General features: G+C 39.8%; 1 protein-coding gene across 1 annotated transcript; it reads left to right on the top strand.

Annotated features, from left to right (window-relative positions):
* The first annotated feature begins 42,231 nt into the window (after window positions 1–42,231).
* Window positions 42,232–54,524, top strand: LOC128734371 (alkaline phosphatase 4). Its single transcript, XM_053828543.1, has 3 exons — window positions 42,232–42,832; window positions 52,801–53,934; window positions 53,997–54,524. The coding sequence occupies exons 1-3, from the start codon at window positions 42,712–42,714 to the stop codon at window positions 54,440–54,442; spliced, it is 1,701 nt and encodes a 566-aa protein (XP_053684518.1). The 5' UTR covers window positions 42,232–42,711; the 3' UTR covers window positions 54,443–54,524.
* Window positions 54,525–72,089: the final 17,565 nt, after the last annotated feature.

Consider the following 72,089-nt stretch of genomic DNA (forward strand, 5'->3'; position numbering starts at 1 on the left):
CAGGTGAGGAAGAGAGCTTCGACGTGTTTCACTGATTTTTCGTTGGATTTTTTTTGCATTGGTATGGATGCTTATCGCATAATAAATTTGTTCAAACAACCCGGGTTGCCATGAGATGAATTTTATCTATCAAATAAAAGCAAATCAACATTAAAAATTCATCCAATTTTAACTCGAACAGAATAAACAATATTTTCATCCTCACCTTATAGGCTCTCATTGAACAAAAAACAACTATCAATACGTCAAATATGAAATGGTTCGCATTCTGAACTGATTTTAACCACTCGAGGAGAAATAACCATCAAACTGTCAAATTTTAACTAAAAAGTTAAAAATTTCGCGAAATGGTTCACAGCCATAATTTCCGTTAGAGAATCGCCCAAAAAATCCTGCATTTTTGAAACGGGAATGAAAAAGTGTTAGTTTTGACGGTATTTTGGTGATAAAACAACACAACAAACGGGGAAAACGCATTTTTTCGTTGTTCTGTCACCAGTGAGTGGTTTTCGCTTTTCGGACAACGTCAGGTAGACTGCAAACCTGAATAAAGAAGAGGTTGTGAAAGGTAATTTTTTGGTTAATGTTCTAGGTATAGGGTATAATATTGGATGCTATTTTCCGATTATGATTTGGGTGCTTTTTCCCCCATTTTTTTTTTTTTTTTTTGAGATTTTAGAGCATTTTGTCTCTTTTTGAATGAAGTGAGCTTGAAGTATTTTATTCAAAAATATCCATGCATTGAGCTGGTCGGGTGATAAAAAAAATTTAAAAAATTTGGTACGTTCATTGTGTAATAAAACATATGGTTCGGTACGACCATAGATGAACTAAACGGTTCGGTACGACCATTGATGTGTAGAAAGAGGCAGTACAATCATTGTTGAATGAAGTATACGGTTCGGTACGACCATAGACTATCAAAACGGTTCGACCATTTGAAAGTGAATTGATTTGGTGCGATCATTGTTGAATGAAGTGTATTGTTTGGCACGACCATAGTTAAATGAAAAGATATAGATCGATAAGACCATAGACGAATGAAATAACTTGATTCGACCGTTGATAAATAAAATGGTTTTGTACGATCATTGTTGAAAAATAGCTTTATTTAGTGTGAATCAAGCTCCAAATTATCTACTAAAGTAATTGTACAGGTTTAAGCTTTTGGTAAATTTGGATTTTTGGCAGATAAAATGATACATCCATTTTAAACTGATTTTGAAAGCTGTAGGCAGGGCCCTACAACGTCACCTTCAATTGCATAGTGTCACTCAACAATGAAGCATTGAAGCTTCGGTTTCTACAGAAGCAGCACCGCTTCAGTTTCAAACTAGCTTCAGTCAGCGTCAATGAAACGGGTCTCACTTCGTCATGAATAGCGGTTTCAACTTTTCATTTGTACTTTTCTATCAAATATTCAGAAGAAGGCCAGCAACCATGAATGCAAATGAATTGAATTTGAGTAACAATTGCTACAATGCAACGCATATTAAAGTTAACCTTGTCAATGTCGACAAATCGTGTCTGACTTTCTGCCGTCGTCAATTGAAACAGCCACCAACTTCAACTGAAGCTTGTTTGAAACGTTCAGTCAACAAATGATGCAAGTCACTTCATGTATGAAGCGAAAGTAAGAGAAAGTCCGTTTCATTTCTTTGTTTCGACGATGCCGGGCGCTGGCTGTAAGTTAACCTATAGTGAACCCTTTACCTATAATAAACCTTGGGTACAAGTGTGGCGTTTACTAGCTTGTACTGCTTATTGGGAGCTTTGCCCAAAGTTAAACGCGGTCTAAAGGAAACACCGCGCTAGAACTGCTGCCAGAATGTTGTAAACAAACGTGTTGTTTACATAATTGTGTTGCCACAAGCAACTAAAACTTTATGGTTTCTGTGTAATTTCTTCCAATAACATCACAATCGAAAGATGGAACTTTCGCCATTTATTTTTATATGAGCCGTTCCGAATTATAGCGGTCTATAAACCATTTCTAACGAAAATGAGTTTTTGGCATAAATCGTATCCTTTTACATAGAGGGTATGAAATGGGGAAGGCAAATGAGGAAGCGTCCAACATAGCTCCAGCCATCCCAAGCCCCTACCTAGCGGCTCCACGTGGCCTTACCCGGGTAATGCTCTATTGAGTAGCCAAGCTAGGAGGTGCGATGATGGGCGGTTCCCGGCTGGCTGATCTCAAAACTGCGGGTTTGGATGACGGCTGAGCCACACGCCCTTGTTAGTAGGTAAGCTTAACATAAGTTATTTTAATTATTTGTTTCGTGTTAGCTCATGGAGCAAGCACCTCCTACTGTACAGTGAAAACTCGAGCCGAAGAACGTTTAAATAATGCTCATGGATACCAGAAGAAAAATTAAATTAATAATGGAAGCACACATGTAAACTCAAATGATGCAACTCTATTCCATTCGAAGGACTGCTGGTGAGATTGTTCTATTTTTGTCCATATATCTTCATATAATGTATATTCATATAACACATATAACCGATCAGGAGGACCTAACAAAATTATAACAGATCTTGTTATCTTGTTATCAAATTTTCTAACAACAGTTGTTATTAATTTGATATATTTGATCATATTATAACAACCGTTGATATAAATTAGCCTACGTAAGTGGTTAAAATATCAAAAATTATAACTAAACTGCATCTAATTAATACCTGATTCATAACAAACCATGTAATGACTTTATCTTAATTGTAACACATTGTGTTAAAAGTTAATTATCAACATTTCAAGATATTCCAAAAATAACACAGCTAATAAAGATATATTAGCAAGTATTAGTAAGGCTTATACAAATTTGAAAAAAAGTTTATGTCATCCCCCCCTTTGAAAATTTTCGAAATGTGAAGGGGCAAAAAATAAAGTGTCATATTAGTCTGTTGCATTTTTCAGTGACAAGCGGATTTTTTCACAGTTCAATGAGTTTACATCTCTAAATTATCCAATATGTGCAAAGTTATAGTTATCTCGTTAGTCTCGATCAACTTTCTTTCACCAACTAAGCTTTCTGATTCTGCTGCAAGTCACAGGCAACTATTGTGCTTAATCTTTAAGTGCCCGACGTCGAAAATTGGGGTGCTTGCAATCAGACTTTCGGCTTGATTCCATTTTAATTTACCTTGTTTTAAAAGAATTAGATGGAGGCAACAATCAATTAAACAATATATTAATGAAATTTGGTACCGCTTTTGACGGAGATATTCCGATTTTTGAATTGCAGTGTGATTATTTTTTTCCCTCAAAAGTGTTAGATAAGATAAAAATAGAAACACAATTTTTCGGGTTTTCGGGGTTCAAAATTGGTCGTTTTACTCCGTAATGTCCAAGTAACTACCCTAATTTTGGAGGTTGGGGACGTAAAACTCAACGATACAGTTTTTACCATTCATTGGATGCGTGCAGCATGCAGGATGTCACTGAACTGTTCGAAACTTGAAATTTTCGAAACGGTGTGCATCCTTAATATACAAAGGAGAGATCTGATATTCATGACTAAAAGGTTGACCAAGAAACGTGAATAGCTTCACAGATTTGTTTTCTTAAAACATGTCGATAGCACAGCATAAGTGTTCCAAGTAATAAAGTGGCAGGGACCTAAACTGCCATTTTCACACTATGGTTACATTACGATACTATGTCGTGGTTACCGAGTTCTGAACTAGTAAGTAACACGGATTAATAAAAATTATTATTATTAAAAAAGCAAGGTAACTAACGGAGGTTCAAAACAAAATTCAAATGAAGGTCAAGTTATACGTTTGTGGCTCTCTAAGGTGATCCTGTGGCACTCCACTATTATCAAACTGCTTCATCTCTACCATGATGCTTACTTTATGTGCTTGGGTCGAAAAATTTTGAAGTTTGAAAGGCTTGAACTAAAATTTAAGTACTGTACAAAATATTTGTAATAAAATTTTAATAATATGGAAAAATAAACGCTGGTTTCTTCTCTTTTGTTTGGTTATTGAAGGTTTAATGTTATTATTTTTGTCTTGCCCCGCCCTCTTTAACAATATTTTGAGACCAGGACATAAACTTTTTTTCAAATTTGTATAAGCCTAACTGTGAAGTGACGTATTTAATATACTTTTAAAATGATGATGGTAATTAAAATAAGTTTTGCAAGTAACATATTTTGTTATAAAAGTAATTTGCAAGTAACATAATTTGTTATTAAAGCGAAATGTGTCATTCTTAGTGGTGGAATCTATATAGCTCATTCATAACTCAATGTGCTATTTGTATCTGAATCTGTTACAAACTTGAATTTGCTTCCTAATTAGTTTATTTTCGATTTGTAACATAATATGTTAAAAATATCAAAAAGTGTTATAAAACAGATATAATCTTGTTATGGCCTCCTGATCGGGTTACTATAAGCGGCATCCTGCGGCATCAGTACGAGATGTGGCAAAAAAACAAGGTACCTCACCGACTATGGTGATACGGGCCAAGGAGAGAATGGGCCTGCAGACCCGTCGGAAGCAGAAGCAGCCGAAACGAAGCACCAAACAGGCGGAATTTGTGACACCGAGGGCTCGGAAGCCGTACAACAAACTTTTGACCAAGAAATTGGAGTGTGTTATCATGGATGATGAAACCTATATAAAAATCTGCCGGGACCACAGTTTTATACCTCACCGAAGACGAAGGGTGTTCTTGAATCAGTTAAGGCCGTTTACATCGAAAAATTCGGTAAGAAGGTTATGGTGTGGCAAGCCATATGCGAATGCGGAAAAATGTCTCGTCCATTCATTACAACAGACACTATGAATGGCAAAATCTAAGTGAAAGAATGTCTGCAAAAAAGGTTGCTACCGATCATCAAACAGCATGACAATCCTGCAATCTTTTGGCCTGATCTTACTTCCTGCCACTACCTAAAGATGCGTTAAAGTAGTATGAAGCCAACAATATCACACGTGTGCCAAAAGACATGAATCCACCAAACTGTCCAAATTAGTCCAATTGAGACTTTTTAAACTTTGACAAGAGCAAAGCTGAGGAAAGACATGAAACCAGCCGACAGAGGTGAAAAATTCAAAAAAGATTAGCCTAAAGTGGTCACAATGGTTGGAGAAAGCACTGCGCAAAAGCTTAAGAGTAGTGTTAAGAGAAAAGTTAGAGAACTCGCTTACCCTACAAAAACTAATACAGCTTGAATTAAAAATTGAAAGAAAACACTATTGTGAAGCAGGTTTGGGAATAAAATAACTTAAAAATATATATATGATTAATTTTATTAAAGAAAGAAAGTGTATTTATACTTATCGGAACAGTCTATACATTACCATATACCATCATTATAGTAAAGGGGAAGGAGCATCAGGGTATCAAATGAATCGAAGACTGGATGAGGGATGTGGTAACCAGCCCAAGTCATATAAGGTCAGAGAAGATTTTGACGCGCCCTTCTAGTACACAAATCATCACGTAAGATAAGTTTGCAGAGCGAAGTTATGTATCTAGAAACCGGAGGTCTAAAAGGAGTATCTTATATTCCCGTGGAACCATGTAAGCGACATTGCTTATAGATCCAGCCAACCCCTTTTGGTCCTTTCCGAACAGCATTGACATGAAAGTTGCTAGGTAGATAAATTCGATTCTGCAGTAATTCTACTTGCACACATACATACATAAAGCGTATCCTTTTACATAGATGTACTCTGCAAACAATAAAAATTTCAAAAAAGTAGGCTTCCAAGCTTTCCCTTTCCTCTTCCCTTCCAACCTTCTGCTTTCCCTTTCATCTGATATCCATATTGTAGGATTTGGCATAATTTTCGATTGTATGCGATCATTTTCAGAAAACCGAAAATATTTGATTCCAAAATGGCGTCAGAATACTATATTCCATACCCAGACGTCATATTCTTTCACCAATATCCATTTTATAGGGGTTTTGTATCACATTTACAAATCTCATGGATATAGACCACTATGTTGCGGAACGTTTTGGGGATTGCAGAGAAATTATATATGAAATCATAATAGTCTATGTACATGTTGGTGTGAATAAATCGCAAATTTTATCAAACGTTGAGATTTTTATGTATTCTTTTGTTGAATCACAATCTATACCCTGCACATTAGAACACTTGGTTTGGAGAAAATAATTGAATGGAATTTTTATAGAGTTTTTAGACAAATGCGTCTCCTGTAAAATTTGCTGAATGATCAATATACATACGGCTCATATCAGCAATGCAGTGTCTTCGGAACTTCTGTTCGTAATACATTTTATGCCTATGGGTTCGTATGTGTTAGTGGGGACAAGGAGCATCGATGCAAGTTTGTAATACTTGATCTAAACTTCAAGGTGGAAACTAATTTGCCCCATTCTACCTTACACTAAACATCTCTTAGAGATTTGCGGCCTTCCACAAAAACAACAAAATGTTCTTGTAAAAAGCAAATAACAAAAGTTAAGTTTAAAAACAAATTTTAAAGGAACTTTCAAAGATAATGCTCTATAAGTCTAATAATTTCGGCTGGATGAGCGGTGTTGCTTGAGCCAGTAGGATCGTTACACTAGCCCCGTAATTGTCCTGTAATCTAATAACCGGTTTTGCTTTTTTGCTCTATAAGTCTGCATCCAATGGAGATAAAAATTTCATTTCTTCAGCAAAATTACGTGTTTCTACATTTTCTACAATTTCTTGGTAATGTCTCTAATTTCAAACACAAAAAAGATTTTTTATTTTTCATTATAGTAAACCATAACTAGCCTTTGAAACTTTTAGATTATGGGGGATATTCACAAACGAAAGTGCCGAAGACACAATATTGCTACACTGAGAGCAAATGACTCAAGGAAAACAGTTCTAATTTTCGCCATTTTCGACCACCGCGCCGTGCAGGGGATCCACGGGTTGAAATAGGTTATGATGGGAGCCAATTATAACCGAATTCGAATTGCACCATTTGAAGATACAATGACGATGTTACGCTTATTAAAGTTTAAATCATCACATTTGCGAGTTTTTTTTTTTTTCTTATAGTATTAGTCATTCACTTTCCTTTCTTACTCAAAACACTTCATTTTGCATTTTAAATAGGATACCGCCCGTGTGCTGCTACTCCGTTATTGACCAGGACCGATGAAAATTGCAAAATGATGGCTAGAAAAAGCATATTTGAGACAGCACGCTATTTCTGATTGTGCAACCTTATCAGGTCCCTGCATGCTGATCAATACCGACGCCGGCCATGTCCGAATGCGGGTCCTGGTGGGATGGGAAGGTATGTTAGTCCAATACTTGTTGCTACTAAAGACCAGGGAATCCTCTGCATCTTCATAAGTATTTCGGGAAAGGAATTGTTGTTAGTAGATGAGGGGATGGATATGATATGGATATGATATGATGGGATGGTAGATGGATAATGTAAGTCTGTAAGCACCAGTTATATGAGACTAACCTGGATATTCGAAAATTTTCTTGTAAAGCCAGTAATTACGAAAAGATATAAAAAATACCTCTTTTTAACAAATTTAATATAATGCCATTGGTGCTCATATACAACCCTAATTTAATTTATATCGAAAAATACTATGCACATGCGAGATTTACGGCTCGAAAACTATGTGACAACTTAAACTTATTATACCTGAACACAAAAATCAGGAATAATGAAACGAGCCAATATAGTCCCTAAGTTGACAAGCATTTCCTCTTAACAACGCTAAGCAAGTTGCAGCAAAGCAAGTTGAGATAAAGTTGGAAAACTGGTGTCCATAATTCGATCATGAATTTGACGTTAAAAAATCGGGTCTTTGGTTTAAATTTCCCTTTAAAATTTGCACTTTTCGACCAAATGGGAATCGGCTAATCAGCAAAGTTTCAACACATTTTACAACTAACTTATAAACTTCATCACATTTACCGAACGGCATTCCGTCTGTCACATATTTGCTTCATAGCTACCTTCGGCGGTATTCTCGGCATAATGAAAATGTTGATCTCATTTCGCTTCGTGCACTTTGCATGCCGAACCACAAGATCGAGTTGGCAAGGAACCGTTCTTCCGAAAAGAGCATCCAACCGAAACGGTCCGATACCGAAACCGGCGAACTCCATTCGTTTGTGACAAAATGCAGCAATCTAGTTGTACATACAACTGTGACCGAAACAGATAAAATAACACTGTGGAAGTTACTTGCACTTGACCACTTTGCCACTTTGTTGGCTGCTGCGGGGGTGTGAGTGTGCATGGCATGCACCCTGTTATTGATTGAACCGGACCAGCTGCACAGCACATCCCTTAGCAGCCAGTGCAGGTGAGGACTCGGTCGTTTGTACAAGCATTTTATATCCTAACTGCTGACCTCCTGTTACACCCCTGACGTTACGAGCGAAGCGACTATCCGACGAGCAAATGGTTAACATAACCAAACGATGCCGGGAAAATGGCAATACCAAGAAAACCAAGGAATCTTGCTCTCTATTTTCAACCAAAACCTCAGCCCCAATTCCCACGGCAAATGGCAAGGACTGCGATACCTCTGTTTGTTTCACCACGCCACCCCTGCTCCTACATATGGCCGGCAACTGTGTGAAAAATGCCACAACGTTTCATTTATTTAATCTATATAATTAACTTTTCCATTACGTGATTTTCAATTTCGTTTACGATTTATCTTGCTCACCGGATCGGAAGCAGCAGCAAAGTTCCAGACACATCCGACTGCGGTCACCGGCGATAATTAGTTTTGGGTTTTAAAGTTTTTCCTCTAAACGGATCAAATTAGGATGTTTGTGTCGGAAAAATTTTAACTCAGCCAAAATCTACTTCCGGAAGGGTATCTAATAGAAAATTCATTTGATTTCGAAAGTTCGGTCCACGTAACCCTTATCTATTATATATGTACCTACCTAGCTACATTTCCAATGCACTGATCAGCTATATATCATTCAACTTTTTACAGTTCTGAGTGCAAGAAAACTTCTGATGTGCTCAGTTCATAGAAAGGAGGAAATTGAAAACTGTCTCCTTTAATGCTGGTAGTAATGCTGTCTTGCAGCATCAAACTTGTCCGAAAGTGTAGAAAAAACTTACCGTTTCTACTTTATCCATTCCGGACCGGATCCATTGTTTATTGCAAAAAAGTACTTTTATTCTGGACTCTTCTCCTGCACCAAGGAGAACTTTTCACGCTGAATCGGATACCGGATAACGCAGCACTGGAACGGCGAGGTGGAAAAGCTAAAAAAAGGAGCAACTGAAAATATGTGGGTTCATTCTCAATTTCGAACAAAAGCTCTCTGCCTTCATTATGATCGGAAACAATAGACTCTGCCGTGCATGTTTATTGGTATTCTGCTTTGTTCAGGCAGTATTGAATATCGTCATAATTGGAAGCCGCACACACCACACACGCATAAACAGGCACACACACACACACATTCGCTTATCCGACATAAAAAAGCAGCTTATGTTGCATTGTTGGCTGGCAGCCACTGAAATGCATTTGTTACACTTTCCATTGTGAAGCGAACTAGCGCAGTGCAGTGCAGCGCAGCACACCGAGCGGTGGCACTTATTTAGTCTGCTGAGTACCGTATTGCGATGGTTATTAATTTGAAAACAAAATAAATGAGTGAAATGTATGTATGGTTGCATGAATCCTAACAAAACGGGAGCTTTGGATCGCGATAGCACAATAAGTGAAGTGCCATGCTATGTAGGTAGTTGCGATGGAAATTATTGTTTGGTTTCGTGCATTGGAAAAATAACGTGTGGCCGGATGATGGCATGATTTGCTTTCACGGTAAATTAAAATGAGTTTGTTTGTGGTTGAATCAAATCATTGCTTTTCCGCTCAAAGGATCTATATATGTTCGCAGCAATCTAATTTAAGCTTTCTTTATAAATTTTCCGACATCATTAATGTAATTGGTATCATTGATAGCGTACGCGTAACGCCTGTTCAAAATAAATAAATCGCCCTAAGGGGCCATCCATATACCACGTGGACAGCTTAGAGGGGGGTGGGGGGTATGAAAATGTCCACGCTTGTCCACGGAAGGGGGGAGGGGGTATGGAAAATGTCCACGTGGACAAGTTTTTTTTCTTACAAAAAATAGAAATTAGAAACAGCAATGTTGAATTGATTCTACATATGTATTAGCATTAACCATTGATCAGTGATTGTTTTTGAGCTCAAATAAAGATTTATCTTCTGAGGCATATGTTGACCTAAACACATGAACCGATCATTACAAAGACACACATCTGGTATAAATCTTATCGAAAAGATTAAGCCTGCGTTAGTACACATAGCTGTTGAACCTGCCGAACCTGACATTTGATGTAATGCAGTAATAAAGATGTTATTATTGTTTTACAATCCTTGCCGTCTTTTGAAAATGATAAAGGTAACAGAAGAATCCACGAATATTCACCAGTCACGTGACTCATTTATCATTAAGGTCGCGCTTGCACCAAATGTGGATTGTAGTTTGCCTCAAAATCAAATGCAAGGGCATCCATGGGCAACGTATTTCCAAAAGGATTCGCCTGCAGAAAATTTTATGATTCACATCGCATCGGAAAGGTCTTGTGTTGTATTGAAGTAGACGGCCAAACTAAGGTGCTTTGGTTAGACAAAGATACTCTGGACAGAGATGAATCGTCAAGCGAAAGTCAAGTTGAAACGGACTTTATTGTAGTCGATAATAATTTGCAGTAGACAAGATCACAAGAATTAAGGTTCTAACACCTTACATACGGATTATAGTACGCTGCGGAAAATTGATGGAAAATCAATGGAAAAACTCAGATTTCCTCAACGACTGAAAATCCGTATGCCTTGTGTCGGAGACTGGAGCTTCCATTCACGTAAGCTTTTTCAATAAATACTGCATAAATCAAGTTGAAAATAAAATTTAGCAGAATGCATTTCAGTTTTGTTAAATTTGACATAAGCAAAAAAAATGTCCACGTGGACACACAGGGGAGGGGGGTGGGGGTTGAGCCAATGTCCACGCTTGTCCACGGAGGGGGACGGGGGGGTTGAAAATTGGTATTTTTCTGTCCACGTGGTATCTGGATGGCCCCTAATTGAACTTTTCTGGAAAGTCTATCAAAGTAACCAATCAGAGGTCTATCGTTGTCGTCATCGTCATCGTCAGCGCAAAGCCTTGGTGGTCCGTGCTGTTTCAAGCAATTGTTTCCATTGAACTCGATCTTAGGCCACTCATCGCCAATTTCCCAGGCTTCTCACTTACGATCTTGTACGTTGGGCCCCCTGTTCCTGATGTTGGTGGGGCAGTTGCAGATAATCGTTTTCGTTACGACATATCTGGTCCACCGTAGCTTACCGACTTTCGTCAGACGTTACAATATCAATCTCACCAAGCAGTGCCTCAAACTCGTGATTCATACACCTCCGCCACTCTCCGCTTTCAGTTTGTACTCTTACACGGCAAGCGCGCGTATGTCCTCCGTGAGCAACAGCACAGCTTCAAATCCGTGAAGAACCTTCGTTAGGGTTTTGTATTGTTAGCTTCTTAGGCTTCTTGATCGTAGCGTGTTACGAGGGGCAATGTAAGCTCTATTTCCCGCTTGAATGCGCCAATGGTTTACGTGCGTGTAAGCACGCGTTTGTCTCCTTTGAGCCTCTTTCTTTCATATATTTGGTCCTTGACACCTATATTGTTATCCCAATATTCTTAGACTTCGCTTTCAGTCTGGCGAAAAACGTCTCTGCCGTCGCAAAGTTCCTAGCTATGATACTAAAATCATTTCCAAAGCCTAGGAATAGGCAACGTTTACTGAAAATTGTGCTTCCCGTTGCGATGATCACTCGTAGGATCACCCCTTCATGAGCGATTTTGATTATCCTACAGAATAAGCTGTCACCTTATCTCAATCCAGGCCGCGTCTCGAAGGAACTCGAGAATGTCCCCGAGATCCAATGTAGTATCAGTTACGTCAGTATGTCCGGAAACCCTGTTCGTGCATTATTTGTCTTAGCTGGTAACGATCGACACTATCGGCTGCTGATTTGAAATCAATTAAAGTGTGATGCGTGGCACGGTGTACTTCCAATATTTCTGCGAGATCTGCGGTACGGTGAAAATCTGGTCCGTCCCCATGCAGTCCCCTTGATAATTTCCTACGAAACATTGTGACGTCGGTGACTGCCAACGTAACGGTATCGGGGAGAATTTGAATTTGAAATTTACCGATTACCCTAGCTCTGTTACCATTTTCCATATTTGACTGTAGAGCAACGGGAAATCAATAAAAGTTTTACTCGATAAATAATCTCTTTAGATTAGATAAACTTTCATCTACAGGGTGTTCAATAAGTTCGAATACAACTTTTCATCGTTGTGTAAGTGCGCATCATGTGCAATCTGTGTATTGGTATTGGTGTCAGCTTTAGCCTTATATACAGTGATGCCTGATCTACGGATTTAGGAATTTTCTACGGACCTACGGATCAACTGCTCAAATCTACGGATTTGAGTTTTCACTTTGACGGCAGATAGAAATTTTCCTCATTTCCTCATTCAATTTTCTAGGTCAATGGTATGACATTCTTCACTTCTCTGCTTTCGCTTCCTGATCGTAGTGATATTTGCATTTATAGTAATAATATTTTTGTGGTTGGAGTACGGCAAAATGGCAAAATATTTTCATTTCTATTGTTCCCCACATTTTGGGATTTCCTTAGTATGATTTCTGTACTGCGACAGAACTTCAAAACCAAGCGAATAAGGTTGTTCTTTATAATCAAGCAGATAGAAGAAATTTATGTTCTATATGTATATTATGCTCTTTTTACGCTATAAATGAAAACTCTTGGATATTTAAACCTTCAGAAAGCGATGAAAAAATGAAAAGACAGCAAAGAGAAGGCGAAAGACAGCGGAATGTTGACGAAAATGTGATTCAAAGTCAATGAACAGTGATAAAAAGATGACCAAAATACGATAAAAAGACGACGAAAAGACTGCCAAAACTGCGATAAAAACACGACAAGAAATGGGAAAGAGAAATTAAAAAAGTGTCAGCCAGGCGATAAATCATTCTAAAAAGACTACGAAAAGATGGCGAATAAACGTCGTCAAAAAGACGACGAAAGAACAACGAAAAGACAACATTTTTGTTGTCTTGGCAACAAACATGACGAAAGATGATGAAAAGATGACAATAAAAAATGAATAAAAGGTAGCAAAATGCAGAAAAAAACACAAATACGATGGAAAGATGGCAAAAGGACCGTCAAAGAACAATAAATATACAACAGAGAAATGACAATGAGGTGACGAATATGTAGAACAGGCAGCAAAGAGATGACAAAAAGACGGTTCCGCGATCGATAAGGTGACGATCGAACCGAGGTTTTGGGAAGACAATTAAAACTTAGCAAAACAGTGATAAACTTTGCCGAAAAAAACACTAATGACGACGGCATCAAACAAAAAACGCCACCAAAAGCAATAAAAATGACAAAAAATCGCTGAAAAGCGACAAAAAGACGATGACAGAATACTAGATGGTTTTTTTTATTACTCTATATTTGAGAGGTTTTCAGCCTGCGGCTGGTTCGCCTTTTTATACTAAATGTTAAAAATAACGAAAAACGACCAAAAAATGTTAAAAAGACATAAAAAACAAGAGGTTAACACGATATAGTGGTATTCATACCTCTCACGCCGAAGACTCGGGTTCAAATTTTAGTTCCGCAGAAATCACGAATAATCCAAGCTGTTAAAGTGACCATAATCAAATTAAAACAAAAAACGGCAAGAAGATGACAGGAAAACGCGACACTTAGTAAAACAAAAAATTAAACACAAAATTCTAAATAACCTAGCTACGAAAAATGAAAGTTGAAATATGGAAAACATAGTCAAAAAACGAATGACGAAAGTCAAGTGTATGCGGTCTTCAATAATGTAGAAAAAATTCGAAATGTATCATGAATTGGTTTGATTCAAAAAAGTATTAAAGTGAAATAAGTCGTCATCGATTCTCCCAATTTCAAAAGCAGTTTTTTTGTTTGAAACAAAAATTCCGTTCATGAAAATATATTCGCTATGTTCAGATTGGCAAGAAAAATGTAGTATTTACATTTTTATAAACAGAATTCCGCTGTTAGGCCCAAAAACTGCTTCCGAAATTGGACTTTTCGAAGAAAAGTTAATGAGTGTAATTTCTCGTTAATTACCTTCAAATACAATCAAGAACAACACATATGCGATAAAAATTTAACTTCTTTCACTTTTCAGCAAAACTGACAAACATTTTATACGAACAAACCTTTGAATGAAGAACAAATGTTTGTCAAAGTTTCATTTAAATCAAAAGTTTGATTTAAAATTTTATAAAGTTTTATAATTTATAACCTTTTCCTCTGTGATAAAAAGTCAGGTGGTAAAACTACGGATTTCTCTTCAGCCAAACCTGGCATCACTGCTTATATATAGGCTAACCGACGCGAAAGGTGTCGACTTGATGTCATTTGTTATTTGTTTACCGCGCGCGATGAAGGAGTACCGCAACGTCGTAGTACAGTTGCGACCCGACGACATATTTCGGCGGTTGAAATCCCACTGGGTGAAGCGGAATTTCATCTATAACACCATCCGTCGTACGGCGAGGACGCCAGCAGCCATCAAGGTGGTGAGGGAGCGGATTCGTCGAAAAATGAATCGCTCGATCCGGAAGGCCGCTGTTGATCGGGATGTGTCGGTCGGGACTGCCCACACCATCATGGCGAAGGACCTGGGATGCAAGCCGTACAAGAAACGCAAGGTTCACGGGGTAACGGAGGCTACAACGCAGAAGAGGCTGGACAAAGCAAAACTGATAATTTCGCGGCGCGCTGGTCAGGTTCGTGTTTTCTGATGAGAAACACAGAGTTTCAGAGCGCCGGGCCGGTGATGGTTTGGGGGCCGTATCCAAGCGTGGAAGGCTTCCACTGGTGTTTATCGAGAAAAACGTGAAAATCAACGCCGTGTACTCGAGGTTCTGAAGAAAGTTGAGGCCCCGGCCTTTGTGACTTCTACGGGAAAGATCATTACGTCCTTCAACAGGACGGCGAACCGGCCCACACACACGGCGAATATCGTCCAAGCGTGGTGTCGGGAGAATTTGACTGAATTTTTTGGTAAGACTTTGTGGCCTCCCAGCTCCCCGAATCTTAATTCCCTGAACTTTTATGTATGGTCGTACATGCCAGGACCAGGTGCGGGCCGCGTGGCATTCTTTTGAGAAACGTCCCAAGCTCGTCATAAAGCACAAAGGAGGGGTGCTTCCACCAAATATGTCGTATAGGTTCTCAATAAACACTGCTTTAATAAAATATGACTCAGAAAAGAATATCTTGTATTTTCATTTTTTAAACACATTTTTAAAGTGTATTCGAATTTATTGAACATCCTGTAATACACCATGTAATGAAAAAAAACTATTTCATTTAGGATTTTGGTAAAAAAGACTGACGATTATTGCAGTATTTTCGGCATTACATGCTATGTGATAACAAGACTTTTTATGGACGGAATTTGATGATATAAACGAGAATGACTTGGGATTGCAACAGGATGGCTCGACATGCCGTCTTTGAACGTTGTTGGACTGCTTTTGGGATGCTACTGTGAAACTTTCAAGTTAATGGTGTTTGAAACTGCTCAAAACTATCAAGAAAGTCTTTAAAAATTGAAATTATAAGATGCGAATGAAATAATGGAAAGTTTTGCTATTCCCTGTGAAAGAATAACGGAACAATTTCGACATTATTTATTTATTTTTCTTCATTTTTAAAACAAACTTCTGATTGACCCACCTTTTACATTCTGCATTCAAACAATTGATTCCAATTGCTGCATTATCGAGCTGCACTTGAAGTACAGTATAACATTTTCGTTGAATACCACTTTCTTTTGCAAATGGTACCTCTTTTAAGTTAAAAGACATACATTTTTGAACGCAGAAATTGGCAATGGCATAATAATGAAGGTAATATACCCTCGCCACCGATACCCAACGTCTGCAAAAAGATAAGGATGCAGTTTTTTCCTGCATCCAACAAAAAATATATTTGAGGAGTCTGGAAAACCGTGGAAAATAACAGATAACGACAGAGTTCAAATCATTGCCGAAAATACAGCGAAAAAAATAACTTGTGCAGTAAATAGCACTTTGCATCCGTGGCTACGTGCCAAATCAAGATATCATATAGCAAAAATAACACTGTTTTGCTCGATGCTCACTTTGGTTGCCGTCGCTGGTGGTGGCTTCCCGGCACGGACCACGGACGGCAAACGGGTCCGTTCTCTCCGGAAGGTGATGCAGTGCGTTCCAGTCTGTCAGACGATTAAAACGTTCAGTACGTAGAAGATTATAAACAATTTTCGGACTGGATTGATTTATGGAGCGAGTGAATACGCTGGCTGGGTGGTGGGTTGCCTTCGGCGTCCTTCTCGCATACTGTCCTGGCTGGCTTGGCTGGTGTATAATAACTGTATCCTGCTATCTGCACGGGCAACTGTATCCTGCTATCTGCACGGGCAGGCTACGTACGTACGTACGTACGTACGTACATAACATTCACGTCTACTTTATTCTGGTGCAGTTGGCCACGCTAGACGTGTCGGAAGCTAGTCATTTCCGACTGCTGCCGCAGGGTGCTCCTCGGTGAAAGTTTAGGGTGATCAGCACCAAAAATCGTCGATGTTTCTAGGCTGAGAAATTAGTTTCGAAAAATTTAGACTGGCCTTCCGAATAGACGGGTGTGGGCAGTGCGTTGTTATGAAACAAAAAAAAAAGATATTTTCTACTTTGCCAACCGTTAGGAGTTCACGGTTCTTTGGATAACGGATGCGGTACTCATGGTTCAGTTTTAGTATATTTTTTAAATACCGGTCTTTTTAATCCAACCCTGAAGTTATTATAATTTTTATGGCCTTTTCAATAGCTTTATGAAAATCACAAACTAAAACTAAACTAAAAAGTCTAAATAGGTACACATATTTTTAGAAAGAACGCAGAGCTGGTTAATTAATCAAAGCCTTTATATTCACAAAGTTTCACTGGAATCTGGAAGGATGTCTATATAACAGTAAAAAAATAAATATGATGGAATTTATCCATAACAACTCCCATGGGAAAACTGACAGAATAACGCTGACGGACGCGTTGACGCACAATTCGGTTTGACCCTTTATCAAATCAAAAACCAAAAACCAGCACAAATACCTAACAGGCTGGATTGAACCGCTACATAAGAAACAAAAAACATGCAAAAGTTCACCTCTAATCAAATAGCACTGTTTTGAGAATCTGCAAAAAATAAAGTGCAAACAAAAGGCAAATCACATCAGAACAACCAAGTGTGTGCTCTTTTATTAAAAAAAGCTGATAATTAAGCTGACGATATGCTACAGATTTCTTTTTGTCTAAATATAGAAAACAAAGCTCCAAAAATAAAATACAGCGTTGCGTTGCTACGGATGCTACATTTACCCATATCGTGACGGAATCTTTCCATTGGCCAAACAGCTGATGCCAAAGAAACTCTGGAAAGGTTTATTTTTCCGTAAGACGATCGCTTGTTTTGGCAAAAATATGGTTCCGTAAAAGCAGTTTATTTTGCAGAAATCTTCCATCGCTAAATATTTACATTGTTAGTTGCGGAATACACTTTGCCGTAAGCAGTGTATTTGCTCGTAAATTAACACTTCATAAATTGGTCTTTTCTGGACCGCGTAACTTTCCGGAAGCGTTCCTTTCGGCGGTTTCTGTCATCGTACCGTGTTCCGTTATTGAAAATCGGACGATTCATTCAAAAGCTATTGAAACTTCATCACTTAAGCACAGTATATCAAATCGTTCAAATATGTATATCAATCAAGCGTCGATTGTATTCAATGAATGTGTAATGTACGTGTGTGTGTGTGTGTGTGTGTGTGTGTGTGTGTGTGTGTGTGTGTGTGTGTGTGTGTGTGTGTGTGTGTGTGTGTGTGTGTGTGTGTGTGTGTGTGTGTGTGTGTGTGTGTGTGTGTGTGTGTGTGTGTGTGTGTGTGTGTGTGTGTGTGTGTGTGTGTGTGTGTGTGTGTGTGTGTGTGTGTGTGTGTGTGTGTGTGTGTGTGTGTGTGTGTGTGTGTGTGTGTGTGTGTGTGTGTGTGTGTGTGTGTGTGTGTGTGTGTGTGTGTGTGTGTGTGTGTGTGTGTGTGTGTGTGTGTGTGTGTGTGTGTGTGTGTGTGTGTGTGTGTGTGTGTGTGTGTGTGTGTGTGTGTGTGTGTGTGTGTGTGTGTGTGTGTGTGTGTGTGTGTGTGTGTGTGTGTGTGTGTGTGTGTGTGTCATTATCAAATTTCTCTTAAAAATGTGTCATAAAACTGATTGCTGTTATTTACCCATTTAAAGCTTTGGTACTGTTCCCTGATTCGTTCTTTGACATAAAACGTCTATCTCTGTTAGTTTCGCTGAAATTTCATTTTAAACGTATCGTATTAGGTGTAGAATTAGTATCTGAAAACTGCAAGAATTCATACATCACGCATAGCACACTAGATTACCGCGTGCGATGAACACAGTCTGACACGTATGAAAAACAATATCATCAATGTTTGTCATAAATTGAGGGCTCGCAGTCGCCTCCACTTTGGCTTGCATAATCTTGCAAAAAGTCAAGCCGTTTAGGTTTATTCGTTGGCAGCATCTTTTGTACCTGTAGTATGGAAAGGATGTAACTTTACCCGGTTCAGCACGTTCCACACCTCCATGGTGACAAGGGACTGTGCCGCAATTTGCCTTGTGCTTGTCTTGAAATCATTTCCCACGATTCGCAAAATTTTATGGTCAATCGCTGACGCCAGTTGCCGATGCAGCTGAGGCTTCCCTCGAAGCCTCGTTGAAAACAACGTTCCTTTTCGGAAGCGACGGTGTGTTGTCATAGACGTCTGTGAATGAAAATCATTGTGCAACAAAACGAACTTCAGGATTTGTGTTCAATTACTTGCATTAGGCAGCCGACGATCAGAAATTCTACAACCATATTCTTGTTGGGCAGTCGTTGCTACTCAATTTGCGAAGCCATAACAAAGGTGAATGTCCGCGATTACTTCCGGAGAATACATTTTAATACTGCAATCGTTTTCAGAAACGTACCAGAGAGACCCGCGAAGTCAGTTTCAAAACTGCTTTCCATATGCGTCTAACCGTGTCCGTCGCACGCATTGATCTAGTCTGCAATGCGTGATGTATGAGTTCGAGCAGTTTTCAGATGCTAATTCAACACCCAAAACCATACGTTTAAAATGAAATTGCATCGAAACTAAAAGAGATGGACGATTTACATCAAAAAACACATTGTAGAACGGAACCAGAACTTTAAATGGGTAAATAACAGCAATCAATTTTATCACACATTTCTAGGAGAAATTCGATAAAAATGCCTTAAGAAACACTTATTTCAAAGCTTTTTGCTTCTAACTTCCGACACACAATGGAATTGACAGAGGGGAGTTGAGCTGGCTGGCTCCAAGAAAAGAGGACTTTGTTTGTTTTTTTAAATATTCAAACTCACCTATCTGCCGCTACTCGCATAACAGTCCCATTTAGATAGGAAACTCTATAAGAAATGGAACTTTCATTCGAGTAGTGGCAGTATGCTCAGATCGATATTTCTGACCAAGCACTAATTGTAGGTTGTAGGTTGTAAATAGCGTCCGAAATACGTATCTGTGAAATATTAGTGCAAGTGAATAATTAGTTTTACAAACTATTTTATAGTGAATAATTTGTATCTGAATTATTCGCAAAATTAATATTTTGTGAACTCCATAATAATACGAGTTTATACAAAATAAAACAAAAAATTGAATTTCGAGTAGCAGAGTTGTCGACCCTTACTCGGGCCTCTTTTTATTTTAGCTACCAGTGCATTTGTTTTCTTTCCAGAAACTCCCATATAGATAGAGAATCAAAACCTTTTGCCCTTCGTGGAAACTCCCGGGCAATGAACGGCTACCTCACCCTCGTCCTTTTCTTACCGTCATGTCTCCTAGCTACTTTTACATCGGGCATGGATCCAGATAATGGTTAATCGATTCTCATAATGAAAGACAAACAAAGCTCTTTTCCTCCTTGTTAGGGACCATGTGAAGGAACATGTATGCTAAGTTCAGTGAAGAACCATCCAGATGTTCCTGAGTTATCGTGGTACATACAGCCATACATTCAAACTTACGTTCATTTTTATAGGTATAGTTTTAACCTCCCCTTTTTGTCTTCCCTTTCCAATTTATCAGATACCCCGCCCCACCCTTGTTGTCAGCTGCGCTTTTTGTCCCCAAGCCATTTATTCCTTTGTTTTCTCTCTGGAAATCCGAAAAAGGAATGAAGCTTGTTTTTCTTATTTCGACTTCCCCTCTTAGTGGTGCTCCCGGTCCTGTTAGACCCCTCTATTGTTAACCAGCCACTGCACTGGTACGACTGTTACCGGTCAAAATGCAACAGAAGCGCAGTCCGTTTTTCTCATTTTGATTTACGCCCCTTGAACGGGTTAGCCCACCTTTGACCATTCCTCCATGCAAAGAAACACTTAGGCCCAGTTTGGCTCCGAACGAACCAGGCGATCCGGAGTTATGACGTAATATGCATATCGGCCATTCCATGCCAAGTGACCGAGAAAAAGTTCAAACGTGTAATCGACCTTCTCGAATTTGAACCAAATTTTTCCAGATTGTTCGTTTTCGGTCAGAAAGTAAAAATCCAAAATTTGGTACGGATCGAACATTCCCTCGATTAATGGGAGCACCTCCATTTTTAAGAAAAATACCCGATTTTGTCAAAACATCTTTTTTTCTTTTGCTTATATCCCCGGAAATATTAAGTTTAAAAAGACACTATTTTCACATTTTCAAAAGGTATTATATTTGAGCACCAGTGCTGCCAAACATTTTAAGCCTCAATTTGAAACCTAAATATACATTTTTCTCTCAATGAAGACAATTTTATCTCAAAAATTTCAACTTCATCGTATTCCGCAGATTTTTTACATAAGAATCACTCATCGCGCCGAGCTATTCTTTGCCGATCCCGAGATACAGCGTTTTAAAACAAGCAAAACCCAATTTTTTATGTAAAACTAGGAGCAAAATAACTTTTTTTTGAAGCAGTAATTCTCTACGCAATATAAAAATACTTTGAAATATCGGAAAAGCATTTATACAGCAAATAGAAAGGTTTTTCTTAACAGTGTCGCCAACTTTTCAGTTTCCCGCTTGATTACTTACATTAATTAAGGGAATATTACTCTCCTAGCAACAATAAACGCAATAAACAAGGAACGTTTACGACGTTTTGAAGTAATATTTCCTCTAAATTTCCTTTCCTAAATTCCTAAAAATCAAACGAAACACTGAAAAGCTGACAACACTGCTAAGAAAAACTTTGCTTTATCTATACCTATAAAGAAGGATTTCTGTCTGTCTGTCTGTCTGTCTGTCTGTCCGTATGTTCCTTATAGAATCGAAAACTACTGAACCAATCGGCATGAAAATATGCATGTAGAGGTTTTTTGTGGCCAGGAAAGGTTTTAGTGATGGTTAGAAACCCCTCCCCCCACTAAGAGGGGGGCTCCCATACAAATGAAACACAAATTTCTGCATAACTCGACAACTAATCAAGCAAATAGAACAAAATTTGGCATGGTGGTGTTTTCGGTGACAAGAATTTATTCTATGGTACATTGAGACCCCTTCCCTCTTTATAAGGGGAATTATAACTCCTCTCCTCTTTAAAAGGGGGGGCTTCCATACAAATTTCCTCATAATTCGAGAACTAATCCAGCGAATGGAACCAAATTTGGCATGTGGGTGTTTTTGGAGGCAACCATTTTTCCCATGATGAATTAGGACTTCTTACCTTTTTAGGAGGGGGGGGGGCTCCCATTCAAACGAAATACAAATTTGCCTATAACCTTAGAACTAATCAAGCAAATGGAACCAAATTTGGCATGTGAGAGTTTTAGATGGCAGAATTTTTTTTCTGTGGTGTATTACGACCCCTTTCCCTTTTAAGAGGGAGGGCTCCCATACAAATGAAATACAAATTTCCTTATAATTTGAGTACTAATCAAGCAAATGGAACCAAATTTAGCATGTAGGAGATTTTTGAGTCTTGAATTTATTTTATGATAGTTAGAGACCTCTCACCCCTGTGGTAGGAGGATATGGACTCGCATACAAATAAAACAGAAATTTTTGCGAAACTCAAAAACTAATCGAACTCGAGAAATTCGAGACTCTTCCATAAAACATTAGTCAATACAAGACCACAAAAACTATCTATAGTAACACTAGATCATTCAGGACGAGACGGTCGCGAGTGTTGCCGGTGACCCGCCGTCGGAAGCGCTGCCCACTGGGGGGCTTGCAAAACTCGAGATTGTGACAAAGATCATCCGAGATTCATGATTTATGTACAACACAGGTTAATTTGTGGCAATACGAAGTTTGTCGGGTCAGCTAGTTAGTATTGTATAAATGATTTCCCGATATGGCAAAAAAGTTTTACATTGCGAAGAGAATCACTGCTTAAAGAAAAGTTATTTTGCTTATAATTTTACATACAAAATGGGGTATTTCTTGATCTAAACCGCTGTTTCTCGGGATCGGCAAAGAATACCTCGGGGTGATGAGTGATTCTTCTGTAAAAAATCTGCGAAACACGATGAAGTTGAAATTCCTGAGTTAAAATTGTCTTCATTGAGAGAAAAATGTAAATCTAGTTTTCAAATTGAGTTTAAAAATATAAAAACGGGGTATCGCTTGCTTTAAAACGCTGTATCTCGGGATTAGCAAAGAATACCTCAGGGCGATAAGTGATTCTTATGTAAAAACATCTGCAAAACACGATGAAGTTGGAATGTTTGAGATCAAATTGTTTTCATTGAGAGAAAAATTTAAATTTAGTTTTCAAATTGAGTTTAAAAGTATTTGGCAGCACTGATGCCTAAAAATAATTTTTTTTTTTCGAATATTAGTGTCTTTCTAAATCCAATACTTCCGGAGATATAAGTAAAATAAAATAAAAGGTTTTGACAAAATCAGGTATTTTTCTTACAAATGGAGGTGCTCCCATTCATCGAGGGAATGTCAGATCGGTACCAAATTTTCGATTATCGCTTTCTGACCGAAAACGAAAAATCTGGCGAAATTTGGTTCAAATTCGTGAAAGTCGATTACACGGGGCTCGGATACTTCGCGTGGAATGACCCGTATACATATCACATACCCACTATCACTTTTGTATCATTAATTTTTTTTTTGTGGAATTGCTTTATTTATTTTTTTTTTATTTTAAATAATAGAAAATTTGTTCTTCAAGTTTTTTTTTTGCTTTTCAACCACTGCAAACAGCATAGCACCGTTTAGCATATTCTGAGCAGAAAATTATTTCAACTTCTTGCTTATAGATGCCATTTTGCACATTCCTTTCGTTGTAAGAAATCTGTTTGTTGAGGTTGAGAACATAAAGAGTGTCGAATAATTAGAAGCCTGCCGAATATGCACTGATTTTTGCAACTTTACAACTAACATAACGGGTGGCAACTAAAATTTTGGAATTCAACAACAAACGAGCTCAGAGAAAAATGAGAGTATGTATGTGTTAGCTCTCTCGCTCCTCTTTTTGTCAATATTTTTTGTTTTGTTTATGCTTACCCAGTTTTGCTTAAAATGCGTTGTAGACTTCTACGACCTGCCACAGAATTCTCAGCAAAAAGTATACGGTACAACGTTTAAAAAGCGAAGATGTTACGGTTTCGACTGTTTACCATGTCCTAAGATCCCCGACAACTATTTGCAACCAAGGCAGTGAAAGACCAGCCAAGATTATGGACGCAGAAGGACATCGTTCTCTTTCTCGTTTCTTCTACAACAAGCCCTCTGGTTTAGCTATCAATAGATGTGCACCAGACGAATGTTTGAAGAAAATTTTGATCCCGTTTCTAGAAAACATCATGCAAATGGACAATACGTGTTTTGACCGGATAGAGCATCATCGCATAACACCATAAAAACACAATCGTTCCTGAATACCCATTCGATCCCATTTGTACCCAAAAACCACGACCCGACAAATCTGTCTCAGTGCGCCTAATCGAAGTTTTCTTCGGGGTATTGAGTTCCTTGGTGTACAAAATAAACTGGAGAGTCACGAATTGAAGACAGTTGATTGGTAGAATCAAAAGATGCATTCGCAAAGTTGACATGACGGCCGTACAACGCTCCTGTTTGGACATCAAACGGAAGCTTCGCCGAACAGCCGTTTACGGATCGTTTTCAAATGTTCACTAATTTTTTTTTTTTTTCAACAATTGATAATGTATCTTAAATTTCGCTAAATCAGATTTTCTTCATGTAAATTTGTCTTTTTTTGACAGCTTGAAAAAAAATCCAAAATTTTAGTTGCCACCCGTTAATTAGATAAGAACTTATACAATAAACTATTCAAATACCTGGTCAATTTCGTAACCTCGCTCCTTATATCGCATTCGAATGTACCAAGCCAGCGATTTTGGAATTATTCGACATATTCGGAGTCTTTAATCTTTTATTATTGATATAGGTGACTCAGCAAAAACGTCGAAGTTATTTCAGTGTGTATCTTTGTTTCACTAAGCTAGTTGGTATCTATAGTTACTTTAATATCACCAGTTAGTATAGTATGAAATAGACTCCCAACTACTGCGACCAACTATGTTTATGAATTTGAACAGATCCAAACCGATAAGATAAGAAATTTAGAAGTTCTTTTAGTTTGATCTGACTGACACTGGCGGAATACTGGCTTAATTTCAAAGTATTTTGAAAAATCATGGCATTCAGAAACATTTCCATATATCCTTGACCTGATTTAGACAACAAATTGAATCAGAAACAATCTGTTTTTGCATGAATTTGCATGAATCCATATACCAGTCACGCATGCAGGTGCATGAATATTTAATAATGAATATAATATATTTAATAACTATTACAGCGAACGTATTCTATAATACTTTATTCTATGTTATAATATATTAGAAGACTGACGAGCTGGTAGAAGATCAACAAATTTCCAAAAAGAATATGATCTGAAAATTTTATGTCGAGTTGAATATTTAAAAGCCACAAGTGGTTTGTTTCTCCATTGCCTACAATCGAAATAGCTATCAACTACTGGTTTAGAACCTGTTCTAAATATTAAGTAATTTACTAGTAACTGGTTTACGGTATGCGCCGGCGACACGACAGTGAAATTGGATATGATCTAGAATTTTTCCAGTTTGTAAATTATAATTTTTCAATAACAGGTACCATATAGCACGGTTCTTACCCTATGATTTGGGTAATACACTAAAAAATAACATCGAATGCTGAAATATCTATTGAATTAGTGAACCAAAACCGTAAAAATGTTCTCGATGCATGCGACATTGGTATTGATCAGGTACTGGCAATAATTGTTATCATGAGCAACTTGACCATCTAGCAGTCAGCCTTCGATAAAATTATACACGTTTTACCGCATTGTTTCAGCCACTTGCAAGGCACGAAAGTGGCATGATTATGAAGTATCATTTAACCCACCCAGAAACGTAAGGTTAGGTACCGAGTAATAAAATGATAATGTATTAGAGCTTTCGATTTAAACCGGTGAAATTCTTTGATAATTACCTCCTGCTAAAAACGTGAATGCAGGTGTCATTCGACTCAACATAGTTGCATCGGCAATAACCGAATAATCTCACCCAATCCGGATTTTTGCGTCGTCGGTTGGGTCAATTGACCCATCATAAAGTGTCACTGGCGTGTGTGCTCGTTCGGTTTACTCGTGCTAATTGAGCTTCCCCGTGCAACATACATTTAAAACAATCAGACGGTCCGTTTTATCATCATATTGACATTTATACTTATCCATCGCGGGCAATTCATCTACAACCGACAGTTTTATTGCCACAACCCCACCGACTATTGCTCTCTTGTTGTTTGTAATGAGGGACAATAAAAGCGCGGACACTGAAGACAGGTAAACAAATCTTCACACTCACGCCAACCGTAATAACTATCTCGTGACGATAAGCCGAATATTGCAAATGGCACGAATGTCGCGTATGGATCGTAAGAAACGGACCCGCTAAATTAGTGTGAAGCCTCCGTGACAGTAGGTACAACGGTGTAAAAGTTATTCAAGTGTGCTATAAAAATAAATCATGTTCAACTATAATCAAGACACGAGGCGGATTTTACTAGGCAAATGTCCTCAATTGAGTTGATGTGGATTGTGGTCACAGTTCCGGGTGCTTTTCAAAGCCGCAGAATGGCATAGTAAAATCAACTATACAATATATGTAGGGTAAATGATTTTGAAATGGACCTAGTCGAATTCTGATCTTGAATGGACCTATTTTTAAATAATAATTTTAGGATATAATTATCAAGTCTTTGTACTGTATTTAGCTTTTATGTTTATCTTTAATCATTTCTGAACGTAAATATACTAAAATTAAATTAAAATTATATCCAAAACCACTTTATTGCCGCGTATTTAAAAGTAGCTGTTTTTCAGCGTTTTGGCAGTCACCATAGAGTATTTTCAAACTGTTACTACCCGGAACCTTTCTGGTTTGAAATAAAACAATACTCTTAAAATGATGCTAAAATATGTGTAATTTCTATTTAGGTATTTAAAAGTTCAGTAAAACCAGTAAAATCTTCAAATTCCTTAAAAATGTTAACCCCCTTTTTTGATCTTGAATGGACCTAGTATTGATTTTAGAATGGACCTAGTTTTGCGCTCCGAGACATCACTGGCGGTAGCTATCATTGCCTACCACTAACGAACACGCCGTTGTATATTCCATAAAACTGCTTGTTGTCACTATAGTATCTCCGTTTATAAATAATCTATAAGCACGGGATATTGAAAGTAGGCTTGATTTATAGCCTTAATAAAAACTTAATTATATTGATAAAACTAACTATCACTCATCCTTTTTCGTAGTTGCTTCATAGTGTTTGTACATTGTAGCCTCTAGTTTTGAAACTAAAAAGTCTTCCTAATTAGTTAGCTAACATATGTCATTTTATGCTTAAAACAATATAAACTTAATTTATTCTCAGTATTATACAAAAATTTTAACCATCATTGATTAAAAGATAAGATGGATCAAAAGATAAGAGGGATACTAACTGCCTTCTGTTAAGGGGGCATAGTACCTTTTCAATTTTTTAAAACCTAAATTTTTTGATTGATTATTTCAAAAGATTAACATTTTGACCATATGTGTTTGAAGTCGTTTGAATGAATTCCAAATATTTGCAAAGTTACAGCTATTTGTACCGCGCATGTCTGGAGCGATTAAACAACGAGTAAAAACTTCTACGTCGTTTTTCTCGAAACCAGGTTTTGAAAGTCGGAACCATAAATATCTCAAGAACGGCTCAAGCAATTCTTATGATTCTTTTTTTGTTTGAAAGCCAACAAAATTATCTAGTGTTTGACCCATCCTTTTCTTGATTTTGTAATTTTTGTATTTTTTAGAAATGTTTAAAGTCAATTTTTTCGCTTAAAAACCATACTTTTATGTATCAATGTCCGCCATTTTGTTATGTGTTCGGATTCTAAAACAGGATGGATCAAACACGAGATAATTAAATGTTCTTTCATGTCGTTTTGGAATTTTTCAATTCGGATAAGCCCCCAGCGCCAATCCATGGTACCGCAATTCATGGTTTTTTTGAACGACTATCTTCAAGGAGCCGTAGGGGCAAGGGGAAGAGGTTCCCTTATGAAAACAAAATTGCAAATATTAGTATAAAATGCAATGTTTCGAATGCAAAAAACCCGATTCAATTTGCCTTTCGCGTTATCGAGAAAAAATATTTGAAATTAGGCAAAAAATATGGTGTAAAAGGTACTATGTCCCTTAAAAAAGAGCTATTTTTGCGTCATTGGCATTTAGCACAAAACCCGTTACACTTAAATTTTTCAATTGGATTTTACGTATTTGTTTTAGCACGAAGCAAAAGTGTAATCTATATAATCTATATAAGTAATCTATATAAGTGGAGTAAAATTTTCCCAATTTGTTCGCCTTATGTAAAAAAATCCCAAATTATGCTAAACGGGACAATTCTTGTATCATTAAAAATAATGCTCAGAAGAATGAAACAAGTTATTTGAGAATACAATTCTGAAGATTTATATATAGCTTTATTGTATAGGAAACCCTAATATTGGAACTTCGAATTGAGTTACGAAGCTAATATTCCAAACTCTATTTAAAGTGGTTATCCCTGTTTAACTATCTACAGGCAACATCGTAAAAATGGTTGGAATCATAAATTTTTTTCATGGACAAATAACGTCCTGTATTTTCCATATAAATAGCTTGTTGCTTTAAGTTTAAGTTTTGACAAAACTCAGATGAGAAATAGTTTAAACACGTTAATCAAGCATATACCAAAGCTTCAAAACACCTTTAGCGCGCTGACCGAAAATCCTAAGGCCAATAAAATTCAACCGGATCCTGTAGTCACAAAATCAGACTCGTCTGAGTAAAAAGAAGCAGCCACTTCTGATGGTTAAGAACGCCAACTTCCTCACCCTTGTGAAACTTTGTGATGCCCAACCGTCCTACAAAATTACCCGGTTTGGCAATAAAATCATCTGTGCGTCAATGGAGGATTTAGAAATTAGGTAAAGGCCTGGATAATGATATGGTGCAAAAAATATAAAATTTGGATCAATGTCTGGACCGTTTTCGAACTGGATATGCCTAAAAAAATTGTATTTGATAATTTTCTAAATAGTTTAGTTAAAATAATTATGAGGCTCAGAATAAAGTAAAATTAGGCCATTACAAATATTTTATAAAGTTTTTGTCCTTCCGGTGTTGGGACACTGAAGGGGGGGGGGGAACAAAGTAAATTTTTTAATCGAGCAAAAACATGGGTTTTAAGCATTTTTATTTAAAGTTTAAGCGTGAAAACCAAATCTGTTCTTGCTTTTAATATATACGTTATTATTTTCCATGCAAAAATGTACGAAAAGAAGACAAAAACGAGAGAATTTTTTTTGAACGATTTTCGGAAACTCCGAATTCGAATTTCCATTTCTGTTTCGTGCTAGAAGTGTTAGGTACACTCATTTTTCGAGTTTTTCAGGCTGTAGAGCCCACGGACAATTGAATTTACACTCATATCCTCCAAATTTTTTTTAGCCCCCCGATTTTTCAAGCCAATTTCCAAAGGGGGGGGGGGGGGGGGTGACAAAAACTTAAAAAATATTTTGCAAAGGCCTTATATTCCGCCGATAAGTAAGCAGGTTGACTTCACATCACCTTTTGGTCGATCGATTGACAGATAGATTAAAAATCAGTTTAGTAAAATATTCAAAATCATGCAACCGGACTAACGTTGTACTACGTCATCCGTGATCGTATCTTATACACAACCCCTCTGATTTTTTTTCTTGGAGGATGTAAAGTTTTCTTTAAGCACCTCTCCCCTCTGACTTGTGACAAAATTAATACCTCCTTGTCCACCGAAATTGAGTGACCCTAAGATCTAAAATATTCAACTGTACCAGATATAAAATAGGAAGGTTCACCTATTTTCTATCTGGTACAGTTCTTCATCGACTATCATTTAAAATTAAAACCTAGTATCTAACCTTACCTTTAAACCTAGTAGAATTACCAAGTCTAATTTTTTCAAGCACCATTTACAGCATGATTTCGAATTTGACAACAAATGCGTGTCGCCTATGTTGCCACAATCGAAACCGTGGCAAAATCTAGACCATTTTTTAACTGAAAAAATTGCATATAAATGTGTCAAAAATTGAATAATTACCACTAATTAACGAATTTTTCACGATTGCAACGGTTTTATATTCAAAATGTTCGACAGGGGCTGTCGCAAACCTTTAGATACTTTGCAGTAAGACGTAGTCCTACGTCAGTAAAAGTCTGACCTTTCGAAATATGTAGTCACTAAATAAAAACTCGAACCCCACTGTACTTGATAAACTACGTTTACAAGTTATATTACATATTTTTAATGAATAATTTAAATTTTTGACATAATTTTTTATGACGTAGAAATCGTTTCAACCATATCTGAACAACAAATAATAATAAATTCCCAATATACAAATGTCACACACAGATACATACATAACGCATATCAAGTCACTGAAACATTGTTCAATTGTTGGGCTGACATAAAAACAAGACCCTCGGCGACTGTGACTGATTTCAAATTTTTCAACCGACTTTCATACCTTTCTAACAGAGTATAAGAAAGGTAAAAGCTGTTCAACCTTGTGTCCTATTAATAAATAACAGTAGTATAGTTGTACTATTAAAAAAAAATTCTTTGTTATTATTTTGTTCATTTACATGGAAGAAACTATGACAATCCAAATTTAGGTCCATTTCAAAATCAAAAATAGGTCCAATTCAAGATCATGTTGGGTCCATTCAAGATCAAAAAAAGGCTTTGGCAAAAAACGATATATTTAATAAAAGTTTCATCAATTATATATTTTTAAAGTACTGATAATGTAGAAAAAATGTGGTACTTTCTAACAAATAGTAACATCACCACATATTATTTATAAATGACGAGTAAATTGAGCAGGAGTGCGAGTGGTGGTGTTAAAAAGCGCTAAATAGGTCCATTCAAGATCAATTACCCTATTAAACGTAATAAAAACTGAAATATTAAAAACCGAAAACAAATTTTTACATGTTGACCTCACCTTCACGTTCATCGATGCTGTGCATTTTTTTTACTTTCTTTTTAATAGTAATATTTGCCTAAATATTGTGTTTATCTGTAATAACAACAATTGTGAGTGTTTTTAGAAAACATAAAATCAAATTTTGAAACATCTTCTAATTCTAATTTGAAATATGCTTAACCGTTATGTGTTCGACAGGGTACCCGGGTACCTTTTCAGATTTCAAAGTAAGAAATTTTAAAGTTTTCTTCGACCCAGGATACTGAAACTCCGTGACATCTCAGAACTCGCTAAATTACAACTTTTTATAAAATAAGTTTTCATGTAGCACTTAAGGGGGAGGAAAGGGAGGGCTTCGAAATTTTTTACCCTTTAAGTGCTCGACAAGGGTACCCGGGTACCCACAAATTGAAATGCTTGTAACTTTGGCAATATTTGACCGATTTGGACCAACTTACCACCTAAAGATTCAGAAACTTATCCACTTCCAGTGGGGTTACAACAGAACCGGAAGTGGTTTATCTGGTTTCCGGAAATCCGGTATTCCGAGGATGTGTTCCGGAATTAAAGCTAAAAATTGCTGAAAAGGATTTTTCTATCTTCGCTAAAGAGATAGAAGGTTACTGTCTTCTGGAAAAATTCTTGTAATAATATGCTCTAAAGCCTTGCAGAACCCGTAAATGTGTTATATTGAAACTGAAAAAAAATAAAATTTTTATTTCACTTTTAGGGGGATTAATCAAAATTTTAATTTCGCAAAACGATAGAACTTTTAATTTCAAGAAACTCTTCCAAAGCCGTCATAAACCTAAAATCAAGTTTTTCACTCAAAAATGTAATACGCACGTTTATTTGGTTTTGAACCACCGTGAAGCCCCACGGGAATATGTTCCGGAATGGCAATGCCGGGGCAAAATCATCAGATAGAGTTGAAACAATGAAAAACGACCTTCCGTAGTAATTTCATGAATTTAGATACCCATATTGCCAGTGTTGCAATCCAAATAGTTCTGTGGCCACAGGAGGTCCCATTAGAACTTGTTCCAGAATGGCCATTCCGAGGATAAATCATTATACTGTTTTAAAACTATGAAAAATGACCTTTCGGAGTGATTTGAGCAATTTTGGATACCCATATTACTATGATTACATCAAAAAACTTAAAAAGCGCCTTAATTCCGGAACACACTCTCGGAATACCAGATTTACGGGAACCAGATGAACCACTTCCGGTTCTGTTGCAACCTCACTGAAAGTGGATAAGTTCCTAAATCTTTAGGTGGTAAGATGGTCCAAATCGGTCAAATATTGCCAAAGTTACAAGCGTTTCAATTTGTGGGTACCCTTGTCGAGCACTTAAAGGTGTTTTTTTGTCGAACACATAACGGTTAAAAATAAAAGCAATTTTGGCGAACAACATAATTTATACGAGTCTCGAAAATACTTGCAACCTGTTTCTTAGACATATACTTTATTTTCCATTATCACATCGGTAGGTATCAGTTAATCCCCGTACTAGATATGCAAACTACCATGATAATCTTCGCTTCGTCAATATTTTTGGTCTAACATCAAATTTTCATGGAGCATTTGCTCTTCCCCACAAAACGTCTCTCATGATATGTTTTTCATTTTTAATCACTTTAATTAAAAAACTTGCACTTGTACATTTTATTCAGTGCCTTGCAAATAAAACACTTTTACTAAACTGCCCATGGATGCATAGTTGACGTAAAAACCAAAATGACCAACATGTACTTTTTCGGTTCTACGCACTTGACTATGTTGTTCACATGCCCAATACTCAAACATCATATGTTTGTTCGAAAATATTCGAGAAATTAAGTAAAATTGAGCTGCTCTGCTATTGGTTTCACGTAATGCTAATGGTTGACGTAATTCCCCGCATAATCAATCAGCATAGTAACCTATTTGTTTTTGTAGCTTTAAGCCAAGTTATGGGAATAATCGTTCAAAAAAACAGTCAGTTTATTCGCATAAACTGGCGTTCGCATTTTTTAAACACGATAAATGAGGAATGAATCATAAAGCCCCTTCAGTCCTGTTTTGATTAATAAACTCTATTGAATTGGCAGATTATTCGATTGAAAAAAATTATAGCAAAGATTATATTTAAAATTAAAAATTAATTTTAGGTTTCGTATTCTACTAAGACGCTCCAAAAACTTCAGTCAAATATTATATGGCTTTAAACGTTTTTCACGATAAAAATGCGTTTTCTCTCAACAACCATGGTGCTGGTCGTGACGTCGACTAGGGTAACCAACCTATTTTGGACCCCATCAGCAGCTGTACATAATTTGGACACTTCCATTTGATTTTGCTGTAAGTGTTCAAATTATGTACAGCTGTTGAGGGGGTCCAAAATATGTTGGTTACCCTTTGCATCCATGGGCAGTAAAACAAGAATGTAACAATAATGCTGTTTAGATTTCAATTCTACGACATTTAAAGTCAAATTAAGGAAGTATATTCATTTTATTTCCCTTGAGGAAACTTTTGATTTTAATAAATACTAGGTGCGCGACTGTTTTTTGTATGAAAATGCAACTTAATAGAGAGAAAATTATTTCAAATTAATTATTCAATATATTGTCCAGCACTAGCTACAGTTGTTTTGCCTTCTTTTTGACAGAGCTCGAACGGTCTTCGTGTGGCTGGACTCCCTATTTGAGTGTTTCCAACACTGGAGTAAAAATTTGATCCATAGTAGCACGGGTCCCCACAAAACCCGCTTGATACTACCCAACGAAGTCTGGTTATTGGGGATAGACGACGTAACAAAATCTGATTAACGTAATTGCTGTAACTACAATCGAGCCGATCGTCTTCCATCCATATCTTCCATCCACTCCTCCGGTAGTTTTTCGTTCTTCGATAGTTTTTTCTCCTCCAAAATCCTTGAAATTATACAGTGAAGTGCCGTTGTTAGCGGTTCTTGGCCATTTTTGTAGAGTTCTGCCAGGAGTTGCTCCTTTCCGGTTCTGGCTCTTCACGCTCTCTGTCCTCCTTCTGGCACTTACCAATAAGCATTAACATAAACATCAAAACAATCGCTTATTGGCATATCCGGCATTTTATACCAACATTGCTGCATATTGGCGGTTGTTATTGCTGCAGGTGACCGTTGTTATTAGCTGATTCAGTGTAAACTTAACCCTTCCAGCATGTAGGACATGCTGCAGATATATTGGACTGCAGAATATCAATAACAGTACCATCATCATCCATACATTTCTACACTATATCAGACTGATTCTAATCTTCGAAAATAATCGCGAGATCACTACCGTTTAAGCGTGTAACAATGAAGGCAATTGACCGCGACAAACAAGTCGTCAATTTTAGTCCGAAGTCCACGAACGTTCTGGTAGTATATCCGACTCCAGCAGTCAGTGTGCCATCAGCAAGGTTTCGCTCGATAAACACTGACGATGGATCATCAAGTTGCGTAGGTATCGTAGGTCACGTCAAAATATATGTAAGCTGTAAGCTGGACTCTATTCATTCTATTTGACAAATTTAATTTCACTTTATAGGTATAAGCTCATATTTCACGATATATAAGCTTGGTTGGTAAATGGCAGGATAATGCGTAACATCGCTACCTTGCGTACCTGCAGTTATAAAATAGACCCCACAGTGGTCATTAGCCTCTTATCCAGCAACTCCTCTCCCTACCTCCTCGTGGTACCAGCCGGAATACGAGCAACCTTGATGGAGATCCGGTAACCAACCCCGGTGGAAGCAAAGGTAGTATACAGACAGGGAAGGAGGCACTCATGCATCTGCTGAGTGTTGGCAAAGGGAACAGCCTTGCCAGCCGTGAGCGTCTGTCTCCAGGTTAGGGGCGGCTCACGACAGTGATTCCACTGCACGGTGAATAGCCGTTTCCGTACCAGGTATGCGGCTGTATCCCAGGTTAGAGGCGGCATACAACAGCGACTGATCCGGAGCGGACGGCTGACTTATGAAACGCTGTGTCTCGCCAGCTATACCAAAGGCAGCAGCCCTGTCCGCGAGACTACGCAACGCAGCTCCAGTAAGGCAATATGCTTAAACAACTTTCGCTAGGAGAAATTCTGGAAAGGAATTACAACCGGATAATCGGCATGGACCCAGGCAAAAGAAAAAAGACAACGATTATTGGAAACTTGGTACTTACAATGTCAGGACTCTACTTGAACCGGCACGCGCGGGTATCTTCGCAAGGGAGCTGCCACAGAACAGAAGTGGAAGTAGAAATCCAAACACGTACATGCTACCTTTTACAGATACTAGCGAACCTGGCGGTAGCGAGTCACTTTTTCCCACGAAAACACACGAACGCATACGAATGCACACGAAAACATGTGAAATCTGCTATGCGATTGGCAGCGAGCGTTCTGCTTATATTGCTGTTATTCGCTTCTTGGCGAAAACCTTCCCAAAGAAAAAGAAAAACAAAAAATTCTCTGTTACCAGTTTTGATCGCCGAATCGTTCGAACTTCCACTTCTGTTCTGTGGAGCTGCAGAAGATGAAGGTCTAGGTTGCAGCCATCCAGGAAGTGCGGTGGCCGAAGACGGGAGAACGTAAATTCCGCGCAGTAGATCCTATAGCGGGCATGACATTCAAGTATCACATCTACTACAGTGGCGGCGATAAAGCATGGAGCATGGAGTCGGATTCGTATTACATGGAAAGCAAATGAAACGTGTCATTAGGTGGAAGCCCATCAATGACCGTCTATGCGTGTTGAGAATTAAGGGCAAATTTTTTAACTACAGTCTGACGCACCGACGAACGTACAACTCGATGACGTAAAAGAGGCGTTCTATGACATAAAGATCGCCTGCTCTCAGATTGACCACGTTCTGGTTGATGGCCGGCACTTGTCTGATGTCGCAGACGTGCGATCCTTCCGGGGACCAAACGTTGACTCGGACCACTATCTCGTAGTAAGCAAGATCCGCGTCCGGTTGTCCAACGTATTCAAATCGAAGCCAACGAGGAAGATACGACTGAACATTCGGCGGTTATCAGCGGAGGGAGTTACTGCAGAGTATTCTCAGAAGACTGATGAGCGGATCGGTGCACATCTCGGAGAGAACCTGAACGAACTATGGAGACACATCCACGACGCGACCAGCACTACAGCGCGGGAAATGTTGGGTGGGTACTACTGCTGCAGCCACTTCCAGTGAGTGGTTAACCGCAGAGTGCCAGTGAGTGACTGATGAGAAGAATCGACCCAGAAGTCACATTTTGGCTGCAACTGTGACACGCTAGAGCAGAGAGAGATACCGAGATGCCAGAGCTGCCGAAAAAAAACTTCACCGTCGTAAGAAACGTCAGTACTAGGATCACGTTCCTGCGGAGGCGGAGCATTGCTTCGAGAGGCACGATACAAGAAGCTTCTTTAATACGATCAACGGAATCAGGAACCGGACCGTGTCAACTCCTGTTACGTGCAACGACAAGGAGGGGAACCTGATTACCGAAAGATCGGAGGTGGCTAGGCGTTGGAAACAATATTTCGATGCATTGTTGAATGGTGAACAAGATGGAACGGTCAACAGAAACAGGATAACTATTGAGGATGATGGACAAGCTGTGGATCCACCAACTTTGGACGAGGTTAGGAATGCAGTGAGAGAGCTGAAAAACGGCAAAGCAGCTGGAAAGGACGGCATCCCCACCGAACTTTTGAAAATCGGGAGCGAACGGCTGTATTGTGCAATCCATCAGGTTATACTAAAGGTATGGACTGAGGAGGCATTACCTAGGGACAGGTTGGAAGGTCTCATATGCCCAATTTACAAAAAGGGCCATCGACTCGAATGCAGCAATTATCGAGGTATTACTCTCCTCAATTCTGCATACAAAATTCTCTCCCGCATCCTGTTTCTCAGACTGAGTCCGTTACAGGAAACCTTTGTTGGCGAATACCAGTGCGGTTTTCGAGAGGAACGCTCCACGACGGACCAAATGTTAACGAGGACTTTGCGACAGATCCTCGATAAATTCCGGGAATTCAACTTGCAGCCTCATCATCTGTTTATAGATTTCAAGGCGGCGTACGATTCAGTTAAACGAAATGAGCTGTGGCAAATTATGCTTGAGCTTGGTTTTCCAACAAAACTGATTATGCTGATACGTGCTACCCTTGCTGGTTGAAAATCAAGCGTCAGGATAGCGGGTGAGACATCGGATTCGTTTGTGACGTTAGATGGTTTGAAGCAAGGTGACGGACTATCGAACTTGCCGCTCAAGCGCTCAACATTGCATTGGAAGGTGCTATTCGAAAGGCCGGCGTGCAGAAAAGCAGTACCATCATCACGAAATCTCATATGCTCCTAGGGTTCGCGGACGACATCGATACCACTGGTGTTAACCGTAGAGCTGTGGAAGAAGCGTACACGCATCTTAAGGAGGAAGCTGCGAGGATAGGGCTTATCATAAATTCTACCAAAACAAAGTATATGGTGGTTGGTAGAGAGCGTGGTAGCCCTTCGGGTGTTGGAACTGCGGTGGTGATAGATAGAGATACTTTTGAAATGGTCGACGAATTTGTTTACCTTGGTACGTAAGAGACATGTGACAACGATGTGAGCCGTGAAGTAAAAAGGCGGATAGCGGCTGCCAACAGGGCCTTCTACGGATTACGTAGCCAGCTGAGGTCCCGTAGCCTACAACTCCGTACAAAACTCGTGCTCTATAAGACGCTAATTCTCCCGGTGGTATTCTATGGCCACGAAGCGTGGACGTTGAAAGAAAGAGACCGACGAGCTCTTGGCGTTTTCGAGCGTAAGATCCTGCGATCAATTCTTGGCGGCATATTAGACGAAGGAGTGTGGCGCAGGCGCATGAATCATGAAATATACGAAGTGTACAAAGATGCGGATATTGTGAAGCGACCAAAATACGGAAGGCTACAGTGGACTGGCCATGTAGCAAGGATGCCGGATGAGAGACCAGCGAAAACAATATTTAGCAGAGAACCCGACAGAGGCCGACGACTTCGAGGCAGACCCCGTACCCGTTGGATGAGCGCTGTTGACGAGGATGCTAGAACAGCGGGTGTTAGGGGCGACTGGAGAGTGGCAGCCCAAGACCGAGTAATGTGGAGACGGCTCCTGAATTCGGCATTGATTCGATAAGCAGGTTGTCGCCGAAAAAGTAAAAAGTAAGTAAGTAGATTAATAATCAAAGTTACAAAAAAATAGCGTAATAATTATTACGATGTAGAATTGCTCAGTTATGATGGAACAATAAAATTACGAAACGATCTCGCCGGCATTTCCTGTATGTCTCGTCTGGTTCATCGGCTTAAATGTCCTGTAAACTTGCTGCCGCCCAAGATGTTCTATATCTTTACAAATACTATTATGGGAAGAAATCAGTCCGGCGTACACTATTCGGTTTTTCAAAGATGGGGCTATCCGGGATGGGAATGTGCATCCTTTCCGGCACTGCTCACACTGTGTCATTCCCTGCTAGTCTGACTTTTCTCCTGTTGCTGTCCCTCCGGTATCTTCGTTGGTTGCGAATCTGGAATTGTATTTGGCATCCAAAACGTCGAGCCGGCCAGACAATCAGTAAGTACATATTAAATACTTATCATCTCTCCGAAATATATAATTAAAAAGACTACGAGCTTTTTCTTGACGCGAACAAATATTGCGACCATGCGCGGTCGTAGTTTGCTGCGATCTCTCAGTGCCTTGTACTGCGATAACACATAAACTATCTGAGAAATAAATAAAAATAGACTTTTCGTAATAATCGTTCCGTTTTTTCTAATTTTGCTCCCACAGAATTTAGGGTTTGTTTTATTCAAAACGTTAAAAAATTTAGTAAATCCAACTCACATCACTTCTCTGATCATGTCTTCACCTGACAGTATCTTAATTAGGTAAGAGTTCATACAGTTTTGTTGAAATAAATAGTGAAAAATACAAATCGATCATTTGGTGTAACCTAAAGAACGACGTAAGCTGTCGTGCATAATGTTAGCACTATGACCACATTTTTTAAAATAATTGCACAGTTTGGACCATCGGATCTTAGATATACATAAAACAATTTAAACGTACTTAGTTTGTACCTTGTAGACTGTTTGGAAAAATCTAAATCTAAATGTACAAACACTCTCTTATTTGAGATTCTGTGGTAAGAAAAGCAGAAGAAAATTAGGAAAAAGGTATATGAACAATTTTATTTTAATACAACATAATCTAGAAGTCTGTTTTGCCCCATTTTACTCAAGGTGTTTGTGCCACAGGCAAAATGCCAATACTTTTACCAGAGATTTTCAAGAAGGCATGCTTGTTGGGCGGGTTGAACAAGTCAGAAGATCGAACGACAATCAAGCTTTTAACAAAAATATCGGGTAAGAGAATGTTTTGCCTTATATTACCCTACAACTTGTACTGAAATGTGGCTACGAAAATCTTCGTGTTTGCCATTTTTCCTTTCTTTAAAATTTCAATGTTTTTGTAGTTCGGAATACTTTGAGCTACAGTCGAATATATTTTCTGAAAAATTGATTGAAATATCAATTGATTGAACCAAAATCATTTAAATCGGTTCGGTAGTTCAAAAGTTATGAAGTTTTGAACAAAATAAAATCGGAAAACATTTCAATTTTCATGGCCACCCTAACTCAGAAAGTGGCACCCTAAGCGTCCAATAAAAAATATGGGTCTAAAATTTTTCAACTAGGAACAAACGCACCAAATTTGAACGAAATCGGAGCACTTTTACAGTTACTCGTTTTCCTATCAATACTTTCTCAGATTTCAGTACAAGTTGCAGGGTAATACAAGAAAAAACATTCTCTTACACGATATTTTTGTTAAAAGCTTGATTATCGTTCGTTCTTCTGACTTGTTCAACCCGCTCAACAAGCATGTGCCTTCTTGAAAATCTCTGGTAAAAGTATCGAATAGGCATTTTGCCTATGTTACAAACACCTTGAGTAAAATGGGGCAAAACAGACTTCTAGATTATGTTGTATTAAAATAAAATTGTTCATATACCTTTTTCCTAACTTTCTTCTTCTTTTTTACCATAGAATCTCAAATTAGAGAGTATTTGTACATGATTCTTTCAAAACTATTAGAATATAGGGGGAATTGGGCAAAATGAGCTACTTTGTGTCATTTTTGCGCGTTGAGACCATTATCAATCGTTTTCTCGTGATTTTTTACATGAGAAAAATCATTTTTTAGCCCTTACAAACTGCGATAACAAAAAGTTCCGTTTTTCGGTCGATTCTGCCCACTGCGCGTTGGTGGGCGTGCTTCACCCCGCATGGAAAAATACTCTATTTTTTGGATGTGTTTTCAAACCGTAATAAAAAATAAAAAGTCATTACAGATATTTATGTTTCTATTTTTTACATGTTTATACTATAGATCAATTGTTCATTTAAAGCAAATAAATTAGAAATTGAGCTACAACTTTTTTTACGCAGGCATTTTTGCTTAATGTGGTGGTCTTGCCCCGCCTACCCTTACATGAGCTGGAACCCTTTCCGTGAAAATTGGAGCGTTGTAACATTAGGAAAAATAAAAGCCTATTAAGAACTAACATTTACCAATTATCGGAAGCTCCAACAAGGCAAGTTGAAGAACTAACATTTACCAATTATCGGAAGCTCCAACAAGGCAAGTTGTTCAGTATTTATCCCTCAACAAATAAATAGAATAAGGAGATAAAATTAGAAAAAGAGCAAAATATTTACTAAAAACCAAATTTCTGACACTATAACATCACTGTATATACTTACTTTACAACACGCTCTAATAGTAAATTTACCGCTCTTCCCAAATAGGTTATGACCCTTGGGGAATACTTAGCGATTTTTCAAGTTAAAACACAAAACCTGAGAATAGAAACGTTCCTACAATGCAACGTCATAGCGAAATATGTCTGATTCGATTATAAGTTTTTAATACGAAGTAGGCCATACGAAGAAATATTGTCTAAATAGACGTATTCATCGTAATAAAACTTAGGGCAAACATATTGTTCCAATGCAGTCTGATTGAGAAGGCAATGAAAATTATTATTCTCTAGAGCAGTAAGAGCTGAACCTTGAAAGGAAAGGGCGTAAAGATTGTGAACGGCACAGAGCACGCTTATGTTGCAAGAAAATTCAGATTCAAATTGGTAAAAACCAGATTGAAAACTTGGTTTCAACCAATTTAAATAGGACAGATCACGTTTGCTAGGAGAAGTTAACTTTTCTAGTCACAAGACGAGCGTGCCTATATGATGCTGTTTCTCCTCCTGTTTTTATAATCTTTCCACCCTACACTGCCATGTATAGCCATTCAATTCTTTCAGATTACAATCGAATCGATGATCAACATTATCTGCCATCTCTTTCTACACAGATTGTATTAGCACTTTGGAATTAACGTAAATAATGTTTGATTTTCTTCAACAGTGAAAAATAAAACACGTTAAGAATCAAGCAAAAAAATGTGTGAACCAGTATTTTATTAATAATCTTTCTAAGCAAAATTAATCAGACATCAACTGCAAGAAAGTAGCACTTGCTTGATAACATTGATAGTTTCAAAACACTTGAATTCCGTTTTTTGTAAGGCACCATTGTAAAATACTGTGATAACTGTTTGTGTAGAAATGCACCATGAAACAATTCACGTGATTCAAGTGTGTTTATTTAGAACTCAAACTACTCAAGCGAATAAAACCGTCTGCTAGCTCATCTCTCAATAGGTCAGCAATGTAAATCGACCCATCCCATTGAAAAATTCGAGCCTCAACATTACCCACACAATGCACAATCACAAGCAAAAAGAAAAAAGAAAAAAACACGGCCGATTTGAATGAAACAACCACAGCAAGTACACCTCTAATTACAACGTAGCAGTCGACAACCTGCGGTGAGAGCATTAATTTTTATTGATATGCATATGAGTTGCCCCGTCGTCGTCGGCATTTTTTTTTCTCCAACAGCTGAGCATTCAAGCATTCTTTGCCGACCCTGCCTTGGCCTCCGTCACAGCTTTACTTTGCCTTGCTTGCATACGTCATCCAGATCATGATCCAAACGCGAAGCGAAGCATGCTCTCGGGAACGTGAAAAAGTGATCGTTATCACTCGCATTCACTCTCGTTGGCCCCCTCGCCGACGTTCGTTATCGTTTTGCGCCTAGCTCCGAAAGCGACCACCAGAAACCTGTCCGAGACCTTCCACCGAAATTGGGCTGTTTGTACCGTGTGGTGAGAGGATGACTTTTTAAATTTTCTGTTTCCAAAACATCTTCCTTCGGAAAAACATTCGTCTTGTTTTGTTATCAACCGTCCAGCACCTGCCGGCCGTTTCTCCGTCGTCGTCGGTCGACAGCACAGTTCGCTAGAAGTGGCTGACATCGTAAGCCGGTGTGACTTGATACTACGAGCACAGTTGGATTGGTACGTCTGAAAGTAGCACCAGCTATCGGTGCAGTAGATAGGGAGGCCAATCACGTTACGGTAAGCTCCAGTAGCAAGAGTAGTTCGAGAGCCTGCAGTGGAGAAGCACGGGTACGGCAAGGAGGGCCATCAGAACACTACTAAGCCGCTGATCGTTCGTAACTTTTGTTCAGTATTTAAGCAGTTGCGTTCCGATGAAGGTCAGTAGACCACTTGTGGCGATCGGCAGTTTTAGAAAGACGAGAAGGTCGATCCTCCTTTGACAGGTGAAAGTGCTGCTGCTGATCGGGCAGGTTTTTTTGTGCCAAAATGACCCACTAACGAACGGTACGTCGGGCCAAGTCTAGCATACCAAGTCTCAAAAATAAATACCAAAGGTGCCACGTTTCGGGTTCAGTTCCGATCTTCCGATATTTTTAGCCCGGGTCTAGTTTACAACTCGTAATAGTTAGTACAATAGCGATAAAAAGCGATGCATTCTTCGCGGGCGTTGAATATCTGGCGTCGATTAGTGTTAAGTGGTGTTTTGTGCGTTCTAATCTGTGATATCAACCGGGTGACCGCGGCAGTATTCAAATCGCCCAACAGCGACGGTAAGTACGGAGGTTAGGGATGTTTTTGTTTGCATTGTCAGTGGCACCTTTTTTGGCATGATTAAGTTGGACAAACACAAAACGCTCGCAGCTCCTGCGGAACCAATTCGAAGGTCGATAATTGCCGTGGTGTCGCATTAACGTGTCGTGTCGGCGGGCGGAAGAAATGATCGTGAGGAATTTTAAACTGAATACTAACGAACCGATGGGTGACCAGGTTGATTCGAAGCAAGTGCTAACCCAAAGTCAATTCCATTGTGTTTTTTATCAATTACACTTTAAAACATCATCACGTTTTCAAAGCGGAACCCATCTATTTTTAGATGACAACTGAATTGTCGCAAAAATGCTTACTGGCTGATTTGAAGTGTCCAAGCTGCATATTATACAAAGGTTGTTTAACCTATAAAGTTTATATCGTTTTTTCAAAACTTTTTCAGGAAATTTGGGAACTTTCCCAACAAATTTTTTTTTTACTTCAAGATTCCTTAGAATATTCCTTAGAGGATATAGTTTTTTGAGATAATGTTGTTCTTGAAATTAGTTTGAATCGTGTTGATTTTTTTCACCTGTAGCCATATCAGTTAGTCTGCCGCAATTGCGAACCATGGTGCGCGGTCCATCCGATCCAGACCCGTGGGAACTCTAATGATCCGAATCGGATTCCTGTAAAAGGACATTTTGATGTCATTAATATGTATCGTCTCTTGACTCTCAGAGCTAATATGGGCGATTCTAGAATCCGGATAGGTTCCTTTGAAATCCGTTCCGGGCTTATATTAGTAAAAAAATAAATATCATTACTGTACTGCACATGATTTGTTAGAAAAGTTTGTTGAAAAACACAAACAAAAATCTGACATCTGCTTTGATTTAGTTGGCAGCTTTATTTACGCTGACGTAACACCTTTCAAATGCGTAAAAAATCATCAAAAGTAGATGAAAATTTTTGGATAAAAGTATCTCACTGAAGGCGATTCTTCCCTATATTTACACCGCTACTTGCTTGTGTAATGCTTTGATTCACTCATTAGCTATGTTGATTCATTCATTATCATTTTCCAATCCAATTGAGCATTAAGTTTTAACACTTTTGATCGATTCAATTTATGATAGCATGGTAACGCTTTCGGAATAAAAATGTATCGAAAGCTTAGAAAAACAAAAACAATATTTAAACAATGCATATCGGTATTTTTTAGTTGAGATGGACAACCAAAAGACAGATGAATATTTGTAATAGTTTTATGTGTCATGAATGAAAATTTATGCTACAAAAACATTTGTCAATCTTTTCAAATCCATTGCATTTGCCTGACGAAATACTGACAAATTGACAAATAACTAGATTGTCCTATTAGCTAAATGATATCCAAAAACAATATTTTAAAGATTTGAACTCTACTAATTTCTCAGAAAAGTTCAACGCAAAGCTTTCTATTCTCCCTCAGAATTCCAATTTACGGCCGAATCCCATTCCAAATCTGATTTCAAATGCAATTTCCAATCCACATTTTGACTGAAATTTCAAATCTAACTTAATTCCAATTTAGCCTCCGCAAGAGAAGTATTTGTGCCAACAAGCAGCCCCAAATGAGGAAAATCAAAAGTTTTTCAATCCCTTCCAATTAAACACCGTAGCCTTCCCAGATACTTTTCACACAATGTAACGTTTATTTTGAATCAATTTGTTCTGTTTACAACATCCTGCATAGAGCTGTCAAACTTCGAGTAAAAGCATGTTTTCACGATAACACAAAGTATTTTTACAATACATAGAGACTCACTGCTTCAAGAAAATGTAATTATACTCTTGATTATTTATGATAAATCACTGGTTTCTTTCTTCAAATCTCTTAAACCATGAATCGACAAAGAACACGTCATGATTTTGAGTGATTCTTATGTAAAACAATCTGAGGAATACGATGGAGTTGGAATTTTTGAAATCAAATTGTACTCATTGAGAGAAAAATGCAAATTTAGTTTTTAAATCGAATTTAAAAATGAATGGCGGCACCGCACATGCACGGCACATGATAATATTTTCTTTCAAAACCTACTATTTCCAGAGATATAAGCAAAAGAAAATAAGAGAATTGGACAAAAACGTGTTTTTCTTTAAAAATGGAAGTACTTCCAACCGAGGGGAGGTCCAATCGGCACCAAACTTAGGATTTTTTCTTGCTGAACTGAAACGAACAATCTAACAAAATTTAGTTCAAATTCGACACTTGACGTGGAATGACCCGTATGGTTTATGAAAAGAGCACTTAAAAATCAATAGCGCTCAATAACTTTGCACACGATTTTTTTCATTGCTTTCAAATGTTCTACAAAGTTATTCAGTTTGTTAAAATACGCATTTACTCTGAAGACTGGTTATCGTTAAGATGCATATTTAATGAGTTATTGAGGAATATTTAAGAACAAAAATTCGCGCTATTCAAAAAAATGTTTTCAATTTCGAGCAGCTTTTGGCAAACCAATAATTTTCATGGGAAAGTACTATAAAATACTATAAAACACCTAAACTACTCAGTACTATGCTATAAAATAACACATTTTTTACCCAATTGCTAATGTGACGATTTTTTTGAAAGCAGGGATGTTTCCTTTCATATTTCTAAGGCTATATATTTTCTACCGGGCAAATGTAAAACGGTTTCTCAGACTCTGTTGACATGGACTACAGATTTTAGTGAATATAATGATGATAAGGGAGCAGAAATTATTGTAGCATATTAACCTACATATTCTGCTAATTTTAAAAAATTTGCAATTTTATGAAATGAAGACAATGCAAAATATGAAATGACAAAAACTTCAATGTTGCAGCATTTTTCTTATGATAAATTTAAAAAAATGCAAAGCCTAGATGCTACATTCCGTTATCAAAACTTGACCCTCTGTTTTTTATACGACAGACTTAGGACAACTGCAGGGCCAGTTGCTACGAGCCTCTCCCAGTCGAGGCCAGCTTCATACCTCGAGACCAACTGGAAGGTATGAAAAATTATGCAATCATGAATTTTCAGGTATTTGAGAGGTAAATTTTATGCCAACGAATTTGTGAGATGCCAGAAGTGTGTTCTGTAAAGTGATTGAACAATCAAATTTCATGTATTCAAAGAACAACTTGGCAAATTTCTTAAATGTTTAGCAAAATTGCGCAATTTTTTCAAATGTGGTAATTTTGTTATCAGTCAAAAGACCTGTTTTGTCAAAATAATATTGCATTGCATTGAGCAAATGGTTTTCCTGTTAACGACAGAATTCATTTGACCTAAAGCATAAAAACGAAGGTTCTTAAGTTTGAGAAAAATGATGAATGTAAATGTCACCTTTCTCTCTCTCTCATCCGCACACACACACTTCCTCTCTCTCACACACCTCTATCTCTCTTACACTTATCCCTCACTTTCACTCTTCCACGCCATTTTCATGAAGTATGGCACCTACTTCAACTTCAGCAAAAGCAAAAATGACTAGTTTTTTATAAGATACCCCGAGGCAAGTGGGAATACGGGGTAGGTGGGAACGTAGCTCATAACTCTCTTCAACCTCATTTTCTTCAACCGAACCTTTCTAGAAATGAAAGATACCAGTCAAACTCATGTATTAAAATTATAGATTATTTATAACAGGCATTCCAAACACCAAAATTGGACTTTAAATTTGAGCGATATTTTCAATTTGCAAGTTTCAATTTCATTTTAATTGGCAAGTGGGACATATTAAAAATAAAATGTTTCAGCACAAAACTTTCTGTCTTAATACATTTTTTAGATGTACTAATACATTTTCAGTTCAATTACATAATATTTAAATCAGTAAAGCTATTAAATAAAACTGAAAAGGACTAAACCAAGGGGCCCAAAAAAACCCCATTAGCACAGTTTATGAGGGAACAAACAGTTGGGTCACAATTTGGTTACACCTAAACGATGTTAATTGAATTTGGAAACGCAAATTTGATATAATTAAGCAAATCTGCAACTGAAATTGAAACAATAAAGTGTTGTGGTTATTATAGCGTAACTATAACTATCTCTTATGAGTAGCTCTACCGAATTGGGCATGGTAGAACAAACAGATCATAATCGTATTTTCGAGCTAATCAACAATGGTTAATCCTAATTTACGTATTGCAAGAATTGGTACAACGACATATTCAACTACATTTTATTACAATAATGCTTGACAGCGTAATTGCTCTCAATCTGTGTTTTATATAAATTATAAAGTCGCCCGTTGTGATCTGATTTTGTTACGCTATTTTCGAATGAACCATTCGTACAAATATTGTTTTTGATTGCTTTTTGCAATGTTTTAACATTTCTATATGTTAACTTACACAATTTTCTGTTATTTTATGCTTTTTAACCTTTACGTCCCCGACATCAAAAATGAAGGTACTTTCAGTTACACTTTTGGCTCTATCTCCACTAATTTTCAATCGATTTTTATGAAACTAGTCTTAAAAGAACCACATTAGATTGGCCTTTAATGAAAATATATGCAGGTAAATTATGGTTCCATTTTTCCGGAGATATTCCAGATCGCGGTGGGATTTTTTTTGACGTCATAAGTAACAGATGAAATAAAATTAGAAATCTGTTTAATTGACATCGCAAAAGTTATCCATTTTATTTGTAGTCACTAATAATGACTTGTACACTATCCTGTAGAGCGCTGGCTTACGCCTCACTCTCCGGAACATCCGTTGTCGGTTCTACCGGAACTCAAAAGTGGTCATTCAGTATTCTCTTCGAAAGTATGGCAAATGGGGTATCAAATCACGGGATTTTTCAACTCGACCACTTTAGTGGGCATTTGGATGTATTTTGAGCCGATTTGGACATTTTCACACCCCATTTGCCATATTTTCGACAAAAATTCCAAATGACCACTTTTGAGTTCCGGTAGAACCGATGCTGGATATTCCGGAATGTCCAGATCGACTCAAAATACATCAAAATTTGCAATAAAAAGCTCGTGTTGAAAAATCCTGTTATCTGATACCCCATTTGCCATATTTTCGAAGAGAATTCCAAATGGCCACTTTTGAGGTCCGGTAGAACCGATGCCGGATGTCCGAAATGTCCAGATCTACTCAAAAAACATCCAAATGTCCACTAAAGAGCTCGCGTTGAAAAATTCTCTGATTTGATACCCCATTTGCTATGTTTTCGAAGAGAATTCCAAATAGCCACTTTTGAGTTCCGGTAGAACCGATGCCGGATGTTCCGGAATGCCCAGATCGACTCAAAATACATCCAAATGTCCACTAACGAGCTCGTGTTGAAAAACCCTGTGATTTGATACCCCATTTGCCATATTTTCGAAGAGAATACTGAACGACCACTTTTGAGTTCCGGTAGAACCGACAACGGATGTTCCGGAGAGTGAGGCGTAAGCCAGCGCTCTACAGGATAGTGTACAAGTCATTATTAGTGACTACAAATAAAATGGATAACTTTTGCGCTGTCAATTAAACAGATTTCTAATTTTATTTCATCTGTTACTTATGACGTCAAAAAAAATCCCACCGCGATCTGGAATATCTCCGGGAAAATGGAACCATAATTTACTTGCATATTTTTTCATTAAAGGCCAACCTAATGTGGTTCTTTTAAGACTAGTTTCATAAAAATCGATTGAAAATTAGTGGAGATAGAGCCAAAAGTGTAACTGAAAGTACCTTCATTTTTGATGTCGGGGACGTAAAGGTTAATCAAATTTGAAAATAAGTTCCACCCCATTTACCGGGGCAAGTGGGACCTATCGCCATAATTTTAAAAATTCTCATCCAGATTTATTTCATGTAAATTGATAGGCCTCGTAATTAATCCTTCGAAGTGATACCACTGAAGAGTATCTGTGATGAAAGAATTTTAAAATAATTTTAGGTATAGATAATACAGTGGAGTAAACCCAAACTATGCATTTTTTAGGACCCCTTGCCCCGGGGTACTTTACAAAATTTTGCTTTTACAGATTTTTCCGTTTATTTTCATATAAATTCTGTAATGATCCAACCACGAAAAGTGCCGGAAATAAATCATACATATAGATATAACTATATTGGGTTGTGCAATGGCAGGTGGGGATCGCACCCAGGCTCTTTCGTTTGGTACCCGAATGTTTTACTAACTAAAATACTGCTGCCCGTTATATGAAGTAGTCCAATTAATACCTAAAAGCAAAGCCTGGGTGCTAATTCCGTTATCGAAATTTGACCTTCTGTTTTTTATACAACAGACTTCGCAACCAGCTGTTAGAATACAGGACAGTGCGGGGTCAGTGCTACGATCCTATTGACTCTAACAGCCTCTCCCAGCCGAGATTCGAACATACGACGACTGGCTTATTAGACCAGCGTCTTACCTCGAGGCCAACTGGGAGGAATAAATTAATACCTGGTTTTGTTTTATTCTCCCATTCTATCATTCTACGTTCACACCACGTACTCCTGTGACGATATTATTTTTGTATGACAGCTCTTTGTTTCTACCGCCGAGAAGGTAGACTGTTATCTACTCGATCAGTGCGATAGAAACAGGCAATGTGTTGCCGTCAGTCGCACCAGCAAGTCTTCGTGTGTATTCCGATTGACTCTTACAGCCACTCCTAAACGAGAATCGAACATATGACGACTGGCTTGTTAGATCAGTATCTCGTAGCCAACTGGGAGGTCCGATATCAAGCGTAATTTCAAGTTGAATTCAATTCCAATGTCAACTGTGATTTACAATCCAATTTAAGGCCAAATTTTAGCCAAGATTTCAAGTGCAATTTAAAGCTTAATTAAAGGTTAATTTCTTACCTTATTTTATATCCAATCTCCAATTTCATTTGATTTCAACCCTATTTCAAGTCTATTTTAATTCCAATTTTGAGGTACAATTTTAACTCTATTGTCAAGTGCAGTGCTTTCGCACATCAGTTACCCTCGCATATTCCGAAAATTGTTTTGACAAAGTTTCATTTTGAATTTATTCAGATTGATTACGTTTCGTTTGCAGATTTGCAATATAGGTAGATCGATAAATCAGCCAACTGCATCATACGCGTGAATACTTGATATACACTCAGGTCGCTTTTTACGCGAAGATATGTTCCGCATCGGTCCATCATTCCATCATTCGACGATGTCCCGGACAGGCAAGTCATTCAAACAGACCCAGACCACCCAGCGGCGGTCAGGGAGCGTCAGAAGACAGGTCGACCTAAGACAGGTGACCTTAAAGGAAACGGATTACATTGCACAGTCTTCCGGTATCCTTGCGACGTGGCCAGCCCACCGTAGTCTACCAACTTCCGCCAGGTGTACGATATGAATCTCAAGTGGTGTCTTCAGCTCGTGGTTCTTACGCCAACGCCACTCTCCACTTTTCGTTTGTTCTCCGTCCGCAACACCTTTCGTTCAAATACGGCAAGTGCACGTATGTCTTCCGTAAGCAAAGTTACTGCCTCAAATCCGTAGAGGAAAAATTAACGGTCTAATTAATCTTTTGTATATCGTCAACTTTGTGCGGCGACGTATGCTCCTTGATCGAAGCGTCTTGCGGAGGGAAAAAGAAGCTCGATTTCCAGCTTGAATGAGTCGTTGACTCTTCTTACTCGTATTATTGTCGATGGTGACCAGAGATCCCAAATCTATAAGCTCATCGACCACTTTCAGTTCATTACCGTCAAGAGTCCGTATATGTGGTTTTCAACCCATTGATTTGTAACCCCATCCTCATAGCCTCCGTTTACCCGCACGCCGGATCACACCTTCAATAGCGATGTTGAATAACATATAACACAGTCCATCCCCTAGCCTAGATGGAACACACCACATCTTCCATCCACTCCTCCTCCCAAATCCTTGAACTTTTTCCAGTGAAGTGCCATTGCTACAGAGACTGTAGATTACAGTGGCGCCGAGACACTCAAAACCCGCTAAATTTTGAACGAAAGCGGAGAGTTACCTTTATTTATGATGGTACTCTCGGTTTTGTTTCAAAATTTAGCGGATTTTGAGTGTCTCGGCGCCTCCGTAATCTACAGTGTCTGTAGCCATTGCTAGCGGTTCTTAATCATTTGATTTGAGTTCTGCCAGTTGTCGAGAACGGGAGCGAACACGCTGTTATCATTTGTAGGCATTCCTAAGCGAGGCGAGACGCTATTTTGGCCAGATTTGACATCCTGCCACTATACCTGCCCGGTATTAGACTGGTATCACAGACAACAATGCTGGATTTGTACCAAAAGATGTACCAACAACTCATGAATTGAGTCAAGGGCAAAGTGCAGGCACTCGATTATGGAGAAACCCTAATGATAATGCTGTAGTTTATACTCGAAAAGTTTGAAGGAGATCCTGCCTTAAATGAATATTTGGGAACATTTTTGTGTGTCCTATTTATTGTCTAGTGTGATCTCTAACTACTTATCTCAACCGACAAAATTTATGGATTTTCAACTTAGCAACTTACCAGAACTACACAGATACAGATAGATAGAAACAGCAGATTTTCTCGTGACCTTCAAAGAACTCTCTACCTGTAGAGTGTTGTGTTTCAAATAGCGTGTGGTTAAATTTTTATTTGATCATATGAAACTTCAAAAATATATTTAAAATTTAAATCCATCTATCTAGCACTGGCGCTAACGCACGTGCCCACCTTTTCTCTTCAATTTAGCGTGAAAAAATAATTCCTCAAAGTATAACTAGAAAGTACGGAGTTTAACTAAACGCTAATTCTGCGATAAATAAACTAACTGCGTCAAAATAGATCAAATTTCAAGTTCACTTTCAAATAAAATTTCGAGTTCAATTTAAAGTCCTATTTCAAGTCCAATTTCATGTCCCATTATCTGCCCTATTTCATATATAATTTCAAGTCCAACTAAGGGCCCAATTTTAATGCTCCAGTCAATTTAATTATTCGTAAAGCTACCAGTCTGAATCAGTCCCAACGCACGCCCAATTTAATATCCAATTTCCTGTCAAATTTTAAGTTTAATTCTAAATAAAAGCTTGTATATAATTTTAAGTGCCATTTAAGCTCCGATTTTAAAATTAATTTCAAGTGCGTGTGATAATTGGATTTGAGCTCCAATTACTAGTCCAATTTCATGTGTCACTATTGGTCCTATTTCATACCTGATTTAAACTCGAATTGTTAGTCCAAATTAAAGTCCAATTTTAAGTTCATTTTAAGCCAAATTTTCAGTTAAATTTGGGGTAGTAAAGTCGAAATATTGACGTTCCATTTTGAGTCCTATTTAAATTCAAGGTTCAAGTCCACTGGGGTATCATCCCGTGTCCCGTCATCTCTATAAAATTCAATTATGTTCAAAATATGTCATATAGAGCAAACTGAAATTCCGGAGTTTTTAATTTAGTCGGCCGATATAATTTGCGATAAGTTAATTGATTGCATAAAAATAAATCCATTATACCTACGATTAATTCATTTCTGGCAAAAACAAGTTTCAGAAAGGTCGGTGTCCCACTTTTTGTTTAGATCTAGACACAGAAACAGTTGTTCAAAATTAAGAAATGTTATCATGTCGCATCTCAAAAAACTAATCGATTTATAAATAGAAATAAAAACATTAACATTCTATAATCTCTGATCATCGATCATCGAACTTCACGGGGTGATGTAAACAAACTCATCTGGGGACTCCATTCAAAAGAAAAAACCCCCTTCTCAAAGAAAAACAATCACACACCGATGCACAATAATTTTTCATTCCCATAGCTCACATGACGGGGGGCACTTTCGTACATTTTACACCTCTGTCTCTAACTGTGTGCAACTGCACCAACAGATTACATCATTGATTGGCACAACATTGTGTTGATGCATCGACGCGACGACGGGAATCTCTGGTTAATAGCTTTTCTGTAGAACTAAAATTATCCTGTCACACTGAATAATAAATTATTTAATTTTTTGCCTTTCCAGATGCTGCATTTTGGCACCGCCATGCCGAGAACAACCTGAAAAAAATTCTAAGCTACGACACGCATCGACGCGGTGCCGGCGTGGCCAAAAACGTGATCATCTTCGTGGGCGATGGAATGGGCGTATCGTCTCTGTCGACTGGACGTATCTTCAAGGGTCAGCAGGCGGGTCGATCGGGCGAAGAGGAAACCCTAAGCTTCGATCACTTCCCGAACACGGGGTTCTCGAAAACCTACAACACCGACCGGCAGGTACCGGATTCGGCCGGAACGGCAACGGCCATGTTCAGTGGAATCAAAACTAAGTCGGGGGTGATCGGGGTGGACTTTACCGTTACGGAAACCACCGAGGAGGCGGCCAGTGTTTCCAACATTATGGATTGGGCTCAAGCGGTGGGCAAGCGGACGGGGATTGTGACGACGACCCGGATAACGCATGCAACGCCGGCGGCCGCTTACGCGCACTCGTTCAATCGGAACTGGGAGTGTGAGGTTAAGATTCCGACGAACCTGAGAAATCGGACCAAAGATATTGCGAGACAGCTGGTGGAAAATGCGCCTGGCAATAAGTTCAATGTGATATTGGGGGGTGGTCGGAGCGAATTCGGTGTTCCGATTCCGGAACATTCGAAGGAACAGCTTAAGATAAATGGGTCGATGGATAAACCTTGTCAACGAGCTGATGGTCGAGATTTGGTTAAAACTTGGCTAGAAAGCAAGAATGATTCATCGGCTGCTTACGTGTGGAATACCTCGCAATTGCTAGATGCGGAAGTCGATGATCTTGAGTATCTGTTGGGGCTGTTTGCCGATGAGCACATGTCGTACGAAACGATTCGTGATAAGACTAGCGGAGGTGAACCTTCCTTATCCGATATGACAGAGAAGGCGATCCGGGTTCTGAAAAGAAAAGATTCCAAGGGGTTCGTGCTGATGGTCGAAGGTGGTCGAATTGATCACGGGCATCATCAGAACATTCCCCGGTTGGCTTTGGCTGAAGTCGTCGAGCTGGATAGAGCCGTGGAACGAGCTCTCGGTATGGTTGATTTGGACGAAACGTTGATTATTGTAACGGCGGATCATTCGCACGTTCTGACTTTCAACGGGTACCCCGATCGGGGTAATGACATTCTGGGTACGTGGTTGATTTGCTTTTCTCGTAATTATTTTCTAATGTTTTGTCAATTTTTTCAACAGGTTTCGGTAACCGTCCGGATAAATTACCATACGAAACCATAACCTACGCCAATGGTCCGGGATTCCGAACACACCGAGCCAACGACAGTAGCGATGAGCCGAAACGCTATGACACTTGGGTTCCGGTGGAAACGATGGACCGCTCGGCGATTGAGTATCGTCATATTTCAACTTTCCCGCTGGACGATGAAACTCATGGAGGCGAAGATGTAGCGGTATTTGCGGCCGGTCCTGGTTCCGCTTTGGTACGTGGAACCTTTGAACAGAATTACATCGCTTACGTAATGAGCTACGCAGGCTGCATGGGTCCGGCCAGGAAGCTGAACGAAGGCTGCTCGCGGCATTGGTGGAGTTCCTCGGGGGCAGCTTCCGGCAGTGGAGTCCTTGGACAACTGTTGATCAGTATTGTTTCGGTAGCATTTGCGAAGCTGTGCCACACACTTTAAAACGAATTTATTAACACATTGTTAGAGTTTAGTCAACTTTTGTTTTTTTTTGTTTTGTTAGCATAGTAAAGCAATTTATTATAAGAAGATTAGAAAATGTGTTTATAAAATACATAATAATTGTTATTTTATGACGCTATTTTTTTCATATCACAATCGAAATTAATGGCAAAAAAATTATTGTCACAAATTCAGGTCATACCAGTTGTGAAAAAGATTATATGTACAATGCCTCCCTATTCTTGCAGACAATTTCAATTCAGTTCTCTCAATGACAATCATAGAACGCATTTTCAGGCAACGCTGAATGACATCGTACTGCAGTTGAGCTGCTTAATTCATGGTGTATTAAATTGTGCATAATCATCCATCATTGATGATAAAGCAGAATAATAAATAAGAGTTCAACATTCGTAATTCGTTATCAAGATTCATTCATTGACGCCGCACATTATTTTTTATGAGTCCAATCTTTTGACAATATAAAGAAAGGATGGACACGTGGACGCTTGAATCGCTTGAATCGCTTGAAATTCCTGGAAAGAATGGCTTAGAATTTTAATCGTTCTATTTCCTTTTCCCGTTCCCTTCCTATTCGGACGGGACAACAAGATTTGACAAAAGAAAAGCTCTTCCAGGATTGAAGACCACCGGAAACCATTACGATTTCAACCACGTCAGCCATCTGATTGCTCCAATTGCAACGAAAAACGCCGGCGGACACAACTTCGGAACCAAAAATAGGCAGCTTCGATACGGTCGGTTGCTCCGTAACTGACTCTTCTTTGCCTAAAAAAATCCTTCCGGTGACGGAGCGTGAAAATTGTTCCAGCGGAACGGAGATGGGTGGAACTAGAAAGGACAGTCAACGGACTGCAAGACGGAACTCTATTACGCTTAGCACTTTCTTTCGAATTGAGTACAAATAGTGGCAGTGCAAGTAGTTTAAATGCAGGATTTATTGGAAGGGAACTTCAACAGTATTTAAAATTAAGCTCTCAATCTTATCGATACGAGGTCAGCAAATGCTCACTTTAAATCAGCTCAGCTGATTTGCATAAGCTTGTTTATCGTTGTCAAAAATAATAAACAGACATGGTGGTTTCTAAACGCATTCTAAGCATTGCGTGCGGGTTCACACACGGAAAATTGCATCCAATCACTGTTTATTGTTCCAAGGGATTGACCCGGAACAATCGAGCCGCTTCGCAGTCACTTCTGGGACAACTATTATGTTCGCCGTATTATTCTTCGCATATTCAATTAACGCCGACCAAGCACAAAATGTTTAATGAAGCGATCGTGACTTTGGACCACTTTGGGGTGCTGGGAAAAAAGGGGGCAATGGGTTGTGCTGGTGGCTGAGAATGGATGAGACGATAATTCAAAGTTAGACAATGAACGAAAGCGGAAGCGAAAGCCTGGGGAACCGGATGCCGCCTTCATTATGTGCATCCTGCCTGCCTGCCTGCCTGCAACCAACCGGTCAGTGTCTTTTGTTTCCGACGATGAGAGTTTACTTGCGTACTGCCTATTATCTCGGTTGCCGATGCATTGAGTGTCAATTAAATCACTCACTGCACTGGCTGGGTGTAAGGTTACGATAAAGCTAAATGCATCATTATCCTGAGTAAAGTCCTTTCTTCGAAAACGATTCAACCAAAGTGGCACACTTTAGTTGCTTGCCTATTAGATTACAAGTTTAACTGGAGCAGCTCGCCAGAGTGTCATCGGCAAATTAACTACAAAAGTGTAGATGAAATAATTCCAGAGGAAGTTGAAGACTCGAGGTAGAGTTTAAGGAATTTTTCACATTTTTGCGACTCATCGTCAAGGATAACTTTTATTTTTGTTTGTTATAACATCAAAATAACATATGCTAACATTGAACGTAAAGACATGAAATGAGAAAAAATGTCATAAAGTCAACAATTCGAAACTCTATGGATTTCAAGGTGCCGTATGATTCAGTCAAGCACATTGAGCTGTGGTAGATAACAATACCTAAACATAGTTTTACGGTGAAACTGCTCAGGCCGATTCAAACGACGCTGGACTATAGTGCAAATCAAGCAGCAGAATAGCGACCAAGACACACGTTGCCTTGAAAAATGCAGTACGAGAGTCAAAAATGTTTCTTGGCTTTACGGATGCCGTCGATAAAGGGTGTTACAAGCAGAAATTGGCGGCCAAACGAGAGTGCATCTAAATTGTTTAAATTTTCTGAAAAATCTAACAATTTTTCTTTTTAAAGCCTATTTAACATAAAATACTGGATAAAAATTCAGCTAACCTACTAGTCGACCGAGTCCTAATACCCGGACCTTTCATATTACTCCCGTCATTTTATTCTGTATAGCCTCCTTGTCCTCGCTTGACGATGGCCCAATATTTCTCGGCTGGACGGTGCTCTGGCATGTTAGCAGGATTCTTGCCCTTGGTCACCAGCCAACCACCTGTACGTTTTTGGCGATGTACTATTCCATGACCGTTGTTCCGCAATGGCAGGATGTCACTTCCGACCAAAACAGCACGGAACAAGCATGTGGCTTCAGAAAATCCAGTGCACATTTTGCCAGAAACTCCTCACATAAATTTCCTGGTTGACAGTTGCAGTGGCATTGAAAATATCACTTTCCAAGCCACAGCTGCTGGTATAGTGCCAAACCACATAAACTGAAATCGCTTTTTAGGCGGTTTGTTTTTACGCGACTATTTTTACGCGAATTTCGGAATTTAAGCGGTTTTTTTACGCGATTTTCGGAATGTACGCGGATGTGCTCAAAACGTCTATTTTTTCGCGTAGTGTTGAAATCCACAAAGTTTTTTTTATGAGAAATTTTGTTTTTTTTACGCGAATTTCGGATTTTACGCGGTTTTTTTACGCGATTTTCGGTATTTACGCGGTTTTTTTTACGCGATCTTCGGAATTTACGCGAATTTCGGAATTTACGCGGTTTTTACGCGAATTCGGAATGCACTCAAAACCTCTATTTTTTCGCGTCCACAAAGTTTTTTTTTACGCGAAATTTTGGTTTTTACGCGAATTTTGGAATTTACGCGATTTTCAGATTTTACGCGAATTTCGGAATATACGCGGTTTTTTACGCGATTTTCGCAATTTATGTGGATTTTTTACGCGAATTTCGGAATTTACGCGATTTTCGGAATTTACGTGAATTTTTTACACGAATTTTGGAAATTACGCGGTTTTTTTACGCGAATTTCGGTTTTTACGCGGTTTTGATTAACGCGGGAGGTATCCTTCGCGTAAAAAGCGACTAGAGTGAATTTCTAACCAAACCTTGACCTATTTTATATGCTTGAAAATATCTGCCAGCTTCCTCCTTACGGTAACGGTATAAAACTCGTACCCAAGAGGCTGTCTGAAGTCAGCTTTGACGTAGTTTCACCGTTCATCACCACGCAATTGAACTTTGTCAGCATAACCGTGTATAGTTCCTAGTTTTGGCCGTATTGCTTTGTTTTCCATCGCGATTTGGACAAGCCGGCACGTTATTCAGTTCGATGCACGAAATTTGATACGTTGCTCGTCTAACTTGAACAACCCAAGACATGACGTCAAAATTATCGGAGACCTCATCGCTCAGGATGTTCAGAAGGAAGAAGAATTCAGAAAGGCATTTCGGTACATCTGGAGATTACCACTACAGACCACGTTTTGCCTTTCTACTATATGAAAATATAGTATAAAGTTGTAGGAATCACACGAAAAACCGAAAATCAAAAGAAAGCCTAGCAGGAGGCATGTCATAAACCATTCGACAGTTTTGAAAACTGAGCATTTTCTGTGTATTTCAAACTAATTTTGCGCCCCAATAGATGCTTTTCCAATCAAAGGATGCTAGAGCCTCGAAATTTTATATGAAAAAGAGGAAGAAAAGGTTACTAATAAGTTTGTACGATTCGTTTTCGCTAGTGACACTTTAAAAGATAAAAATCATATGTCAAGTATTATGTTTTAATAAATATATAAATATGGGACCACTCATACCAGCGAAAATAATAAGCACCGGAAATTATATCGATCATATTTCCCATCCTCAAGCATATTTATGGCGCCGCTTTTGCACTATTTCTTTAATCTCATCGCTTCCTAACACATCTAACGGGCAACATCGTATAAACGATACGATCAAGCTAATGGCTAATGAAATTAAATGACGTTTACAAGTCTTTACGCACCCTAGGAAAGAAAATATAATTATTGTACGCAGTATGTTGCGAATTTCACTGGTAAATAAGGATTTTGAAAAATAAGGAACGGAACAATATTTAAAAATATAGTCAAGTTAGATGTTCCTGAGAAATTAAAAAATAATTTTTGCGGCAGTAAAGAGGCTAGGTCACACCGCTAGGTAGATTAATTCGGGTTTTTTCACTTAGCAACCTAGCAATGTATACGAAATAACACAATTAAAGAAACACCAAACTTAATTAAGGGAACATTAGCGCAACTATTGGACCAATATGCTTGAATCGGAAAATTCATTTTTTTTCTTTATAAAGCTTCTCGTACAACGAATGCAATTGTCTTGCCTTGTGACAAATGCCTTGTGGTTGATACATTTATATCTCACTAGCATTAATTAAAGCTTATACCTTAATAAACCAGAAAAAAATTACATTGTGCTTAGCTGCGCGACTAATGGAGCGACTACCCTACGAAAGGCAAAAATGTTACTTGGCTTTACGGGTGACGTCGATAAAGGGTGTTACAAGCAGAAATTGGCCAAACGAAAGTGCATCTAAATTGATTAAATTTCTTTTTTTCTTTTTAAAGCCTAATTAACATAAAATACAGGATAAAAAATTAGCTAACCTTCTAGTCGACCGAGCTCTAATTACCGGACCTTTCGTTTTACTCCCGCCATCGTATTCTGTTACAGTCGCCTCGTCCATCTTATTCGCAGCAATACGCCAGTTTACTTTAAACTGCTAGTCACTTCTAGCAGTTTTTCGGCTTTTCTTCAGATTCCACTTGATGATGGCTCATTATTTCTCGGCTGGGTGGAGCTCTGGCGTGTTAACAGGATTCTTGCCCTTGGCCACGCTTTTGGCGGTATACCACTCCAAGACCTTTGTTCCGCGATCGCCGGATGACAGATCCGACCAAAAAAGCACGGAACTATCGTGTGACTAGTGACGAGTAGATATTTATTGCAGTAACTTTCCTGATTGACAAGCCACAGGCATAGGTAAAATGCCAAACCACATATTTCTTACCAAACCTCGACCGATTCATGTGCTTGAAAATATCTGCCATCTTTTTCCCTACGGTAGTGGCATAAAACCCGTACCCGTTCATCGTTCATCGTTCATCGTTCATAGAACTTTGTCAGCATAGCCATGTATAGTTCCTAGTTAGCCGTATTGCTTCGTTTACCATCGCGATTTGAACAAGCTGAGTACGCGCAAAGCCTTAAGCGAGCGCTTCCGAGTGACATAGAGTTAAAGCCCCTCTCGAGGACTGCTGGGATAGCGTTAAATCAGCCAGCAACAGCGTAATGGAAGGTGCCATTGGGCCGTATGAATAAAACTGAAGTTTGCTTTGCTTTTTCCTGTGTCAATCTTATGGAAGAAGTAAAGCAAACTATTTATTCATAAGGTCGAGCAATGACACGAGACTGTTTTTCCGAGATAAGAATCACTGCCTGGAAGAAATGGAGTGCGAGGACGTACTTTCTATCGGGGTGGCTCTTGTCGTATCAAGAATTCCTCTCCACTGTATTCAGTCCTGGGCTACTCTTCGCCAATTCGTTGAGTGACTCGACACACGCAAATCGGCTTCAAACTGATCGAGCCATCTAGCAAGTTGAGCCCCTTTATACCTAGTGCCGGTGCACAGTGGATCCTCTCCATACAAAAGCTGGACAAAAATGAAAAAGTTGTCCAAAGATGCTGAAAATGCCTCCTAAGGGTAATTTTGGGTCGCTGAATCTGATTTTTGCATCTAAAATGTTCTAAAATTATCATATGAACGTCTGGGGTTGATTAAAAAAATATTAATACTGTAAATCATATACTTTATTTTCTGTATATACATTTTATGTATTCTAAGTGTTTTGCAACAAACTGAACTACTAAAAATAAAATAAATTTTGCAAGCTCATGTTTTCAAAACATAACTGTGTTTCAATTTCAACGATTATTTCATATTCACGTATATCAAATAGCAGATTAAAACTGTTTTTTTGGCTATAGTGTTTCTTGCTATCCTTGGAATTTTGAAGCAATTTGAAAGATATTGATGGATAACAAAAATAGTAACCTAATATGGAAGCTACATAATCAGAGATAGATTTCGTTCGCTTTCAGATAATTTGTTACTGGTGGAACCAGAGGGGTTCCACCTACTATACCCCTGGTCCCTGGTCGAACCACTGGGGACCGTCTGGGGTGGGTGCTCACGACCTCTTTTCACACCCGAGCACGAGCGTGAGGCTCTCTCTGGCCTAGTTCGTTAATCAGGACTGTGATATGAGTGTGTATGCGCAAGGAAAAAGCTAGTGGATACAATTTAAACTTTTAATGATCCCTTACATGTACATTATTCTGTGTGTGAGTGTTAATGTAAGTGTGGTCAATGTGGGTGGTTCGGTGGACGCTATTACCTGGTAGGCTGGTCATTAACAATGACAGGATGCTGAGAGGATGACGATTTCCTTCAGCAGGACTTTCCAAGGGTGCTTCTGACCTAACACTGGCTTCACGGAACTATCCCCGTACCGTCGCGGCTACAGATTTCCTCTGTAGATTCCCACCGCGGTGGGGTACTTGAAGAGAACAGATTGCACTGCACAGACTTTCGGTATCCCTGCGACGTGGTCAGCCCCCGGCCCGCCATAATATCCCAATTTTCGCCAGATGTACGATGGGAATCTCTCCTAGTAGTGCCTGCAACTCGTGGTTCATACACCTACGCCTCTCTCCGCTATCCGTTTGTACTCAAAAACAGGATGTGTGACGAATTATTGCAGTAAATTTCAAATGGCAATTTCTCATGCTTGCGAAACAATATTCAAATATATCTGGCAGCTTATACTGTTTGATATCAGGCGTAGACAAACAGTATTGAGTCGAAACAAGAAAGATGAAAGATGTCGAAACAAGAAAATAATCGGTTAGCCGTCGTCGTTTTATTGCACGCCGGAACAAGCGTAAAGAAGTAGTTCGGTCGGTAAAAGAACAGATAGAACAGTGTACTATATAAAGAAGACTTGGGAAAGTGATAAGCTATCCTACACACCCTACTACCCGGAAGGCATATACAAGTGTCGTTCCATTACCGCTGCACGGAACAGGGTCAAAAAAGTGGAAAAGATGATTAAAAAGAATCCAGCGAGGTCAATGATGTCCATGTCCTGAGGAAATCGGGTGTTTGGACTTCTCAATCCAGCGATTGGAGAAAGCTAAAAAACTTCTGAGTCGGTTGAAGCATTCGCTTCATAATGATTCTGTCGTCTTCTTCTGTGATGAAAAAAAACTATAATTAGGATTAAAAGGGGAATCGAAACAATGACAGCTAGCTTGCACCAGAGCGTAGTCACGTTCCTATCGTCATGTCAACAAGTTTCCGACCCATGTGTTGGTTCTAGGCGTAGTCTCCAGCGAGGGGAGGTAATGCCTCCGTATTTCTTTGAACAAGAATTAAAAGCAACAGCCGATGTATACCTGAAGGTTCTGAAGGATGTTGTTGTCCCGTGGATGAAGGAGGTTGATGCTGGCCGTCATTTCATCTTCCAACAAGGCGAAGCGCCTGCTCATAATGCCAACAAAACACAAAAATGGCTTGCTGAAAATGTTCCACAGTTTTGGAACAAGGAAATTTGGCCCCTTAGACGTCCTGATATCAATCCTTTGGATAATTTTGTGTGGGCGTCATGAAGCTGGATACCAATAGGACGCCTCACACCACGCTTAAGTCGCTCAAAGCTAAGATTATCGAGGTGATGACGTCTAGGGATCGAAACATAGTAAAACGTGCATGCACCAGTTTCCGTAAGCGTCTATCAACAGTCATTGAAAAGGAAGGCGATGTTTTTAAATGATATAATTTACAATTACCATATATTACGAAAGAAAATAAACCACAAAACATTCCTCGCATATGTGACTAACTGGTGTTAATTTTCTAAAATATATCGTTTATTGCAAACATTTATCACGCACCCTGTATAGCCTACAACATTCGATCAAATACTATAGTTTAGTTGATCAATGTTGTGGTATCAGCCTAAAATATCAACTCATAACTAATTACGTTTATATTGTCTACTTGGTTAAAAAATTATTTATAAATTACTCCCATAAAATTACTCCTTTGATCATCAAAAGCTTGACTGATTTTAATACTATTGGTTACATTGCTTTTTTTTTTTTTTTTTTTTTTTTACGAGTTGGGAAATCTGCTGAGCGCCTTAGAAGATACGGTACTATCAGACACCTGAGAAGATACCTCAGGGAGTGGGGTTTAGGTATCCCGACCCCCATAATGGGGCGTGAGGATCCCGACCCACTAAAACCCTACTCGAGTCTCCAGCCTCAATCCCCCCTGGCACCACCTTATCGGTATTACTTCAGGGAGGGGCTATTGTGCTTAATGCACTCGCTTAGATAACTACTGGACTATGGTAGTTAGGCTGTTTATTCGCCGTTGATCGGCTCTCCAGTGGTTTTGTAGCTCGAGTACAATCTGGGTAGCAGTCGCATTGACCGCTCCCTAGACGTCCGAGCTAGAACACATCTTTTTGACTAAGTTATCCGGAGTAGTGTCCTGTCCGCTCACTGCCATCATGCTGCTTCTCGCGCCCGCGAAACGAGGGCATATGAAGAAAGCATGTTCTGCCGTATCCTCAACATCCACGCATTCGGGACACGCGGGGGACTCCGCATGCCCAAACTTATGCAGATACTGTCTGAAGCAACCATGCCCTGACAGAATCTGCGTCAGGTGGAAGTTGACTTCGCCGTGGCGCCTGTTGACCCACCCAGATAGTTCCGGGATAAGTCGGTGTGTCCACCGACCTTTTGTGGAATTAGACCATGCTCGCTGCCATGTGGTCATCGAGGCCGATCTTGTGGTACTCCGTATGCCTCTAGTTCCTCGTTGGTTGAAGCACTCTACGTCTTCGCTGATGATAATGCCAATAGGCATCATACCTGCTAGGACGCAGATTGCGTCATGTGAAACTGTGCGATACGCACTCGCCACTCTCAAGCACATGAGACGATAGGTGCTTTCCAGCTTGGCTAGATAGCTTTTGGTACCTAACGCCGATGACCACACCGGTCCGCCATACCTAAGTATAGACTGGACCACGTTGGCTAATAGCCTTTGTTTGCTGCCATATACCGCAGAGCTATTAGACATCATACGAGACAATGCCGAAATAGCTGTGGAAGCCTTCTTGCAGGCATAGTCGACGTGGCTCCCGAACTTGAGCTTGTCGTCGACCATGACTCCCAGAAGTTTTAAGGACCGCGTTGACGAAATAGTGCAGTCCCCGACGCTGATCTTTGCTTGCTGTACCGACTTGCGGTTGTTCACCACGATAACCTCCGTTTTATGATGCGCTAGCTCCAGTTTCCTGGATCGCATCCAATCTTCAACAATGCTTATAGAGTGGGCAGCCGTCAACTCAACCTCTCTGATAGATTCACCATAGACTTCCAGGGTGATGTCATCCGCAAAGCCGACAATCACCACCCCTACCGGGAACTTTAGGTTCAACACCTCGTCATACATGACGTTCCACAACACCGGGCCCAGTATGGAACCTTGCGGAACCCCTGCGGTGATTGGAACGCACTTCTGACCCTCCTCCATGCTGTAGCATAGCACACGATTCTGGAAATAATTTTCCAGGATCCTGTACAGCGACACCGGCACTTGGACGTTCCGAAGCGAGTTGGCTATGGAGTCCCAGCTAGCGCTATTAAACGCATTTCTCACGTCGAGCGTGACAACTGCGCAATAACGAATACCTGTCCTCTTGGGCTGGATTGCCACCTCGGCTGTCTTAGTGACAGACAAGATGGCATCCACCGTAGATTTGCCTTTTCGGAAGCCGAATTGGTTCCTTGACAGACCGTTTGTACCCTCAGTGTACTGTACGAGTCTGTTAAGGATAACCCTTTCCAGCACCTTGCCGGCAGTATCGAGCAGACAGATCGGCCTATATGACGAGGGGATACCCGGAGGTTTTCCCGGCTTCGGCAATAGGACCAGATTCTGTCGTTTCCATCTGTCCGGGAAGTTGCCAGCTTCCAGGCATCTACTCATTACTGCCCCGAATAATTCGGGAGCCTCCAGAATAGCCGCTTTAAGGGCCATATTCGGGATTCCGTCTGGTCCCGGTGCCTTGCTCACCTTTAGGGATTTAGCGATCTCAATGAGTTCCTTGTTCGTAACCGTCACTTCCTCCCCGACCTCCAAACCACCGTCGCCCACGTTACTTTGGATGTTCGGCCCGGAGACCGACCATCCTACGCTATGGTCTGAGATACTGGAACGTCGGCCGTGGGACGACTCAGCGGCCTGAGGCCAGGGCCTTGGCTCGTGGCGCGGAAAGAGGCCCTCAATGATCCGCTCCAGCATCTCTGGCGATCTCTCTGCGGGTGCCATCACGCCCTTGGCCTTTGCCATTACGATCCTGTAGGCATCACCCCACGGGTTCGCATTGGCACTGGCACATAACCTTTCAAAGCAGGCTCGCTTACTAGCTATTATCCCACTCTTAAGCGCTGCGCGTGCAGCAACTAGTGCTACTCGACATTCTGCTCTGCCCTCGTCCGAACGAGCTCTTTGCATAATTCTCCTTGCACGAAAGCAGGCTCCGCGGAGTTCCGCAATTTCTTCTGTCCACCAGTAAACCGGTGACCTACCATACCTAGGTCGGCTTTTCCTAGGCATGGTGGCGTCACACGCTCGCGACAGCACCTCAACCAAATAATCAGCGTTCGGATCGGGCATATCGCGATCACCGCACTCTCTTCGGATCGCTTCCACAAATACTTCAGGATCGAAGTATGATGTCTTCCACCCACGGGTGGTTGGAGTGTTGGCTCTACCCGCCGCCTGCCGCCTCATTATCTGACCAACACCATAGCGGACCGCCTGATGGTCACTGTGAGTGTAGCCATTGTCTACCCTCCAGTCTCCTATCAGACCAGGGCTGCCGAATGTCACGTCGATAATAGACTCTGCACCATTCCTGCTGAAGGTACTTGTGGTGCCGACGTTGGCCAGGTCTACGTTGAGCTTTGCCAGAGCCTCAAGCAGAATCCGACCCCTATGGTTCGTGCGACGACTTCCCCACTCAACCGCCCAAGCGTTGAAGTCGCCCGCCACAACCACCGGCCTTAGACCAGTCAGCGCAACTGATACTTGGTCTACCATCCGCGTAAACTGCTCGATCGACCAACTCGGCGGAGCATAACAGCTGCAGTAGAACACTCCACCCACTTTGGCAACCGCAAATCCCTCGTCTGCAGTTGACACAACCTCTTGAACCGGGAACCTGCTTGTCGTCCATATAGCCGCCAACCCGGACCTATCCGAGACCCAGTTACCGTTTCCGGCAGGGATGCGGTATGGGTCCGAGATGATAGCAATGTCCGTCAACGACTCAGTAACTGCTTGGTATAACAGCTGCTGGGCCGCATGGCAGTGGTTCAAGTTTAGTTGCGTTACCTGCACTACGCCCGTGTTTTAGTTGCGGGCGCGCCTGCCGGGCACTTTGAGCCTCCTGTTGTGTGCTTAGCGTCCCGTTGGCCTGTACATATCAGGCACTTGGGCGGCGCCGAACAGTCCCTCGCTATATGGCCCGCACCGCCACATCTTCTACACAGGTGGCTTCTGTCAGGCCCCTTACAGCTCCAGGACTTGTGCCCTCGCTCAAAGCACCGGAAGCAAGCCTCCGGCTGCTGGAACACGCTCAGTGGGCATACGGACCATCCCACCTTCAGCTTGGCCGCCTTCAGGGCTGTATTCCCGTCTACCAGTGGAAGTCTTATTGTAGCTACCTGGGTTCCCGCCGGTCCCTTGCGCAGACGAACTGCTTCGGTAGCCACCACCACGTTACATTGCTCCTTGAGAGCTCGTGTCAGTTCGACCGCTTCAGTGATCTCGTCCAGGTTTTTAAGCTGGAGAGTCAGCTCAGGCGTCAGTGCGCGGATCTGTATGCCATCACCAAGGACCTTTTCTGCCAGCACTTTGTAGGCAGAACCCTTCTCAGTGGCATCCTTTTTGAGCTCAAGGATCATGTCGCCGGTGCGGGAGCGGCGGATACTCCGCACATCCGCGCCAAGACCCTTCAGCTGCTCGTCCCCTCTCATGGCCTTCAAAACTTCTGCATAGCTCAGCCCCTCAGTTTTGAGGATAAGGGCATCGCCTTTGCTCCTCTTTTTTCTGGCCACTTTCGGTGGAGTTCGATCCTCCTCTTTCTTCCTGCCCTTCTTCTTTTTCACTGTTTCCCACTGATTGTCGGGAGCTAACTGCGTCTTATTACCCTCGGAGGGTTTCACAGTTTGCTTACGATCCTCAGCGATCAAGCGCTTCTTCGGCGTAGATGCAGTTGGAGCGACAGGTATGCCGCTTCCCTTTCCGCTTACGCTGGCGCTTCTGCTCGTATCCATCGGCGGAGATCGCTGGATACCACCTCTTGCGAACGGATTATCTAGTCCGTCCGCGCTCACTGAAGTAAAGTTTTTTTGATTTTGATTATTCATATAGAATCCCACGAGTTGAGGGGAAAGAAGAGTCCGCCGCATCAGAGCCCCTCATGATGCGGTAAGGGCTGATTACTGTGGAGGGCGCTCTGGTACTCCACAGGCTCCGTTTGAGGCTGGGTATTTATAGAACCCCCCCCACCATTCATCCCTCGGCACGGGTCGCATGACACCTTGGATTAGGGGTTTATCCATTCTTGTTTTTACTTTTAGCCATGGATAACAGCTATTCAACCATCCTCCTTTTAGGGGCTTTGGACCCTCTGCTCAGGTTCTCAGTATTTTCAGGTTCATCGAACATGCTTCTACCGAGATCCGTCATTTGCAGGCGGAGTTACATTGCTTAGTTATAATGAAAGTTCATTTGTATAATATGGCATTTCTTTTAATTAAAGTTTAATTAAATCCGACTAAAAACTTTAACATCCCTTGGTTTGGCGTTTGAAATGCTGTTGGATAAAGCTATGGAGAACCCTTTTCGTTTTCCATTCATTCCATGATCCTAAACCGCACTTTTGCCGCATCGTTTATCATCCTTTAGCGAACTATTGTAGAAAATTTTCGTCAACTCTCATAAATTGTGCGATGAGCAGTAACTAAAATCGAAAATAATCACAATCTTTCCATTCCGTACACCAGCGATAGCTGAGCTAAACATTTCCATGCAACCAAGCTTGCACCGATCGTATCCTGGGATGGTTCCGGTTGGTTAGAGTTTCCTCCGGTGCAGTGCGGTGGCGGTCGATTCCGAAGAGTTTTCTGTGAAAATGGTGCTTACAAATCTCCGATGCTCCAGCTGCATTCTATTTCTACAAGACGATTCAATATATTAGCACAAGCGGCATGCAGTAAATCATGAAATTTATTGTTTAGCCTGTAATCCCATCGAGTGGAGAAAACTTTTCAAATGTTTATTGCCATAACTGAGGTCGGATAAGGAAATAGAAGAAGAATTGAGAAAGCTACGTAATATGACCGCAGTTGTATACAATTGGAAAGCAAATAGTTCAAGGTGATCGGTTTTATTAATGCTGCTGTTTGAAGAAGAATTTTGCCACAAGATGGTCAAGGGTAACCCATACAAGGGAATTCATTACCAAGTTGTTCTGTTATAGAAGATAATTATGATGCTGTTATTTTGATAAAACTTTGTGATAAAATATACAATGAATATAAAAGTTAAAGAAAAGAGAATGGAAAACCAGTGAATATAGAAGCTCGCAGATATTCTCCCCACGACGAACCGACCGATTTAATTTCAGCCTACTTCCCGTCCCAAGGACGATTACACGGGAGTTGACCCATCGATAACCATCGCCGGCAAAATGGCAAATAACTATTTACAGTCGTGTCTATCGCTTTCGGATCCCGACTATCCCACCTCGCCATTGGATTCGTCCGGCCTGTTCTTGCAGAACAGCTTCCGTCTAACGACCTCGTTGCGGAAATGTGTAAATGAAAATCTTTTTGCGATTTCACGTTCGATCGGACGCGGCTCGCATCGTACAGTGGGAAACACTGTTGCTCGGATATAAAGGAAAATGTATCCCGCCAGGCCGAATAATGGTGATTAGATAAGTTCTCATTCACTTTTTATGCGTCTCATCTCGGGAGAGCAACTAGAAGTTCGATTTTCTGTAAAAATGGCCTGCCCCATATAACTCGATGGGTCCCTGGGTAATGCCGATGAAAATCATTTCAACTTAAGAGTCATCATCACCACCATCATCTCATAACATCTGGCTTCGGTAATAGCTGGGTACAGGAATCCATTTCTAAAGCAGACGGTAAGGAACAATACAATGCCGTTTCGATATCAATTTCATAACAAAAAGGAAAAATATACCACCGTCGGACGGATCCAGCATCACCAGCCAGCACTTCCGAGTACAGTAACTAATGGGTCAGCTGGGAGAGAAAACCGAGATAATTGAAGGGAGGCCGGAAATTGGCTGTCCTGTGTCCGGATTGTTCGTCCTATATTACAGTAACCGTACATGGCTAACGACTGCTACTGTTTTGCCAATCGAAAAAAAGCTTGAAGTAAAAGTTTGAAATTACAGTTAAAATAATAGCAGTTAAAATAATGCCTAATTAAAGATTAAAATCTGTCTAATTATAATTAGTAATGGTAAACTCGTCACAAAACTAAAACAAAATACTTTTAAAGCGAAGTTCAACCTTAAAAACATGACATTTTTTATTCAAAAAAAAAACAACAGACGCCGAATTGATAACTGACATCAATAAACTATCATTAGATTATTCAATAGATCATTTTCTCGGCATTCATTTCTCCACCTCACAATCACACTCGCGTGTATCGATAAGGATTTATCTCGTCGAATCATTGAGCGTCGCCGGGAACATCTACGACGCATTCCATTTTCACGACCATCTATCTTCTATCAGGCTTCCCTCGGCAGCAGTGGACTCCCCGTCAAAATGCAAACAAATCATTGAAATAATCTGACGACGCCGGCACATACGTCAATGATGAATGAACATTTAAAATTCAAACGCAACCCAGCGTCAGCGACGCGCCGCCCCACAACTAGACTGAGCTGAGCCGAACGTGATCAGCACGCGTTCCTTGTTCGTTGATAACCAAGCAAGCGGCGCGCTGGAAATAACCACCCCAGCGCCGGCCGAATCTCGTGTTACCGACTGCTGCTCGCGCTTATCGATTACTCGTGAATTTTTTATTGTTTTGTTTGTTGGTTTTGTTGAGCGTGTTTCTGGGCAGAACCCGGCATCCGACATTGATTTCCTAATTGAGTTACGTTCTTTACATATACAACAAACAGGCACAGGCGATAATGGAATAAATCACGTCGTCCCCCTTACGCGGGGCGGGGAGAGATCTTCGAACCTTCGGTTCGTCGTTATTGCGGTTTCACATGTGCTTGACATTCTGGACAGGCCTTAATTCTTGTCTGTGCAGTTGACGGTAACTGATCATTAAATCAAATTTGAACACAGAAGTTGTACTGATAAAGATTACTCCCAGAATTAATATTACTCACTGTATTTTTGAGAGAAGTGCCAAATTGAATTTGAATTAGGCAATTTGTTTGCCTATGAACCTGCCTAGCCTATGTTTGTCGTTTGATAACCTTTCAATATTTAGGATCAACACAAGTCATTCTGAATAACAATGAGTCTTCAAAAAATTACCCGCACAATCTAACTTGCTCAAGTGTTTATTTGTTTATTTGTTTATTGTGAAACTCAACTGACACAGTTGTCTCATTCAATATCATAGTCATGCTTATAAAAAACTACTAGGGTATGTTGCTGCTTCATCGTAATTGCCTATTCCCGTCCTATCCAGCACAAATTATTAAAAATATCAGCCTTTTTCAGACGCACAATGCAAAATTAGTTATTCCCTGATATTTTAGTTTGTTAACTATCATATTGCGATCAATCAACGGACCAAATCTTCACCCTGCGGCAGATCCTCCAGAAGTGCCGCGAATTCCGAGTTCCCACGCACCACCTGTTCATCGATTTCAAAGCCGCATATGATAGCGTAAACCGACAAGAGTTATGGAAAATTTTGGACGAAAACGGTTTTCCGGGTAAGCTTACTAGACTTACCATGGCTACGATGGATGGGATCCAGTGCTGTGTGAGAATCTCGGGTGGATTGTCGGACCCATTCGAATCTCGCAGGGGACTTCGACAAGGAGATGGTCTTTCCTGCCTGCTATTCAACATTGCGCTTGAAGGTGTTATAAGACGAGCGGCGATCGAAATACGGGGCACGATTTTCAATAAATCCAGTCAATTTATCTGCTTTGCTGACGACGTGGATGCTGCCGGCAGAATATTTGAGGCGGTGGAAGATCAGTACACCAGACTGAAACGCGAAGCAGAGAAGATTGGATTGGAGATAAATACCTCTAAAACGAAGTATTTGCTGGCGGGCGGGACCGAGCGCGACAGGGCCCGCTTGGGCAGTACCATGGTAATCGACGGGGATGTGTTCGAGGTAGTCGACGAGTTCGTATACCTTAGCTCACTGGCAACAGAGGACAACAATACCAGCCCTGAGATTAAAAGACGTATTATCAGCGGAAGTCGGGCCTACTACGGACTCCACAAACACTTGCGGTCGAACAATTTGAGCCCCCGTACAAAGTGTACACTGTACAAAACGCTAACTAGACCGGTTGTCCTCTACGGGCACGAAACGTGTACACTGTTAGAAGAGGACCTACGAGCACTCGGAGTTTTCGAACGGCGGGTGCTAAGAACCATCTTTAGCGGAGTGCAAGAGAACGGTGTATGGAGGCGAAGAATGAACCACGAGCTCGCACGTCTCTACCGGCGAACCAAGTATTCAGAAAGTGGTTAAAGCTGGACGGATACCTTGGGCAGGACATGTTGCTAGAATGCCGGTCAACTATCCTGCGAAAATGGTTTTCGCATCAAATCCGGTAGGAACAAGACGAAGAGGGGCACAGCGAGCAAGGTGGCAAGTAAGTAACGCGATCAATCAAAGTGAGCTAAGATCTATTTAAATGCAAATCCAAATCCGTCTCAAATCGGCCCCAAATTCAGCTGAAATTGAACCCAACTTTAGAACTGGATAAAATTCCGACAGAACTCTCAAATTTAACTTAAATCGATCTAAACTCCGACTCGAATCGGCTCCGAAGTTCTACTCAAATTGGTCTACCATCCGTTTCATCATCCGTTTGTGCTACATAAGCCCCAAATCCCAACTGAAATCGGCACCAACTTTAAACTTATATTAAAATCTGATCAACTCGGTTCCAAACACTATTCAAATCAGCATCGACTTTAAAGTCAGAATAAAGAAATCGGTCTGACTCAAGTCGGCCTCAAATTCTACTCAAATCGGTCTTAAATTCTAGTCAAATCG

The sequence above is a fragment of the Sabethes cyaneus genome, chromosome 2 (assembly GCF_943734655.1).
Source record: "Sabethes cyaneus chromosome 2, idSabCyanKW18_F2, whole genome shotgun sequence".
NCBI classification, from domain to species: domain Eukaryota; kingdom Metazoa; phylum Arthropoda; class Insecta; order Diptera; family Culicidae; genus Sabethes; species Sabethes cyaneus.

Excerpts from the sequence above, each read along its gene's own strand:
- LOC128734371 (XM_053828543.1), top strand. The coding sequence starts at position 42,712 with ATGCATTCTTCGCGGGCGTTGAATATCTGGCGTCGATTAGTGTTAAGT. Across the intron at positions 42,833-52,800 it reads CAAATCGCCCAACAGCGACG|ATGCTGCATTTTGGCACCGC; the intron begins GTAAGTACGGAG and ends TTGCCTTTCCAG. Across the intron at positions 53,935-53,996 it reads TCGGGGTAATGACATTCTGG|GTTTCGGTAACCGTCCGGAT; the intron begins GTACGTGGTTGA and ends TTTTTTCAACAG.